The sequence below is a fragment of the Poecile atricapillus genome, chromosome 4, assembly GCF_030490865.1.
Source record: "Poecile atricapillus isolate bPoeAtr1 chromosome 4, bPoeAtr1.hap1, whole genome shotgun sequence".
NCBI lineage: Eukaryota > Metazoa > Chordata > Aves > Passeriformes > Paridae > Poecile > Poecile atricapillus.
Window position 1 is genome coordinate 70570127 of NC_081252.1, and position 60948 is coordinate 70631074.

The 60948-nt window shown below is 43.0% G+C and overlaps 1 protein-coding gene and 1 long non-coding RNA gene across 5 annotated transcripts; both read right to left on the reverse strand.

Annotated features, from left to right (window-relative positions):
* Positions 1-18228: 18228 nt before the first annotated feature.
* On the reverse strand, positions 18229-41623 carry ST3GAL5 (ST3 beta-galactoside alpha-2,3-sialyltransferase 5). Of its 4 annotated transcripts, none has more exons than XM_058838085.1 (7): positions 41382-41623; positions 29709-29820; positions 27913-28027; positions 25561-25904; positions 24016-24202; positions 21994-22152; positions 18229-20819 (listed from the first exon to the last, which is right to left on the reverse strand). In XM_058838085.1, the coding sequence occupies exons 1-7, from the start codon at positions 41452-41454 to the stop codon at positions 20556-20558; spliced, it is 1254 nt and encodes a 417-aa protein (XP_058694068.1). In that variant the 5' UTR covers positions 41455-41623; the 3' UTR covers positions 18229-20555. The 4 variants fall into 4 exon arrangements, with proteins under 4 accessions (XP_058694068.1, XP_058694069.1, XP_058694070.1 ...); XM_058838086.1 differs by having other exon boundaries at positions 29699-29820; XM_058838087.1 differs by lacking the exon at positions 41382-41623 and adding an exon at positions 36918-37391 and having other exon boundaries at positions 29699-29820.
* Positions 41624-52569: 10946 nt separating this feature from the next.
* On the reverse strand, positions 52570-60214 carry LOC131578851 (uncharacterized). Its single transcript, XR_009277574.1, has 3 exons — positions 60092-60214; positions 53101-53223; positions 52570-52696 (listed from the first exon to the last, which is right to left on the reverse strand). It is a non-coding gene; the product is annotated as an uncharacterized LOC131578851 (long non-coding RNA).
* Positions 60215-60948: the final 734 nt, after the last annotated feature.

Sequence of the window (60948 nt, forward strand, 5' to 3'; positions counted from 1 at the left end):
CCATGGCTGTTGTCAAAGGCACAAAATCATTTTACATGAAACTCCACCAGCTCTTCTTCCATTCCATGATGCACAAGATTTTTTAGGGTCTTTTTGACCATTGGGGATGGAAAATGTGAGGAATTATATCAGATTTAAGAGAGGTTGAATGTGGAACCATCAGAGAGAAACTGTTTTGTGTAATTCTCCTGATTCCAAAAGAGAAATGCATTCTTGCAGCTGTGCAATAAACCACCATGCAATGGCCCATGTCTGGCTAGTTTAATATTTATTCCAAAAACACTTTCACCTCAGATGTACTTGGTTTGCAGACTTTAGGAACGTGCTCCCACTCCTCCCAAGAAAGATGAAGGCATGGAATATTTGAAAGTCCTCTCCATTCTGGGTTGCCCAAAGACATTCTCCTCCTCATCATGTGCCCTGGAGAAACTCTGTGTGAGGCCAGGAGCTAATGCCACACTTGTGAATTGAGACCATTTTCCCGTTCCAGCACATGGCTCTTGCACATTTTGTTTCAAAATGCAATGGTGTTAAGGAGACCTTTGGGAAAGGAAATAAAAATGGCATTTTATTTCCTTTTTTGGTTTTCTTTTTTGTTGTTGTTTTTTTGCCCTATCCGTCACTTCTTCTCAAGACCTCAAGTCCCAGGACATCCTGCCTGACACAATCCAGAGCTGGCCCCTTCAGGCTTTAGAGAAAGTCACAGCTTTGGGGTTTCCAGGCAGAAAGTTCACTGGAAGGGCCATAGGAGGGGTTTTGTCCTGCCTAAGGAGGATGAGAAATTTTAAGAGAAACCTGGATGCTGGTTGCAAAAGTAGGAATTAAATTCTTTGAGGAGCAGGACAAACCCAATAATAATTTTCTTCTTGTGCCCATGCTGATGGTGTTTTAGCAAAGTATAATTTAATTTGAGTGTTCACAGCAGCTCACAATAGTGACAAGAATAAATGAGCCATAACATTTCATTCCAAGAGCAGTAGATGGGGAATTCATAGATGAGATACTGTGAAAACTATGAGCTCCCTGCAGACCCCTCCTCTTTCAAGCTTCATCTGAAACATTCATTTTGCAGCTCCCTGTTCTAACACAGGAACTGCCTCCCCATACCCACCAGGGAGCCACAAGAACATGAGATCTTCAAATGCTCCTACGTGGGAACATCTCTGCACCCAAAGGACATCCCTTTCTCCATACCCTCCCACAGAGGATAACAAGCCCTGAATCTGCCTGAGAAACTGTCTCAAGAAGGAGGAAAGGAGGTGACCCCTCCATGCTTTTCATATTCTGTAAGTAAAGGAGCATGGGGGAAGAACACGCTGCAGCTAAATGTGCTTCTCTTTCTGGAGATATTTCTCCACTTTCTGATCATGTGTCATGTTGCTGTCACTTCCCAGGCTCCTCAGGAGTTAGAACTGTCTTCAAGCACAACTCTTTGAAGCCATATGACGACCCAAAAGTCTCTCAATTTCAAGGTCAATTTCTTTGCTCTGCTTGTCTTTCAGATGCAGTGAGAAAGAGGGATCCACCTTGGAGCCCAATGACAGCAAATTGGCCCCTTTCATCCCCACTCACAGCAGGCAGGAACATGCAATCTGGAAATCATTGTCACCTTATAAAAGTGGCCACTTATTTTGAGGACACAGTAAGTCAGAGCCTGCTTCATACGTGGAGCTTGGCACAGCTTTCCTCCCAACTTTCCTATATGAAATTTTAGGCTTAACACCTTTTTTTCTGCAAAATTTGCTTTTGAGTGTTGAACTATTTTCCTGCTGAAGTTTGCCTCATGCTGAGATCTAAAAAACAGAGCTTTTTTGGCTAAAAATGAATCACTGAGGTCAGAAAGTTTCTACAGACCTCATAAACTCCATGGTCCTAAGTGACTTAAGGCTACAGCCCTAGGATTGCTTTTGGGACAGTCTTTAACTGAATCAGAAATTTGGTTGGTCACTGGTCAGTTCCCTGTGGAGACTGTCACTTTAGGAGGTATTTTACAATCTGAGGCATATTTCAAGATGATGGCTCTGACAGAAGCCTCTACTGTGTTGTGTGGACTTTAGAGACAAAGGTGGCAGCAGCAGTGGAACTTTGCCTGCAGTGCACACGATGAAGCAGTGCAAGAAGGGATGGGGATTCCTTCCTGGGCCTCTCTCCTCCATCTCTGGCCCTCAACATCCTAACTTACTGGCTTCCCAAGCCATGCTCATGTTGCTCCTCAACAGAGCACTGCAAGCTCATTTTTACAAATCTCCCACCATTTGTCTCTAAATCCCCCTCCTCTCCCAACTGGAAGGTGAATCCTCACCTCCCACATCAGGATGTGCCCACCCCAGCGCAGCCACCTGGGAGCCAGCAGCCACTCAGGATGCCAGGGCTGTGGTTTCCAGCACAACAAAAATAACATCAGGGCTATCAACCTATTTCAGGATGGTTCCCTCATGCAGGGCTACCCAGCCAAGCTATTCCAGGCTGCTACTGTACTGGCTGATGGACGCTGTCTGCGTGTGCCCTGCATACTGTACATTCCCTTGTAAGGGCTTGCCCCATTCCCTGCTATGCTCTGAGGTGTCATCTGGCCTTTTGCCCCACACCTGCTGGCAGAAAGGTCCCCACAGCACCCACTCTTGAAATCCTGCTCCCAAGGCTTTCCTGGGAGCTCCCTAGCAGGGTACAATGGCTTGGAACAAAAGGAGGTGCTCCCAGGGCAGAGCTGAGGTGCTGTGTTGTGGTCCTGTGGTGCAGGGACATGGCTCTTGGCCATGCAGAAGCCATGCTTCTCTATAGGATACTGTTTTAAAACCTACTCTTCTTTACTAGGTCCTCTGCAGTGAGCCAGGACCTGGGACTAGGGTGTGGGAGGAGGGAAGGTGACATGAGAGCCAGGTTCAGCACAGGTTCCCCAACTCAGCTATCCATCAGAGATCCTGGAGCTGGAGCTTCACTCAGGGTTTGTTGTCATTGATGTCAGCAATCCATAACAGCAAACCCAAACCTTTACAAGATTCACAGGGGCACATTGATCATTGCTGAGGAACAGAACAGCAACAAGCTGTGTTGGTGTAAAACCTTGTGAGATGGGATTCTGGGCCTCACCAAGGTCTGCAGGGATAAGCATTATTAATGATGTCGTCTTGAAAGAGGAATGAACAAAACTGATGGATAGTGGGCTTTGCAAGTATCAGGAGTGCTGAAGACTGGGGACTGGAGTCAACCTAGCCCTCTAGATTTTTAGTAAGATGTCTCACTGTTCTGTGTTTTCTTTACAGCCTGTGGAGGCAATTCAAACCTTATGGTCTAGAGCAATTTATCTCTATTGACTTTAGAGGGAACTTAGATGATGCTTCAAAGTTAAGGACCTGAGTTAGTGGGTGAACCTGAGCTGAAACCTTCAGTTTAGTGCCAAAGAACTGCTAAATGAACATCCTTGTAACACAAAGATGTCTGACAGTGCTGACCTGTGGAAAACCCCTTGAGACCCTTGAGGAGCTGCAACCTCCACAGCAAACCAGTTGCAGGTCCTCTCTGTTGGATGGAGGAGGTCATATCCAAAATTTCTGCCACGGCAGTATCATAGAATATGCTGAGTTGGAAGGAACCCACAAGGATCATCCAGTCCAATGTCTGGCCCTACACAGGACACAAGAGTCACACCCTGTGCCTGAGAGCATTGTCCAAACACTCCCTGAGCTCTGTCAGGCTGGGGCTGTGACCCCTGCCCTGGGGAGCCTGTTCAGTGCCCAGCCACCCTCTGGGGACAGAACCTTTTCCTGATATCCAACCTAAACCTCCCTGGCACAGCTTCAGGCCATTCCCTGCCTCCTGTCACTGTCCCCAGAGAGAAGAGATCAGTGTCTGTCCCTCCTCTTCCCCTCTCCAGGAATTTGTACCTGCACTGAGGTCTCCCCTCAGTCCCCTCCAGGCTGAACAGACCAAGTGCCCTCAGCCTCTCCTCACACGGCTTCTCCTCAAGGCCCTTCACCATCTGTCCCAGCTGAGCTTTCCAAGGGAACATCTCCTCCCACTGTCTGCATCCACCAAAGATACTGGGCACCTGATAGACACATAACAGGAACTTTCAGTGCTTAATTCAAAATTCACATCCCTCAAATCTGCCTAGCTGCTGTTTATTCTTGGAAATACCTGACATTCATACAGACCATGGCTCTCACCAACAAGGTGCCTTCCTGCCTGTCAGTGGGCAGTGTCTTTCTCTTTATCACTGTTTTTGTTGGGTTTTTTTACTTCCCTTTTACTCCTGCTTTAATGGAATAAAAATATTTAAATATCCAATTTAAAAATGAGCATGGTTCCCACCATGTGAGGCACACCAAGAGCAGCATGAGCAGAAAGAAAAGCACACTAGAAATGTCTGGTTTGCCTATTCACAGCCACAGTCCTTGCAAAAGGTTCAAGACACATTTTGACATTGTTCACTTTGGCATTGCTCACTTCTCACACTGCACTCAAAAAAAGTCACAGTGCTGGAAAGTGTTTGGGTTTTGTTCTGGAAATGGATCCCTCATCCATGGCACAGCAGCCATGACAATACTTGTCACAGGAGGCACTAAACACCTGCCAAGAGCAACAGGAACAGATGGGGCAATGTGCAGGGGTGACCTTGCTGCAGGAGATCCGTCTTGCTGCTCCAGCCAGTCACCACAGCCACCTCACACTCATATCACTAACCAACACTGAATCACAAGATTTTGTATCTAAGGAGCACCATTTGTGCAGAAACTCCTTCCCTTTTTCAATGGAATCATAGATTGGCTTGAAGGGACCTTAAAGATCACTGGGTCCAGCACCCCTGCCATGGACAGGGATGACACCCACCAGACCAGGTGGCTTCAAGTCCCACCCAACCTGGCCTTCAGCACTTCCAGGGATGGGGCATCCACAGCTTCTTTGGGCAACCCCAAGCCTCACCAACCCCATTCATGGGGGTAAACCAATAAGGATAATTCAGCTTTCAAAACCAACAGAAGCTCTGCAGATTTTAAGCAGCAACGTGTCTCTGCTGTCTCTGCAATGTTCCTTCCAGACAGGCACAACCTTCAGTCAAAATCACTGCTCAGTGCTGGATGCCTTCAAAAGCTCACCCGGCAATCCCAAGCCAGATCATTGCCCCACTGCCTCATACTGAGAGGAATCACTGCAAAATCTGGAAGCTGTTCCCTTGACCCATCAGATAAGGCTGCTGCAGGATCCAATTTCTCAGCAACACTCCTGGCCAGCAACTAAAGCAATTCCTGCAGTAGCCCAGCCTGATAAAACTGCTGCTAGATTCCTCCCTTTTTGGCTGAAGATTTAATTTGAGATCTAGTATCCCACTGTGCACTCCCCCAGACTTCCAAAATGTTCTTCTCTAAGCAGCCTTCCCGTCTCTCGCTGCCAGGCTTTGCACATCTGGACTCCAGACCTCATTGTCACTGACCCAGGACTCACCACAGTTCTCCTCCTCCAGCTCAAAATTAAACACATACAGTCACCCTGATCTGAGCACAGCCCATCTGCCAGGTGGTGTCAGCATCCCACAGGGCCAGGCCCAAGAGCTCACGTTTGTTTTTTAAACAAAACAGCCCTGGCTGTAGGCACCCACGCCAAATTCCTGGGAACCCCACAAAGCATCAGCTGTGTCCTCAGTAATTCATACGGCCTCTCCACCCACATCAGTCTGAGGATGAAATCAGGGAAAATCTGTTATTTGGCTCTTTGTTCCTGCTGGAGATGGAAAACCTTGCAAATAGCCCATGGGAATGTCGGAAATTGCACTCCCTCAGAAGCACCAGCAGTCACCAGGTAAGTCCCCACCAGTGGGAAACCTCTGCAGGTGAACACACTGGTGAGTGTAATTTCTGTTCAATGCACCATTTTGGAGTACCGAATGATTAGGATCAGGCCACAGGGGCCAGGCTGTCCCCAGCCCTGCAAGAAGTGCCAGAATCACCCTCTCCTCCCCTCTTTACATATTTCAGAGAAAGGTACCCAGCTCCATACCTGCTGTTTCAGGTACAGGGTATCTTCTGCCTGTATGTGACCCTGCCCAGAGCCATCACACTGACATCTTGGAGCTGTAAGCCTTTAGAATGACACAGGACCACAGGAAGAAAATAAATATCCATGTCACACAGCTGCTTTACTCTAAAATACTAACCTACCCTTGCTCCATACTGTACCCTGCAACTAGTTGTGAATTTGTGTGAAGCTTCAGGGTGTCACTGGAAAGATTCCATGCAATAAACTTCTGGCAATAAAACATTTTCTTTTGTCTCACCAAGATGAATCCCTTTGCTTATGGAGCTTGGCCCCCTCCAGACATCCAGGTCATTCCAGCAAAGAAACGCTCCAGGTGCAGTTTGTCCTGCTCCTGTTTGAGGAGGACATCCTCATCTTCTCCATCTTCTGCTCTGAATCATCAGGTGTAAATCAGCAGTAATGATTCCCACCTGGAGGAGTCTGGGGGAAGCATAGACTGGACAGATGTTCTGCTTTCAGAAGACAGCAAGTGATATATCTGTAAGAGCAACAGGCACAGTGAGAGAAGTGAGGCTGCTATTAGCAACCCTTGGAGGGAAGGATCAGGACCAGCTACTGTTAATTTGATGCTATCAAGCAATAGGGAGAAGCACAGGGAGATCTGAACCCCTCCTTCGAAAGTTCCTTCCTCTGGTGATCACCTAACTCGACCCTTGCTGTATTAAAAATGTGATTTTTGCTCAATTCTTGAATTCCAAGGTCCCATCCATCGCTGAACACTGTGATGGGTGCCAGGACCATGTCCTGCACATGTGTCTCTCCTCTTTAGCAAACACCCAGAGTATCTCAGTGCATCTGGTGTTGACAAGATGGGCTTTAACTTTGGAGAGCTCTTGGGTGCCGGAATGACAGCACTGAAGAATGAGATCTTCTGCTGCTGGAACGGGCGAGCGTTCAACAATGACTCAGGACAGGAAAATGCCACTTACTGAAACTCCAATACTTGTTTCTCAACCAGCCAAAGCTCTTGGAGGTCTCCCATCTAAATGTTAACCAGGCCTGGAGCTGCATGTCTCTCGAGACCTCACAAAAGCAGCTGCAGTATAAGGAGGACACTGTGCTATTCAGGACAATCTGGGAGATAGTCAAGTTGTAGAAAGACCCCCCTGGAATTTTTAATAGGTTGATATTGAATGTTTTATTTCAGCTCTCCTGCTTCAGATTTCACTGATCAGTGGGTTGCTGGGCATAACACACAGGTTTTGTTGGTGCATATTGATGCCTGGGTGCAGCACTTTGAGGCACAGAGTCTGTGACCAGGGAATCTAAAGGGAGGAGGAGGTGGCTAGTCAAAGAAAAAAAAATGTTATTACATTTATGCATATGGTAGGGTGGCAGTTTTCTCCTGGCATCATCTTCCAAGGTCTCAACCTGCAATCTGCTCTCAGTGTACCTGTTCAGATAAAAATCTATGCTCAGAACATGGGATTTCATCTGTGTTCTCCCCCAGCCCACACTGAAACACTGATTCAAATAAATTATTCCAAAAAAGAGAAATCCTCCCTAAGAATTGTTCAAGGATCTCTTTAACCCTTCCCCCCCCCGACACCTCATCCTAGCAAAGAGCCACACCAAGCTCAGGTTTGATGGGCTGGAGCTGCTGGCACCACTGGGGAAACGGGAGACGGAGCCCTGACCCCGCCAGCCCGGCCTCCTCCAGCCGAGCACGGGGCTGATGCTCTGGCTAAACTGGCCTGGCTGAAGAGCCCGGGAGAAGAGCAGAACCGCGCTTGGTGTAGGGTGTGCATCAATCCATCCATCATCCATCCATCCATCCATCCTTCCATCCATCCATCCATCCATCCATCCATCCATCCATCCTTCCATCCATCCATCCATCCATCATCCATCCATCCATTATCCATCCATCATCCATCAATCATCCATCCATCCATCCATCCATCCATCCATCCATCCATCATCCATCCATCCATCCATCCATCATCCATCCTTCCATCCATCCTTCCATCCTTCCATCCATCCATCCATCATCCATCCATCCATCCATCCATCCATCATCCATCCTTCCATCCATCCATCCTTCCATCCATCCTTCCATCCATCCATCCATCCATCCTTCCATCCATCCATCTTCCATCCATCCATCATCCATCCATCCATCCATCCTTCCATCCATCCATCCATCCATCCATCCATCCATCCATCCATCCATCCATCCATCATCCATCCTTCCATCCATCCATCCATCCATCCATCCATCCATCCATCCTTCCATCCATCCATCCATCCATCCATCCACCCATGGGTCCATCTGTCCGTCTGTCCATCTGTCTGTTGGTCCCCTCTGCCAGAGCGCATGCCGGGCCACACAGACCCAGGACGAAGAGGCAGGGGCAGGTTGCAGAGGGCAAACCTGCAGCTGCTGCTGCTCCCAGGCAGGCTTCAGCTCACTCCCGCAGCATGCAGAGATGATGAAACCCGAACTGGAGCAGTGAGAGATGCTGAGGCACCCACACACAACGGCCTGCTCAGATGATGCAGATTTGGCACCCATAAATTATAAACACACTCAGCAGTGTAGAGTTATTACTAACTTCCCTTGAACCACAATATAAGCTTAAACAGCACAGCAAGCAAGAGTGTGTGGGTGCTTTCTAGCACTGATGATACAGCCAGACACAATTTCACATGTATCAGTGCTGTGATTACCAAAAAAGGCAGAGATGATATAGGTGCACTTAGGAGGCGTCCTGGTAACAAATGTTTCTGGAGGGTAGCCAAGATAAACACAAGGGGCTGCAAAAAGGAAGAACATCCCCTCAAAACACAGGGAAAATGGCTGGTAAAACAATAAAAATTAGGTAAACAGTTTTAGGAGCAGAGGAACACACCACCATCATCACCCTTCTCCTTTATGGGGCTGGGCAGTAGCAAATCAGGCATAAATTGGAAAATGGAGGAAAAAAGGAAACAAGCAGATTGGTTCTGACCTGCTCCCTCAAGCCTGGCCACCCTGACATGGGTGACTGGGAGCCACCAAGCCTGCAGCCACCAGCACTCGCTGCACAGCCCTCACCAGGTGAGTGTTTTCCACTGATGTGTATGGGATTGCTGGGGACTGAGCATTGGATGGATGGATGGATGGATGGATGGATGGATGGATGGATGGATGGATGGATGGAATGATTCATATAAAACACAAGGCTCTGCTGGGCAAGGACTACAACCTCTTGAACATGAGGGCCTCCTCCTAAACTCTATGCACAAAAGAGCAGCTAAGGCCTGAGAGCACTATTCAGATCTGCTCCAAAACCTGTTAGCATAATCCCTGATGGGTCTGGACTAGTGTTTTGATCCAAACAAATATCTGACCTCCCTTTGAATTCTGCTAAGTGCCTGGATTCAGCAATACTCTGCAGCAACACGTTCCAGAAAATGATTGCATTTTCCATGAGAAAACTCTGTGCAGACACCCCTTGAATGAGGTGTGTGACATAAAAAAATCCCAATACAATCACATAAAACAGTGGGAGATCCTTACTTTGGACAGCAGAGCAACAGCTCATCTCAGAAAGGAAATCCTTGATGCTGGGGCCAGGTCCTCAGCTTGGATTTTTCCTAAGCTGTGCACTTCTCTAACCACATAGCCTGGGAAGCACTGTAATTGATAAAAATATGAAACCCACTGCTTTTTAGCTCCTCACCCCTCCTTTTCATCTGGAAGGAGGCTGTTTCAGAGCTGAGCTCCAGCATGTAAAGGCCACAAATTTGGGCAGCAATCAATGGAAAGTCTATCTGAGAGTGTGAAGGAAAAGAAATGCATTCACGCAGGGAAATCTGGCATCAGTAGAAGAAGCAAATGAGACAGGGAAAAAGGTTTCCTCTCTCTTGGGGGAAAAAGAACCAGAGCTATCCCGGCAACTTTTATGGACTATGGTCCTGTAGCCAAACCTGAGATCTCCTGCCTGCTGCAAAAGACTTTCTGATATTCCCCCAATAGACATAGTGAAGTTGCCTGCTTCACACACTCCCCTTGTCCCTTTTGGTTTATGTCCACTAAGCTTTGTCTGTTGGAAGAAAAACAAGGCCAGTGGCAAGCGAGGTTCTCCAAGGAGAGCACAACTGTCCACAGGATTTCCCTTCAGGAAGGGCTTTGGAGGAGAAGCAACACCAGTTGCATAACCACAGAAGTGAGAGCATTAGTGAGCATACACCCCAGTTCTGCTGATCCTTCCTCTCTGTCTCAACCCAGAGATGAGGCTGGGCTGTGTTTCCTAACCCTAACATGATTCATTGCTCGTTGCTACCAAGAAAGCCATCAAATCCATCAGTTCTGTCTGGTGAGGATGAAACTCATCCTCAAAGCCTGCAAAGGCTCCCTGCTGAAATTTCAAGCATCCTCTTTTCTAGCAAATTGAAAAACTCCACAGATCATACTTTTGTAACCCTAAATTCACTCCTAAAACTGCACCTGCAAAAGCCAAAGTTAGATCAGTGAGCAGCAGAATTAAGCAAGCCTGGATTCTCACCGAGTACTGCAGCCAGAGCTGGCTGGCTGAAACTGGGTGGGAAATTACTTACCTTTATTTCCCCCCTACCCAGGCAGAGATTGTTATATTGTTTTATGAACTTGTAATACCTTTAACAACTCTCCCCATATGTAAAGTTTATTTTAAAATGGCCATGAGCAAGTTGGGGGACCAGCAAGCAGAGGTCACAGTATATAATCTTTATTTCTTCAGTAAACATAATAATAAAAAAAAAAAAGAAATACTTGTCATTCAGCTTGCCAATGACTTGTTTAAGGACAAAGTGAAAGCCAGATGCAGGCTACAGTAAAGGCAACATGCTGAGTGGCAGCCACATCCCCTCTGACCTGCCCTGTCTGCAGTGGGCATCCCAGCCTGCAGGCACATTAAAATATAAACTGCTCTCATATTAGAGCTGGGTCCCAAACCAAGGGTCCCAATTCAACCTGGGCCCACAGATACCAAGAAAGAAAAAAGAAACAAACAAAATAACAACAAAAAGAACCCCAAAAACTGGGGAGAAAAAAAAAAAAAAAAGAAAAAAAAGAAAAACAACCAAAAAACAAAACCAGAAACAACCAAAATTTGACCTGCTTAAAGATCCACCAGTTTAAAACTTCCCTTGATGTTCTTCAAAGGCTGGAGGTATTCCACAGTTCTCCAACAGGAATGCAGTGCTGGACCTGCAGGGCCTCCTGGAGCAATGTCTGTACACATGAGCTGGATAAAGGGCTTCAACACTCTTTGTTTCTGTATCAGAACACAATTTCTTGTCCTCCCTCTTTCCAGGGAGCTGGTAACACAAGGGGTGACTGCAGGCCTGCCGTTTCACCTGCTGGGGTAACTTGCATCTTACATCTCCCTGTGATGTTCCTATTCCTTTCTTCCACACTGCTGTTTTTTGAGATGATGAATTGAGCACCATTCAGTTCTTGCTGAACAGCTAGCACAGATGGGGAAAAAAATGTCAGAACCAGAATCAAATCACTCCAGGTGTATTTGCTTGGTTCCTGGATTTTGCAGCCATGTTCCTAGCAACACTGGTTGAGAAATGATATGTTTTTGGCTTACATTTTCACGGCAGCTTTACACTGGGAAATATCTCTGTCAAAGGATTGAAAGCTGCCCAGGAATGTATTTCATTTGGAACTCTGCATGTTGATGATTGCCAGTTGCTGGGTCGAACATCGGGATCTCTTCACAGATACATCAGGAAGTTGTACTACCAGGTGTGATCATTTTATGGCAACTCTGTCTTTTGTGGACTGCAGAGGGAAATGACAGCAAAGCTCTGATCTGGAAATGCTGTTTGGACAGAGAGCAGTGGTGTTCTCCCTGTCTGGCCCACATATGCTTAGGATTCGGCTTAGGGTTAAAAAGGATGAGATCTCCAAGCAATGTCAGCTGGAGTGGAAGCCCAAAAGGTTTCACTGCACGGCCTTAACCCTGCAGCCATCACCAGCAGCCAGCAAACCAATCCAGAATGGGGGAGAAGACTGCACTGTCACATGGGCTGGATCAGGGACAGGCTGCATCCCCTAATAAGAGTCAGAACAGGCTCACAAGACTAGCTAAGGGGCCAAGAACAAGTCATGCCTGCAAGTATATCCCAAAACAAGAGCAGGAGTGGTATGCATACAATCCCTTTAGAGTCAAGGATTGGGCTGAGGGTCAGAGATAAGCAGAGCTTGGGAAAAATGCTTGAGATTTCCAGGCCAGTGTCCTAACCAGTTGTGTTTTACTTCTCTTTCTCTCTTCACTGATACAGTGATCAGAAAACTTGAAGTAGAGACAAAGCAGAGGCTCTTCAAACACAAGGAAGAAATTCCCCAGGGACATCAGACATGGCAGAAGCAGCTGCAGTGGATATTGATGGGTGAGCTCACACCCTGCTGGGGCATCAATCAGTGCAGCTCCCAGCTGGGCAAGTTTGTGCCTGCAAAGAGCCCACCCCTCCCCTCACCTGTGTGGCTTCATCAGGTGTGTGTTGTCCACAGGCTGAAACACATCTCCCCTGTGCCACCCCAGCCCACCTGTGCTGCAGCTTTCACTGGCAGCTCCTCCCCCTGCTGCCACTGCTGCAGGTGCAAGGAGCAGCTGAAGCAAAGTGCCAGCTGAAAGTGCAACGAGACACGGAGCAAATCCTCCCTGGACAGGCTGCAGGCAGGATTTCACAGGGAAGTGTTTTACAGTGTCAGGGTCGATTACATCCTTTGGCTCCAACTGGCTTCTCCAGATTTCACACATTATTTTCACAGGAGGAGAGAGAAACTAAATGGAAGTGCAGAGAGCAGGTTTCCTGCAATTTTTGAGCCTTCTCTTTATTTCTGCACAGTGGGGAACTTCTTTTGTCCCCCGACCTCCTCTCCTAAGCTGACATTCCCAATCACCACTCAATAAGATAGGTAAAATCTAGCCCCAGTGTTCAAACATACCTGAAGACACATCTCCAGCTAAATAACTTCAGCAAGCTGATAAGGTGCTTTTTCCAAGATTGTACATTTTAAATCAGTTCAGGAGATGCTCTAATTTCAGCCATGGTGGGGAGTTCAGCTCACAGCTCCTTCTGAATCAAGGACTTGCTTTCCCTTCCCTCTGCCCCAGCATCAGCTTTAACTACAGGGAAGAGTCTTTCCCCAGTTCTATGACTTTTTCATGGCATGTCCTATAAGGAGAGAGCCAAAAATGCCTCAGGAGCAAGGGTGAGTAACCACAGCCCCAGTATCAGTGTCTAATATCATGCATCAAATCAAAAGGGCAAAAAGAGAGGCTGTAAAGAACACTCCCTTCCTCCCCCAGGGCAGCTAAATCCATCCCCTGCCCACAGTGGGATCAGCTGCAGCTGAAACAGTCCTGGCTGGAGCTTATCCAATACAGTCTTCAAACTTTCCAGTGCTGGAAGGCCTCCCAGCACAATTCACACTCATGCTTCTCTAATCTCATGTTAGAAAAACCTCCTTATTGAACCTAAACCTCCCAGGATGCTTTTTTTGTCCGTTACTTCTTGTCTTCTCCCCAGAAAGATACAGAGGGAAGAAGGCAATCACTGCCTCTGCTATCGACCCTATGCATGATCTTCTCCGGACTAGCTGGTCTCTGCTTGCCCAAGTGCCCTTGCCAGCCACGTTTTCAGAGATCCCAGGATTTTTGTGGCCCTCCAAATTTCTCTGGTGCCACAGAGGATTGAGTCAGGCTGCACAGACCTCCGTGCATCAGCCCAGCTCGCTGGGAAATGGAGCGGCCAAGAACCCGTGTAGCAATGCTCCCTCTAGAGCTGAAGGCTGCTCCCTTCCACAGACCTGCACAAACCACGGGATAAAAGCCCTAATCTTGAGCTCCGCTTGTGTGTCAAGCAAGGAAAGCCACTCATTCCCATGCCCTTCACTTCAGGCTGACATTCCAGCAGCAGCCTAGGTGTTGGGGGTGTGTAGTTGAAGCTTTTTCTCATTCGGATGGCCGGGGAGGAGCAGCAGCAGCCGGGGATGCTCGGGCAGAGCCGGGCGCATCCCGGAGCGGCGCTAGATGGGGCTGCGCGCCCGCTGCTTGCTCCCGGTGCCCCCGCCCATGGGAAACGCCTCCAGAACCCCAGCTGAGAGCAGAGCCCAGGGCTGCATTTGCTAACCAAAGGGAGCCCTCCCCGGAGCTACTTTCATGGGCATTTCACCTCATCTGTTTTTATAGCACCGCGTACAATTCAGCACCTCTTACATGCGAGCCCCCAGGTCTGCTCTCAGGCACGGGCACGGCTTTTCAGTACCCAGGTATTTAAAATTATCGAAATTTCTAATGCAGCCTGAGCTGTTAGAAGTGGCTGGGGATATCCCGTTGCAGCGGGAGGTTCCAGCCCAAGCCATCCCCCAGGTGTCCCCCCAGGCTGCAGAGCTACAAACTCACATTCAGTTCCTTTCATCTGTGTAAGCACAAACCTGGATCTAATAATAGTCCTAAATTCCCTTTCTTCTGAGAAAAAGTTTCCCTTAATGGTCTGAGAGCTGGACCAAGGTACCTGAGAGCTGCTGAGGGACTGGGGTATCCAACTGCACCTATGTCCCTCGCCAGCACAAATCAGTTTAAATCAGGTTTCCAAGAAGGGCTGAGAGTGCAGGTTAGGTGCTAGATGGGTCATAGAGTAGGCTTAGAAATTAAACCTGATAAAACCAGGCAGCAGAAATGGTGACAGGGTTCACACTCTCATGACAATGCAGGGGAAAACTCCTTGGGGTTTTGAGCTAAGCCATGATCTGACCCAATTATTTGCTTCTATAAATAGGAAAGGACTTGCTTAAAAATAACCCCAGACCTCTCTACCCAGCTATAAAGCTGAAATGCTCACAGTAATCTTTTTACTTGACCAATAGAACATCCCTTCTTTCTTTGTGAGGACTTTGCATTAAAAAGGTACAATATGAACAACTGTGGTAACCTGTACACTTCTTTCTTGGACAAAGCAGTATAGTGAGGTCATGAAACAGCCCAGGACACATATCCTGATCTTTTCCTACAGGTACAGCAACACCAAGCCCTGAAAAGCTACACCAGCTGCTGTTCATAAGCTTCTGCTCTCCTCAGTGGAAAGGAAAAGTTGGCCAGAAATTTTTGTTGAGCTATTTTGTGATCATTTATGTTACAGCAGCAGGAGAGACCCAAGCACACAGTAACAAACAGGGTTGATCCTGGCAGCTACAGAACTGCTGCAAACATTCCTAAGGCTGCACTCAGGTGGTCAAGTGAGATGTGTGTATATCCCAAACCTCCTCCCCACCATATCCCTTGTCCCCCCAAGTCCTTTTCTCTGGTTTCACTGCTGCAGCCACTTAACTTAGCAGCCAAAGTCTTCACACCACTTGAAAATAAAACTTCATTGCAGCTTCTCTATCTCCTCCATCAGGTCCTCACATCTCATCCTTAGCTCAGCCTAAGGCGGTGGGAAAGTAATTCCAGCTCCTGCAAAATGGGTTTGTTTGGGATCTTATAAACTCAGATCAGGTGAAAAAGGGATGTAAAAAGGGTGAAATTTGCAAATAGCAGTGTTTCTGCTTCCTTCCGTACTGGCTTACACACTGAAGGCCCAAGCTAGGACTCAAGACCTCCTTGAGCTACAGATTATTTTAGCTGCATAGCAGGAACACAAAAATCAAGGGAAAGGAAGTGCCTGATGCTCAGCACTGCTGCAGCTGCTTGGATTTCCAGTTTTCCTTTTTCAGAGAGATGACTCCAGCTTGTGGAAAATGGGTTTTTCTGCAATTTCCCCACCACATTCTGAGTAGCGCCTTCCAAGCAGCTTCAGTGCCTGACCACTGCCAAAGCCATCCCCTGAAACTGGAAATGCCTCCTTGCAATGGCCAGGGCTCCTCACTGCCCACGAGGAAGGAGCAGGAGTGGCTGCACTGAACAAGAAGGAATTGTTCTCCTCTATGGCATATGCAGGAATTTGGAAGAAGTTGGTTTTGGCCTGAGCACAGGAGAGGGAGGCTGTGAAAACAAATGACCAGGCAGATGACCCCAAAGGGAGGTAAACTATGTATGCTCAGCCCTGCTCAACTCTCTAAGTGTGAGAAGCTTTAATTCTGCTTCACAGGACAGAAAACACAAGTGTTGACAGGCATCAGAATTTCAGTCAAGTTTCAGTCACAGGTGTGTCTGGGTTTTTTTCTTAAACCACAAAGAGGCGATGCACAAGTGCTTGGACAAGGAGAAAAGGGTAAATCTGCCGGAACAAGCACTCCCCCACTTGACAACCCAGTGCTGGCAATTCCTGGCTTTTCACATCCACATAAACCACAGGAGCAGTCACAGCAGAGTTGATTTAACTCCTGCCTCCTACATTGAGCATGCTGTCATGTCCTTAAGAAAGTCAGCTACAGGTGATAGTTTAGACTGCAGCTCGTAAGGAACACATACTAATCCCCCCCCCCCCAAAAAAAAAAAATCTTTTGTCATCCTTTTATTATATTCTTTTAAATTAAGAGTTTTGTTGCTTTGAGCACACAGGTGGAATAAGCTGTACAGAGAGGAGCAAGGAAGGCAGGTAGAGCTGGAGCAGGATTCCCTCATGGCAATGTACAGGTCTAACACCAGCACAGAACTATGAGCCACTGCAACTCCTTCCCAGGGAATGGTGGGGAGGATTTTACATCTATAAAATGCAAGGAGTTTTGCAGAATCCCCCACCATTTTGGTTGGGGACATGCTGAAGTGCAACACTCTATATCCATTTGTAATTCACAGCACCTGTGGGACAAGGGTGGGTGCTTCAGCCCCTGCTCACAGGGTTGTTTTAGGAAAAACACAATGGTCACAGAGGCAGAGAAAGGAGGGAACTGTAACAAGAAAATCACCATTTGTGTAGCTCAAAAGGACAAGTAGAGACATAAGGCATTAGGGGCATTAGCCCCTTAGGGACTCCGGGTTGTTAATCTTCCAGCACCTCAGGAGATGTGGGACAAGCCTGACGCCAAATGGCTCAAAACTCTTTTGACCAGGCTGTACATACATTTCATAGAATCACTATCCTCAGTTGAAAGGGAGCCAGAAGGATGATCCAGTCCAGTTCCTGGCCCTACACAGCACCATCCCCCAGAGCATTGTCCAAACACTCCCTGAGCTCTGTCAGGCTGGGGCTGTGACCCCTGCCCTGGGGAGCCTGTTCAGTGCCCAGCCACCCTCTGAGGACAGAACCTTTTCCTAAGCTGGTAGAATCAAGCACTTGTACAAAACCTTGCTGCTGGCAGGCTGGAGGAAGGCAGGCACTGCAGTTGAGCTGGTCTCAACAGAGATTCTCTTCCTTCATCTGCCCTTGGCACAAGCAAGAGGATCAGACTCGTGCTACACAGCTGCTTCCCCTGGTGCCCTCCCATTTCCTGCAGGAGTTCCTGCAGCAGCACAAGAGCTGGAGCTATCAACACACATCCATGCACTGGAGAGGCTGAACTCTCTTCAGCTCTTTATCAGCACCTCAACAGTCCCTAGGAGCTCAGTACCCAGTTTCAATGCCAACCCATCACAGGCTGCAGTGACTCTTTTTGGCACTTCCCCATCCACAGTCAGGCAGCTCTTCATGTCTTCTTGTGCAACTTCCTGCACAGAAACCATGGAAAAATTAATACCAGAAGAGATAAGGCATGTCCCTGGCTGTGATAGCTCCTACAGAGAGTTACAAAGAAGAATTCAGTGCAGAACACAATGGCTTTATCACAGCTCCCAAACTCTTTGGTGACTTTTTAACCAAACACTATTAAGGCCTATTTACAAAGGATGATGCAGATTCTTTGCAAAGCATAAATCTGTAAAATAGCAACAGAACACACAGAGCTTTCTTCTTATCTCACTTCCAGCAAGGCTGAGGCACAGACCAGAAGCTGCAGTGTTTACACCATTGTAGGAGACACACCCATGATTTTAAGGCCAATGCTATAACCTAGTCCAAAATGTTCTCACATACACATTAACTTCAAAATCTTGGAAGCCCACAATTTGGTCAGTGTCAAGAGGGGTTTCTCTCTTCCAGACATCAGACAGATAATTCCACTGATAGGCATTAAAAAGGCATAAATGAACAAAGAAAAAGTTGCCAGCTACCATCTGCCCTGATTTTGGGTATGTGGAATTGCATCAGGACTTTCAACTGGATCAGCAAGACATGTAAAATCTTTAATAAAGGAGGGAGAAGAAATATAAAACTGAACAACAAATACATCAGTAGAAAGTGGTTTCATCAGTTTATTGCTTTTTGCTGCCATTTCACAGAGTGTCGAGTCTGCAAAGACTACCACAGACAACAAGGTTTTACCAGAAGCCATGATACAGGTAGGAAAGCTAATCCTACATCCACACAATTTACAAATTTGACAGTAAATACAGCATCTCCAAAAAGCTATTGGCATTTACATTAATCAACTGATTATTTTGAAGTTGCTGAACAAAATTAAGTGGTGAGGGACCAGGTGCTCAGAAACACAGACTTCTGGTGCATTCATGACATCCTCCCAACACACACATTCTGAAATCTTCCAAAATTTCATAAATACTAAATGAAATTAAGGTATTCTGCTTCCAGTTTAAATACCAGGAGAGAATAGTTACCACACTTTAATATATTAACTAAAGGACTATTTGAATAATTCTCTTCATACATGAAATATTTTTTAATTAAATAACATACTTACAAAAAAAAAACAGACTAGAAATTTATTGCAAGTATAAAAATTAATATTTTTCATGGAGGAGGAGGCTATATTAATATTATTGCTATGAACACAGTGCCAGAAACAAGAATTCCTGATTTTTAAATTTGTTCAAGCTCCCACAACTGAATTTAAAGGACACTGGGGACTTCAGAAAGATGAAGTCCACAACTTTCTTCAGTTATGTTTTATTATCTGATGTCCTTTTATTGCCTCTTAGTATAACAGTGAGCAATCTGCTGCTCCTGAATTCTAACATTATAATTCATTAGATCTTCTCTCCAGGGAATAAAAGCCCAGAACACAACCACCCTAATCTTGCATTTTCCACAAGTATAAAATTTGGAACTACAATTTCATTCATATCCTTGTCCATAACAAAGAAAAGTGGAAACATTCACCATGTGAAGAGTCCATGACTATGAACAATGTTTCTAGGCCAACATTTGATTGATTTGCTGACAAGTTTTCACTCCCAAAGGAAGCTTTTTTCACATACTGCAGATTGAGTAACACCACTCCTCAGTGCAAACAGTCATACCTGATACTCTACTAGTAACAAAAATATTAACATAAAAATTTGCTTACAGACCTGCACAGCCCAGTGCTTTTGCAATGCACTGTCTTCCACCACCAAGAACATACATCTATAGCTCTCTTTTCTCTTTTGGTTTATTACATTTGCTGTTATCAGCAGTTATCCACCTTTTTATTAGACTATGCTACTTTCTTAAAGTGATTTTCTTCTTAACTTATACACTCACCCAATTACTGACTTGGGGGAAAACCAACAACTCTACTTCTCCAACTGACTATTTAAGTCAATATTGGATTTCACAAGGGTTATCAGCATTGCAAACTATTAAGTCAACAATGTCCATAATTCATTATTTAAGGATCATAAAGCTAACCAGTGGAGATTGTAACCTAGTCATACATTTAAGTATTGCTAAATGATTGATATAAACTAGTGTTTTACAGAACCAGCAATTTTCAAGTCACTCAAAAAATTTTTAAAAAAGGGGCAGATTTTGTATTAACGCCACTTCTTTAATTGGGATAGCTGAACTCTGCTGCAAATAATCCAGTTAGAGACATTTAGGTGGGACTTCAGGAATGGAAATGGCAAACGACCTGGTTTGGGTTAAAGCCCCCTCCTGGATAAATCCTCTTCTAGAGTCCCCTGGGCCCAAATGTGCTTCACAATGCAGGATTCTAACCCAATATATCAATGGTTTTAATACCAATCATGAACATCAAAGTACTTACTACTCAGTTGTTGCCACAACAATTCTTTTTCCTTCAACTCCACTCCTATGTTTGTCCTTCACCCCCCAAAAATGTTATTAGCAAAATAATATAAATATTTGAGGAGTAAATGCAATGCTCAAGTTCAAGACGTGAAAGACTTGAGAAGTATATGCCTTTCTTTTCATGGCATGCATGAAAAGGAGTCAAGATACCAAGAACTGGATCAACAAAGACAGCAGATCTGGGGAAAATTACTCTTGTACACTGTTAGACAATTCAGGCCAGCTATGTGCGTTCCATATACATTTGAAAACAAAAAACCTGCTTTTATTCAGACAACTTAAAACATTAAATACTTTAAATGGATTTATGTTTCAACTCCAAGTCATATTTACATAGCTATTCACAGAAATGTGCAAAGTAAAATCTGTCAGGGAAATTAATTTAAAAGTCCGACAACTTGAACGTGACGTTAAAAAAGGCAGCAGGGACTCCACATCCATTTCATGTACACTTTATAGAACTAAAGAGAGGAAAAGGGTTGATCCAGCTGAACCTCTGGAAATGTAACAAATCTGTCCATGCTGCAAGTCAGTCACTAGCTGTCTTTGCTGCAGAATTCACAGTGTATCCCTCCAGTGAGGTCTTTGATAACTTTTTCTTTGATCAGTTTTTGCAGGAATTTTGTTTCACTTGTCACATTGTGCATAAATTGTTCTTTCATGGCAGCCATGCAGAGGTTGTTGTAATAGTGCAAAGGTGTGCTGGGCTGATCCAGGTCATATCCAAATCCTGCTATGCTCACTTCATCACACAAATGTGTGGCCAGAACAACTGCTATGACCCCAATTGTAGGTACATTCTAAAAAGGGAGAACAGTGTAATTTGCTCAGTTCAAACATGTTGTCCTTTATTGGATTTATAAACACTTTACACAATTTAATGACTTTGTCTATTCCCTCTCTTTTAAAACTGAAATAAATTAAAACTACAACTAAATATCAATTCAATAAGCGAGTAAAACTAACTCCAGGGCAAAATACTGATACAATTTAAGTATTTGGCTTTTGGCTGTCAACACAATTTTTTTTTCCTGTGAAGGCAACATGCCCTATAACTGTGTAGTTAAGCTGCAAGTGAACCTTCACTTCAAACATTCAAACAGCTCCTCACAGTGTTAAACTTGACACTTCTTGATGTACACTTATTTAATTCTTAAGCAACAACAGGCTCTCTAACAGTGTTCTTTACAATATGACCTTTTTTCAGTGGAAAACCCACGAAGAAGGCAAATTTACTACCGTATCATTAAGATACTCAACTTGGTATATTATGTAATTTTGATAAATAAATGTGAGAAGACCCTTCAGATATTTGTGCCATAATCTCAAGTGCTTTCACACAAAATGTAAAAAAGATGGTGGTTAGTATTTTTTGTAGTTCAAGACAACTAGTGACATCCAATTTCTCAAATATGCAATTAAAGAAACAAAAATGCAGTGTATGATTAAAGCAGGCAATTCATCACTGTGTACCACTGCTGGAGCAAAGGACATGGAGAGAGGAAATGCCCATCAGCTGCTACTGAGCATTCTCTGGCATACAAAGCAATTCCAGCAGCTGGAAGGCTGCTTTACACTGGCCTGGTTTCCAGGCTCTCTGCTTTCTCTGCAGCTGGAGACATCTGGCTACAGCCAATGGCTGGTTTAACTTAATAGGGCCACTTTTAACAGGCTTAACATACATCAAATGCAAGTTTTTAAACACTGGAATGAGTTTATGTCTCACTGCTTCTGAATGCCATTTCATGTCAGCATGCAGCAAAATATGAGGCAAAATAGCTCATCTGAAAAAGTGAGCTGAAATCTTACTTTGATTTTGCACGAGTAAATACAAGAGTCTTTTGAGAGCACAGTAATTTCCCTATTACCTGAGAAACTGCACAGAGAAAGTTAAAAGCCAAAAACATTTTTCAGTTTCTTATTTTATTTACCTTGTTATTTACTGTCTCCTTTTGGTGAAAGGAAACTTCTTACCTTATCCCAACCCCAGAATTTTGATCGAGGCTCAGGGAACTGTAAAATGTCAAAAGCTGTCTCTTTGATAATGACTGGATTCAGAATCCGAAATTGCTTTGATGTGAAAGGAATTTTCTCAGCAACCTCCTTCCAAAAAAAGAGTCGCACCCATAGAGGCTAAGAGAAATAAAAAATATAGTTCAGACTGAAACTCTGAGACAAATACAGTATACAAGTTACAGAAATCACCAGGGACCCTGAAAAATTTAGGAAACCGTTTATAGCTAAGGTGGTTTGGAAATATCAGTGTATAGATCAAATGACTGACCCAAAAGAGGAAAAACCTTCAAAGTACCTGGAATTGCAGAGAGGACAGCAGGAGGAATAGTTGCCTATTCTGAATATTTGACTGCACTTTGTGTTTATCAGTCAACATATTCATCAGCACCTATGGGCTCTTCCGGCCACTCCAGCACAGCTGAGCAGGCAATAATATTTAAAGAAATGAGGAAGGGAACCACAGTTTCCCACAAACATTAACCAGGCATTCTAAAGCAAGCACTGGGTTTAAAACAATTGTGTTCAAGCTCTGAAGTGAAGAGCTGCTGTTTGACAGCATCCACCCAGTGATAAATGCAACTCTTCAGAAAAGGATTTACACAGGACTCTCAGATTCCGATCTCATGCCACTGCTGTCAGTTAGATGCCTGCTAATGGAAGAAAAAATACTACATCACACTAATTCTACAAGTCTTTCCATGAAATCAGCATCAGTAAGCCAATGATAAAACTGATATAGCTCCAACATAGACATGTATTTTTTTAAACAGGCTTTAAGGAACAACAGCTTGAACTGATCAAACACAGGTTGCAGTGCTCCCGTTTTCCCAACCATGCTCTGGATCAGTTTACTTCAGTACCAGAGCCTGAGAGAGCTGAGCCAACTGACATCTGAGTATTTGAAGGAAGTAGGGTTTCAGTTCACAGAACCACAGAGCCACTGAAGTTAGGGAGATCACATGGTTCAGCTCCTCTGGCTCAAGCAGACACCTCGAGCCAGATGTTCAACACCATGTCTAGATGACTGTAAGAAAGATGTTGATGGATGTTCAACTTGACAAGCTCCCTCTTGTCCCACCACTGGGCACCACACCAAAGAGAGCCTGGTTCCATCCTCTTTGCGCTCTCCCCTCAGATATTTATATACATTAATAAGATCCCCCAAAAGTCATCTCTCCTCTAGGCTAAACACTCCCAGCTCTGTCAGTCTTCCCTCATGGCAGAGATGCTCCAGTCCCTTATGCATCTTCCTGGCTCTTCTGTGCAGTAGTAGACAGTCCTGATCAAGATTTAACAGACCTTCTCATATTGTAAAGATCACAGAATTAAGAAGGGAATTTGGAGTACCTAAACTAGCATAGATCAAACTGTTAAAAGACTTGACAGGCCTTCTAAATATCTTTCAGTAATTTTTACTTTCTGAAATTACCTGCCTGCAGATTGAAAGAGGTGGAAGCTACCAATTCACAATAATTTGGAAACATCAACCCCTTCCATCAGTTCCTCAGTAATCTTAGCACTTCTTTAAATGTTTAGTGAAATATAAACAACCTCATAATTTAGGAACATCAGACAAATGTTCAATTATATGTTAACTCCATGTACGCCCATTGTAGCAGTACAGACTTCAGCTGCTAAAAAAGTGGGCTAGCATTCAAAAATCTCATTTCTATTTTGGGCTCCAGAGTCACTTAAACCAAATGTGAAATGAATTCCACTTCAGTAAACACTCAGTATATCACGTAGCCTGGTGCAAACCACCAATATCTCCACAAAAAAGAAGTACTACTGTCAGCATGGGGCTTCAACACAAATGCTGGTCCAACTGTAACTAGGAGACAGAGCTAAAAAAACCCCACAAGGTTATATAAAAGATCCTCAGCACAATAAACCAGGAAGAAACAGATCAATCAGCTTCTTCAAGTATTGGAAAACAAAACAAACAAAAATACGGGTACGTGAGACTGTCACTTTACATACCAAGGTTTCATTTTTTACTATGGCTTGAAGCCAGTTGAAATCAACTCTTTTAAACAGAACAGCCACAAACAAGCTTGCAGGAGGATACTCATGTTCAGAAAAGGGGGCTCCTTCGGGGTAAGTCATCCGTATTGTTGTTTTGTTGCCAACATGATCTGTGTAACCTTGAACTGGTGCATCATTTAACCTGAGGGAAAAGAAACCCACAGTGGAGAGATATTAAATAAACAGGTTACAATCTCATTAAAATATCAGACACTAAGCAAAAACTTGTTATCTGGCCCACAGATTTTTAACTGAGCAGACTATAGTGTTTTCTCACAGCCCCCATGTTCTTGCCTCACGCACTCTTCCAGCCCATCTCTTTGGGAGGAAGCCAATTCTATTTCTATATTAAATGGCACAAGTGCAGAACTCTGGAAAGAAAAGCTTGAAGAGTAAAGTGACTTAAGATAGCATTGCAGAATTTCATATATTTTGCTTTGTGTCAGCTCAGAGAGGCTTAAAAGTAGAACAGGAAGAAAACACACAGAAAGTTGCCTGTGTTATCCTTTTCATATATATATATACACACACACTCTCACGAGTATTCCACACAAAAAGTCATACAAATTATCCCTCCAATGCAATGTAACGCATCCTGTGGGTTTATATCATCTCCTGTTCAGCAAAAACAGATGCTGGCACACTGCTGACAAAAATGGCATCATCTCCCTCCATGAGTTCTGCAGAAGAGCTCAAGTCCTGCAAATTTCTCCACATCAACAGAAAAATCACCTTAATCTAGCAGCCCTAAATTCAGAGGACAGCTAATACAAGTTCTCTGCCCCTCCACATGCTAACAGGTTTGTTTACCTTTTAATAAGGGCTATTGACTCAAATATTCCCTTAATAAGAGGAACAAGCCTTAATTTACAAAACAAGTTGAGAAAATGCTTGTATTATGTTATTTGTGACTTTACATGATTCAAAACAAGGTTTAAATTATACTTTTCAGAAGGCATAAATACAGAGCATGTAATTCAGATGTCAGAAATCAAGGCAATCATAGAAGCAATCATTGACCTCATAAAGATAAGGGAATATAAGTGTGTTATAAAGTGTGTAAACAAACTGTGTACTGAAACACCAATTAAATTTTATTGTGTTTGAAATAGCTGTTATAAAAAAATCTTCCAAATAAGCATTCAAACTAGACATGGGGAAGAAAGCCAAGGTGAGTCCTTACATCCTGATGTTTAAAATTTGAAAGCTTTAAAATGTGAAAGGATAAATGTCACTAGCTTCTATCTAGTTTCTGCCTATGTGAGTTTTGTATCTGAAGTCCACAAATAATTACACTGAATTCCTTTCTTTTAAACATGACAATTTATTTTTGCACTTAAGACTTTAAATTCCACCAAGTCACAAGTAAATTTCTCAAAAGTACTTTCAGAAAGTCTTGTAGTTTGCATTGACGTTGAGAGATATTTTCCCCTTAAAAAACTATGCTGGTTCATAAAATAATGATGAAGTAGTTGGAGCCCTTAAATGGAAAATACATACCTTATAACAATATCAAACTGATTCAATAAGTGACCCAGCTCTGATCCATGAAGAATCCCACCACTGCCAACAACAACACAACGTTTACATTGCTTTGACTTCAAATCTTCTGGTAAATCGTGCTCAGGTAAGAGTTCAAGGAGATCTTTAAGTGTATCAAAGAACTTGTGAAATCCAAAAGGAGGCTCATATTTAAATAAAGCTTCATCTTCATTTATATTTTTCCTCACAAAGGGAGATATGTCCATGCTGTATTTCTCTGCAAACAACTTTCCCATCTCTTTCTTCGCGTAGGAAGGTCGGCACTGCTCCTGCAGTACGGCACTGGCAAATTGCTGTGCCCTCTGAAACAAAACACACAAGATTTCAGCCAAGAAATGCAGGAATGCACAAAGCCCTCGGAATGTGGCCCACCAGCTGACCACCAGCAGTTTAGCAAAACCAGGGGTAATAAAGAAAGAATAAATAAATGAATTTTAAAGCATTTACTCAAATGTAGCTATGAGCCAGTGCATGGTGAAAACCTGCAGAGGAATTCCACTCCACTCAGTCCCTTAAATCTAGGTATGAGGTTTTCTAAAGAATATATTAGGCTAGTAGAAGCACTAAGTGAAAATGAGCCACTTGTACTACCATTTGCAACACCAAATAAAAAAAATCTAGACATACTTCTATCTGTCCAATTTAGCAGCAAGTGAGATTTCACTCTGCTCAGCTGCATGACCTGAGTTCTGCCTGTGGTAGGATTCCACCAGAGATGAATCCATTGGGTAAAAGTTCTGTGCAACAGCAGCTGGACTTGCTTATTCACCAGAATGAAGCAATGCTTCTTCCATAAATATTGCTAAAGTGCTAATGACTAAAACATGACTTTAAAAGGAATGCCAGGAGGGGGTGTTTTGGGCCTTCTTTTAAAGACTGACCACCAAAATAAGAGACTACTGTTCCATATTGCATAAAAATATTAAAGCGACAGACAAAACTACACACTGATCATCTCATAATAAAAACAAAGCACTATTACATTTACATTACTAGTACATTTTTAGAAATCTGTAGAGGCAAGCTGGTATCTGATGTAAAAAGAGGAACAGCAAAGGTATTGCTTTTATCAGCTAAAATAAAATCCTGTTTGCATCATATCTTTCCCAATCAACTCTGCTGGTTTTTCCTCCACTGTAATTAAAAAAATACCCATAAGCAAACACAGGGGTCAGAGATACAAGATTCAAATCTACTGTTAATAATAGTGTGTATCTAAGGGAACAGGGAGGGAAGTTCTGCTGCTGGTTTTTTGGTTTGTTTTTTTTTAACCAAGATTGAGTTACAGAACTTCCTCTACCGCTATTACGAAGGTTTCTGCATAAACACCACACTGGGCAAAGCGTGACTGAGCAACTTCTTTTGAGAAGCAATAAACTTTTTGAGATAGCAATAAACACAGTCCATGAAGTCTTCATGTTTGCTTGGTTTAATGTGCTTGTTCTTCAGAATCAAGAATATTATTGAAAAAATAAGTAAGCCACATGAGAAAAAAAGGGAGGCAAAGAGGCTCAGAAGGGGAAAGATATGCACTGAAGATGATGGCAAGTGGGGGAGGATGTACATGCAGTAACACTAAGATGAGATGGTCTTAAGCCAGGGTCTCTGCTGGAAGTTGCCTTTTAGCATTGATACATCCAAAGACAGAAATGTAATAGCCCTAAGCCAGGTAAATTCTGCTATAAAGTGCAAATAGTTAGAGTCGCAAAGGCTTCCATGGCATCTGTTACACCTCTTTAAAAGCTGCTTGCAAATCTGTAGCTAAAGTAAGTAGCTGCTACCTTGAATGAATAAATGAAAAAAAATTATTATTAAGGAGGAGCTGCACCCTCCTGGACATTTGCCCTGTGATTCCAAAAACATCTGAGCAATTACAAAGCAAAGCAGACTGGGAAATTGGCTTAGGTTTAAAAAAATAAAAATAAAATAAAAAAACCCCTTTGGTTTAATATGTTAGGTTTGGGTTGGTTTAGGTTTTTTAATATGTTACTTTTCATTTGCATCAATCTTCTGATCACCAGTATCATCTGCACTGACACAATTGGATGATGGCATGTCCATTTCAAAGCTTAAAGTCACAGTTATCTAATTTTAACCCTAAAAACTCAGCTTCTCTATGTGCTTCTGTCATCACTTTACAAGAAGAAAAACCAGAATGTCTATGGCATGAAAAGAAGTAAAATATACTTCTGCTCAACAGATAATTTCAGCATTCTAACTCTTTGTTGCAGCACCCTGTAATTCTTGCATTGTCAACTAATAACATTTTTTTTTAAGCCAAGTGGGAAAAAAAAGCCAAAAAATACCAACCATTACACGATCAAGGTCCACATACGGCATTTTTGTTCTGTCACATTCCTCAGGGCCAAAATGTAATTTGAGGATATAAAGGAAGCACCCTCCAACCACAAACAGTGCAAGAATTCTAAAAACAAATAGGACAGTGAGGGATAAGAGAGAAAAACAAAACCATCTTTTTGTGATATTCAGTCAACTACTAAATCAATATTTTTAAGCAAATTTAAGCCAGTTGAACTTCATGTGAATACTTGCATTTGAATAAAACGAAAAGAAAACAACAGCTATTGTTTTGTTCATTTCAAGTCTTGTATAACTCTTCAAAGTTATCTGCAGGAAAATATGCATATATTAAAGAATGCTTTAAATACATCTCTGATGAGTCAAACAGTTCTCCACACATAATGAAACCAAGAGTGACTTTTTTTCTTCTTTAAACATCATATCTTGGAAAACATTTTCATGCAAGCTGAAAAAAAGGCTGGAACTTCAAATTGCATGATTTTGGGTCATGGAAACAAAGCTTTCAACTCACTGGCAGGCCAGACTGCAGAACTTAGATGCTGAGGCTGAAAAGCCTTAGTTACTTACACCCCCAAAAAAAGAACCAGAAAAAGTCCAACCAACTTTAAAATCTAAGAACATAGACTATTCATAGTTTTGAGTTACTAATCTCTCATTTCTAAGGAAAACCACTGCTGATAGCCAAAATGTCACTTAGCTCATTTCATGCTTAAACCCATCTGTAGAATACTTATATCATTATTTGGTTAAAGTTGTGGTTGCTGCACAAGTACATAGTTTGAGCTTTCCTATTGATTTTCATTTCCTATTGTTTCCTAAGGACTGGACATTTGTTTAAATGTCTTTAAAAAATGTACAAGTTATTAAGGGCTCAATGCTTCCTGAAACTCTTTCAGATGAAGTTAATACAGATTTCCAAATTTTTTTTTTAAAAAAAGCTTGTACTATATGAACAAAAAATGCAATCCCAGCACTCAGTGTGCAGTACAGACTGCAAACAAGGTGACCCCTGGAAACAGAGTACTGCTCTCACGTCTCACTTAACTAAATTACATTTTCCACTGGAAGGTGATCTAAGAGTTTCATTAGCATGTTAGGCTGCAACCCCTGGAGATCAGCCAACAGGTAGAAAGCAGAAAATTCACAGCTGACAAATGAGGCTGGTTTTCCTCCAGAAGTTTATCAAGTATCCCCAGATTCAACTGGGGTTGCACTATTCAGGTTATACCCACCTGTGTATGTAACACTTTGTCTTTGGGTTTTTTAGCTTTAAGACCTAAAAATTAATGTGGCATCATAGCAGTGAACATTTTAGGTATAAAATACGGTCCTGGATCTAGGTGTCCTCACATCTTTTAATTCTAATTTGATGTCAAGCTATAAACAATGGAGTATGGAGTAAGGTTTTGATGTAGCATTCCAGAAATCTTCACAACAAAATAACTGTATAAAAAACACCTCCCCAGGATACCCACTCAACATCCACTGGCCATTCCCTCAGTTATCAGGCTGTACAGAAGTCTCAGCATTGTTTTTTATCTGCATACAAAAAAGATTGGAAATACTTGTAAGTGAAGTATTAGAATCTCACTTTGGCTGGGGAAAACAGGCACTACAAGTTAGCCTGGGCTCCACAAAGTGGAAAAGCTGTGTGCTTAACCCTCCATTCACAGCCTGTGGTAATCCCATGCCTTAATTTCTGCATCCATTTTGTAATTGCCCAGGCTGGAGGTAGAACAACTGTCCTCTGTGTAGCTGTGACAATGACACTTACTTGCGAGTACCTTTTAAAAACCAGCTTGGTCTTCTCATCTTCATGTGCAGCCACCTTACACCATTGCACAGGAGGTGAAGGATCACTTTTCAGTTTGACAGAGTTATTGTCACTCAGTGTTGCTGTAAAAAAAAATAGAAAAAGTTATCATAACTTTTGCTGAATTGAAGGAAAGTTTACAGGACACCCACGGAGCAACAACTTTGTTTCCCAGAGAAGACTGCAATTCTTAGTTAGGGTGCCAGGAATATTGAACTGCTCCTGAGTTCCTTGTGATCAAGAACTCACTCATTTCAGCTGCATGATTCTAAAAATGTTGCCAGATCTTTGCATTCTTCTTAAGCTAGAAGTCTAATAATTGCCAATTACATCAGTTACTCTCAAACACTTGTTTGATCTGATCAAACAATCTAAACAATATGCTCAGGGTATTCAGGATCTCTGAATCAAAATCAAATCCCTGTGCTATGCTTCCCACTAGGCTTCAAGGATGCTTTCAGCATACAGAACCCATACAAGCCATCCTCAAAACAGAAGCCCACGTTTCGAATAATCTCCCCAGTTTCCCCAAGGCCAAGCAAATGTATCTCACCACCACTGGTCTGAATCTACCACCAACCTCTTCAGCACCCCCAACAACAAGGCCAGCAACTTCAACAGCAGGCACCAGGGAGGGTGTGGAGGGAATTTCTCTCTGGCACACTGCAGGACCAGGAGGCTGCCAGCACCAGGGAAGCACAGCAGCAGCTCCCTGCACAGAACATGGGGGAACCCAGGAGGGCAGCACAGTGGTCCCTCACAGATGGGCAGCACACTGACCATTAGCTGACAAGACACAATCTTGCTGCTCCCACAGTTTCTATCAGCATGCTCCAATAATGATTTTGGGAAGAAAAATGCAGACTGGCACATCATCTTCTCCCAGGCTGCTGCCAGTAACCAAAGACATGAGAATGGAATCCCCATGAAGAGCCCACCCAAATGAGCCTGCTGGTTTTCCCAGGGTGAAGGAACACAGGCAAGGGTTTTTCCTGTCCTATCCACCCAGAGCAGCACTCCCTTTAATCAGCCAACCATGGAAAGGTGAAGCCTGCTGCTCCACAAGGGAGGATTTCAGCCCTGCTCCTTCCTTTCATCTCGACACTTGACCCTGTCTGCTCTCCACTGCAAAGGTGTTCACCTCTTCTGCTCTCCTGCCAAGAGTTCTGTCACAAGAATTCCTAAGAAGAGCAAGACTAAGGAAACATTTTTCTCTAGGAATGATCTTCCTCATTCTCTTTTCCACCTCTTTATATTGTTTATGGTGATATGAACCATTTGAACCAGCCTGTATTGCCACTCGAAAACACTGGACAAACAACTGATGTTCTTAAACACCAGGATGAAGGAGCTGAGGAAAGAGAAGTACCCCCTCCAGATACCAAATCCAGGCCACTGAAATTTCAAGGGTATCTAATTCAGAAGATGACTCAGTCTCTTTGCATAATCATAATTTCTCAGTAACAAATTTGATAATCCCAGTAGAAGGTCAAATGCCAAAAAACACTGTGAGGGTGGGACAAGGAGAGATAAAGATCAACAATAGCATCTGAAACCCTTTGAAGAGCAGGCAGCAGTCAAGTCATGCTTTCAGGGTCACATGCAAATGATCACAACCCACAATACAGAGCAAGGCAGGAAAACCCTAATGGTTTTTACCAGCAGGAACCTTGACCATGAACCTCAAACACAAGTAACTTGGTTGTTATCATGTTAGTGATGCATCACTAAGGACCTCAAATTCCCCACTTGACTGTATTTACTAATTGCATAGACTGTGAGCTGTCACACCCGTTTGCAGGCCTTTGTTTCAGCCCCTTTGAGATCTGAAAAATCTGTACAATTTTAAGTCTGTACCATCATGGTTGTCTTGAAACAGGATAAACTGAAATTTAAGGGGTGACATCCCCCAGTCCCCCAGAATTCCAGCAGTTAAGCTGGAAATCAAATCCAGCTCCCATCTACCACACAACCTGTCAGGACACAGGACAAACCAGGTTACAAACAAACAGGTTACAGGGAAGCTATGAAGCCTTAATAGCTCCTCATTTTCTCAGAGCATCACCTCATCTTTACTGGCTGCATCTATACTGCTGAATAAAACCAGCACAGGGGTGCAAAACTGGGGTGTTGACACCACCGCCCGTCATCCACATCAGTCTGCTCTCAGCTTGCATTGGCAGCAAATCATTCAAATTCAGATGGGTAAAGATGTCAAAAAAATTGTTACAAGGACCATATCCCAGGGTCAGTTATGGATCACCAACTTGAACTGCTCTACCTTGAGATATTCAGTGCCAGCCCAGCAGGACTGGTACCATCACCTTTTACAACACACATCCTTCCTGCCACACTACACAGAGAAGTCAACTCAGCAGCTCTCACCCAGTACCTTGATACTAACACAGCTCAGAGGTGATGGGTATCCACAGAGATCAGGGTGCACAGGGAGCAGCCCCAGTTCATGAAGCAAGAGCACACAATAGGAGCTGCAATCAGAAGATGCTGCAGAGGGTGAACACAGTCTGCAGACCATGTGGAAGCTCCAGGACAGCTCCACACAGAACAGAGAGGACATTCCATCAGATCACCTCAGAGGAGACTGTCTCACACCAGCACAAACAAGAGGCACTCAGCACTGTTTGGGAAAGGGATGGGATCACTCAGCAGCACTGATAGCTCATGGCAGGGATGTGACCACTGAAAGCTGCTACAGCACAGAACAAGCCAGTAATTACATCTGTCAGCTGCCTCAGATCTCCACAAACACAGCTGCAGAGAAGCATAAAATGGGACTTTTTTTAAAATGAAAAAGCAGGAAACAAGCTTCACCTATTTTCACTAGAGAACAATGCAGGTATTAATTCTCTCTCGAGTAAACATTAAGAGGTAACTCAATCACAGTCCATAGGAACCTTGGTCAGAATGGATTTTGCACAAAAGAATCAGTCAAACTTGATACCAGGCTGCAAGAGACCTGAAAGACAGTGAGGAACTGAAGAGGTGGATGGTGATGAAGACAGAAAGGAATCAAAGAGGAATGCAAGACTGCAATAAGCTATTATAATAGTGCTATTAGTGCTAATAGTGCTATTAGGAAGTGATCCTTGCCTCTGAGCAAAATAAATTCCAGTTGTTCCCTCCTTCATTCATCCTGGATGTGCAAAAAGAAACAGTGAAATAGAGAATTTAATTAATCACCTCAACACATCCTTTCCAAGTCCAGCTCTTAGTATACACAATTTTTTTTTGTTACATAAGCAAGTAAGTGACAATGTCAGTTTTCATTTGCTTTGCAACAGTTCAGTTTGACTTTTGTCAGCTACAATCATGACAGATGATTCCTTTCTCAAACAAGTCAATATATACAGACCAACACGTAAGTCAGAAAGCATCTGTCCAGCACAGCTTTTTTTTTTTAAATTGCTCAGGGTTGGATCCTGCACTCTTACTCAAGTCAATAAGCCCTCCCGCTGGCTGGAATGGTGTAAGAGTGCTTAAAAGAGGAAGGTGGCAGTGACAAGCACCTTAGAGTGCAGCTGTCCCACAGCCTTCCTGAATTAAAAAATAAAACAATAAAAAAGTCTCCAAATTTGCAGAGAGAACCAGAGCAGTCAAGATCCCAGAGGACCAAAGGTGTTGTTGCATACAAACACCATTACATTCTTTCAGGAAGGGGCCCTGCTATAGTTGTTTTGAGAGCCACAAATGCAAATGTCTCAATTTGTGTACAAAACACAGTTCAGTAGTACTGAGGTATTACAACCGCACTTTGCATTGACCTTTCTATAGCTACTCATTGTGGTGTAATCCCCAAGGACTCAGGGGATTTAAATTTGATTCATCTGCTGAACTTAAGTGATCTGTGCAAAGCTGCTGCTAAGGCTAGATTGTCCATTAATACAATATACTCCAAAGCTTTTTGTGGTGTTATTCTTTTCACCATGATTTACTTTTGTCTCATTGTTATTTTTAAGTAGACAACATTTCCACACTTAGAGTATTTCAGAAGCAATTCATTTAAACCTTCAGGAAGTCTTTTCATGTGGGAATGCTAAAAGCTAAAAAGCAGCATGTATCAAGTTGTACATAACCACTGCCACACCCTGGAAAGTTCATTTGGTCATGTTCAGCACCTGGATTTACCCAAAGACAAAGCCAAGGTCTCTGAGCAAGCACGGGGACAGGAGCAGACAGCCTGCACACAAGTGCAGCATGATGCACACACCTGCATCCTCACCAGGCTCCCAAAATAAAGCCCCCAAAACTACAACCCCACACAGGCAATGCTTCCACTTAAAATTTCCCCTCTCACAGTACCACCAGAAGCAGTGGAAACACCCAGCTTTACAAGGCAGTCAGTAGAAAGGTCTTGCCGCACAAAGCAGCCTTTGAAGTTCATGTAATAAGAGCAAGAAGCTCGCAGGGCAAAGCAATTCAAGAAAACGAAACCCAAAAGTCACACTTATGTAAAGGATTTACGAATCATGAATGGTGGGGCCCCAGCAGGCATGGAAACAGAAGCTAGAATTAATTCAAAATACACAAAACCCACCTGCTCACTTCATTCCTCCTCCCCCAAATCAGATACAAAATTACTTGAACATAGTTCCAAAATCAGTAAAGGATAACACAAAAGCTACTTGGTTTCGAGCAACATTTGTTTCAAAAGAGAAAGACAAGGTTGGAAAGCAGAGGTGTTTTCACACAAGAAACTTGAGCAAGGCACTCTTTATTGGAGATGTGGCCATCATTCTGTAATGAATACTGCATGAATTTTCTGTTCTGTGGCTTTCAAAGAAAACAAAAAAAAAAATCCTGCAGATATACTGCAAAACTTTATGCAAGAAGTTAGAAGAGAAAAATTAAGAAAACTTAAACCAACTTACATATTGATTTTGGAAACATTTGAAGAAAACAGCAAAAAACAGACTACAACATTAATGTCTGTGACTATTTGCAAGAATTGGGCCCATGAAAAGATTACACATTTTGATCTAACTTCACTATTGACCAAATAGACAAGTTATTAATTTTCATTAAGGTTTTCAAAATGGATACAATATTTTAAGAGAATGCTATTGATTTATGTCAAAACATGAAAAGCAGTTTGGTGACATTTACAGTTAGGATTGATTTTGTTTGCTTCTGCAGGACTGAAATCCACAGCAATCAAAACATTAGGGCTGAGACATTAAAAAAGGGAATGAAAGGAATGACTAATCAGGTGGTAGCTTTTCTGGTTTAGGCTTCAAAGCCAGTCACTAAGCAGAGCCTCTCAGGATACCAAAGAATATGAAAAATTTAAAATTATTCATCTTCTGTTTTACTTTAAGGCCATCATTACAAAACTGGTTCAAAAATCAGTATAAAATTCTTCCAATTTCTTCCTACACCCATCCCACAGATCCATTAGATTCTCTTTAATGGGCAAACCAGCCTTGATTCAGGGGATTTTTAAGTAATAGGATTTTTGTCAATGAATACAAACACTAATCAGCAAATCTAATATTGGAAAGAACAAAATAACTGACAAGTAAACACTGTACCAGATTACCTACTGTGGCACAGGAAGCCCAAAAATCTGCTCAGGGACTCTCTCTCCCAAGTCTCCTTATCAAAGCATGATACCTCCAGATCCTTCCCATGCTTACAAACGCTATCTCTGCATTGGAAACAAATCATAAAAAAGAAATTTTGCAAATAACCTCTATCTGTTTCTATAAAACATGATAGATAAATCTTCTTAAACCAACAGTGGATCAAGCCTCATCCCATTAACAATTAAGGGGAAAATGATAATGTAAAGAAAAAAATGCTGAAGCTAAGGAGAGTTAGCTGTGCACCCCATTACACACAAAGTAATCCACAGCTCTAAGTGTTGCACAGCCAAGCTGCTGCCTCACAACTGCAATCCCAGGTATTTTTATCCATCCAAATCACAGAGTATTTCTTAATACAAAAACAATTTTGAAACATTATCTTGTGACATGAAGAATTTGTTGTTACAAAACAACCAATCTGGAAAATGTACAAACATCCTCTAGCAAGAGGCACTCCAGAAACTGCAGTGCAGTAAAGGACTGCCTGGCTTTCATGGAATCACAGGATCATCCAGTTCCACCCCCCTGCCATGGGCAGGGACACCTTCCACTATCCCAGATTGCTCCAAGCCCCATCCAACCTGACCTTGAGAACTTCCAGGGATGGGGCAGCCACACCTTCCCTGGAAAAACTGTGCCAAGGCCTCTCCACCCTCACAGCGCTAATATTTCTTCCTAATATCCAGTCTAAACCCGCCCTTGTGTCAGTTTGAAGTCATTCCACCTGTCCTGTCACTCTGTGCTCTTGTCAAAAGACCACATCATGTCCAGCCTCTCATCCACCAGCACCCCAAAGTCCTTCTCCTCAGGGCTAATCTCAATCCATTCTCTGCTCAGCCCAGATTTGTGTTTGCGATTGCTATGACACAGGTGCAGGACCTTGATGGACTTCAGGAGGTTAACTTACCAATGACTTCTGCAGAAGTTAATCCAAATTTTTCAGCTGAATTTTAAACACAGGTTTAACAGATCAGGAAAGCTAACAACCTGCCCTGACGTTGAAAGTGGTTTAAAATCTATTCAAGGAAAGTAAAAAGCCTTCCATCTGGATGGTCCCATTTGCCCATACTGACAAAATACTCGGAAAAAGAAGAACAACAGACAAGTTATCCCAAAGGAACTGTGTCTGATTGGAAAATCTCCTTCTATGAAATAATGAACACTGAAATACCTTCATAAAGGACTTAACGAAAATCCTTTAAAACCATAAGCATGAGGAAAAATTACAGTGATGTTAATGAGCTGAGGGAGATTTACTAGAAACATGCTAAAGCATGAGAGACTTTTTTGTTATGATTGGTAGCAATATATTCAGTCTGGATGTTGTCTTGCTTTGAAGAAAGACAGGTGTCTGCTAAGGAAGGCAGAAACCTCTCTTGAAATAAATAAAAATATAAATAACCACCACTCCCCCCCTTCAAAAATTATAATCTTGAAATCAAAGTGCTCTCAGGCAAAGATATGGCAATAGGAATAACAGTTCTTTACTAAGGAAATTAAAATTAAAATGCAGTAGTACAAGAAAAGAAAACCAACAAAAAAAACAACCCACTGACAGAGTTAGAATTCAACCTGACCCCCTGTTAGTCAGGGTGTTGGTAGCAGTCTGATTAAACGGTGGCTGCAGCCCTCCTGGAGTGACAGATGTGGTTCTGTTGAAGCAGTGATCCTACAGAAAGGTGTAGTTTTCCTCTGAAGGTCTACTGGTGACGTAGATGGGTCTGGTCTCTTCTCTGGGATCCAGTGGAGAAAGGCTGCCTCTGGTGTTTTCAGTGTCCAAAGATATCCAGGTAGGAATGCTTGGCTCCTCCCCTTGGGTGGAGCATCTCATAATGGGATGATGGAATTTTATCAGTCCTGCAGTGAGACTCAATGGCCCAATAACAGAAGATATCCCCTGGAGGGAGGATGGGTCATGGAAGAGATAAAGAACACTGCCACACCTGGTTTCAACAGGTGGTAATAGAATACATACTTTTGGTTACAAGATTTGCATTACGACTCAAAACAGATGTTTATCTTCAAATAATTTCCTGACCACCACCCTACCACTTCCTATCACAAGACATAATAAGACAGCATCAGGAAGCTGTTGCAGATTAGGGACTGACATCCCACCAGAGAACAAACATGCAGCTAAATTAAAAAAAATAAATTAAAATTTAAACTTAAAAAATAATAAACATTTAAAATTAAATTAAATTTTAATTAAAAATTAAATTTAAAATTTTAATTAAAAAATTAAAAATACTTCTGCCAATTATTCCTTCATCTACCACTATATAAATCCCACAGTAAAGTTGGCAGTTTAGCATATTTAGACACTTCAGAAACTTTCTTTTAGTATTGTCTGCTTAGTGCCTATGACTATTGAATGAAAAAAGCAGTTGACATCTGTTTTAATGAATAGAGTCAGTTGTTTTGGTTAATTGAAGAATACATCTGTGACGGCAGAAAAAGGTTTAGCCTATAATATGGTCATAAACACCTTCAACAGGATATTGATTACATTAGTGAATAATGCATCTTACAAAATGCACTTTGGTCAGAAATGCTTTTTTATCAGACAATAAAAATTTAAAACAATGCTGTCTGTATGATCTGTAGTTCAAGATCCACCTCCTCAGAAAATGAGAACTTATTACTGAACCCTATTTGTGTGGACACAATTGGTAAAAAGTGAAACAAGGAGCAAATTAGAATTTCAGAGCAGTTGACAGAAACTCTCGCAGGCATCAACAACATGACAGGTGAAAATTACTTTCCTGGGAGCCAGGAACATCACCAATTAATGTCCTAGAGGCAACATGATTTTTCTATCCTTGCCTTGTGACACTCTACTGATGTTTTCTTCTAATTGTTTAATGGGTCACTCCTACATCCTCTTTGCAATATCAACCACCAGCTCATAAAATCATTAACAACCTTACATAATTGTGTCTACTCAAGCACTCTTTTCCTTTAGGAAGGATACACATAGTTCGGTTACAAATTGCTGTTAACCTTGGGTCATCCAGAGAGAACATCAAAAGAAATGGTTTCAGCTCAAATAAGGTCCAATTACCAGCTTAACTAGAGATACTCAGAGTGTAACACCATCACTTCCTCTCAGCATCATTCACAGGAAGATTTTTGTACATTAACAGTGCCCGCTAAAATAATATTATAGGGAAAGAATGCTTACTGAGGTTCTAAATGATAGTTTAATGTTCAAAACAAGGATATTCTCTTAATTTCACATCTGCCTCATCACCCTCTTCTCTAGTCAAACATTGCAGGATTTTCTGTGAAACCCCTTTCAGGTGCTCTCAAGTGAGTAACAGCAAAAAGCAAATAAACACAAAAACATCAACAAGATGTGCTTCACGACTTAATTGTGCTGCTGATGCTTTGTGACAGACAAAAGCATCATTTGAATATGGAATTTTTCTGATTCACAGATGAGCCACAGAAAGTCAGCATCCCAGCCAAGCAGGAAGCAATCAGTAACTTAAAGTATTGCTGTTGTGAAGAGTGTGCTATTAAAAAGTAACGTTTATTTCTTACAAGGGAAGCTTTTAGACTCTCTCATCCCTTTTCCTTTTGGAGCAAATCCCATTTTTCCCGTTCATGCTACTTGTGTAAGAAACAGTAGCTTGCCTGCTCTGGATGTTCAGAACCTGATGTCAGCCTCTCCTCAGCATCTGCTGAAGCCCACAAACACGCACAGCGAATGAGCTGCAGCATAACAGCAGCCAGCTGCTATTCAAAATCCCCCTTTGCACATCTTCCCATTCTTATCCTCCTCCCCAGGCCCACAGATCCACACTTGAGGAAGCACTGCAGCACTCCAGCACTCAGAGGAAGAGCCACGCCAGCCAGGAAGGGAGGAAGAAAGCACAGTGCACCAGAACATCACCTATCACCAGCTGGGTGATGTCATCCAGCACAAGTGGAAGAGATTTCTGAGCCTCTGCAAATAAGCCAAAACAATTTCCCCTTACATGGGAAGTTTGAGGAGAGAAATCTTCCCTAAAAGAAATGGTCTGAAAAAGCAGGGCATAGCATTAATCTTTACTGCATTAAGGAAACAGCAGACTTACATAGCCAAGATATTTCATATGACATCTGAAATATGCAGCAGAATAGCACCAAACAACTGGATTATGGAACAATGTTAAGAGTTCAGCAGCATTTTTGCCACACTATCATTTTACATTCCAAGACATCATAGTAAAGTCACACTTGAGCCTACAGAAGCAAGAGAGAGGATGCCAAAAACCTCCCATAAAGACAAGGCAAAAAATAAAATTGCAATACCGCAAAAAAACATAGCTGTAAACAATTTTAATGTTTAAGTTCTGAACCTAAGGCTTCAGGACCTAACAGGCTGCAGGGTGATGATGGGAAGGGTAAAGGAAGAGCCTCTCCCAAGGAGAACAGAGAGCCTGGGTCGTCCAGCTTTGCAAAACAAAAATTGAGGTTTGACCTTAGATACATCAAACATGTAAACACCAAAGCCAAAACCAAACCTTTCAAACAAAAGCACAAAGGAAAAAGCGGACATAAAGAGGGACTATGGGCAAAAGATTCCTGAGAAGCAAAGGATTCCCATAGGAGTAATGGAAAATAACAGACTACACAAGTTTTAAGGAAGTCTTCAATAATTTATGAATGACATTATCAGTGAGAGCTGCTTGTGACAGGGAAGACTCCTCCATGATCCTGAAGTCCTATGTGCAGTTACAGTTGTGTGGTTTTGAAGCACTGGACGTGCCTGCTGGAGATGCTTTAACCTGTTCTGTTTCAGTCAGACTCACACATCATTTGAAAATTACACCATAACAAGTTTGAATCATTGTCTGTGTCTTTTTCAGTTATTTAGCCTTTATGATAACTCAGGAACTACTGAAGTCTTCCAGGGTCTCTTAATCTAAACAAACAACCTGCCCACCAAATGCTCCAACTTTGCACCAGTCTTGGCATGTTTCGCGTCTGAAGTATGCAAAGCAAACAAAATTGAACAGTTTTAGCCCGTTCTCCTCAGGAAAAGGAAGTTTCTGCTACCACACTTTGTCTTCCTACATCCTGCTCCTAACTGCCTGTCAATCATTTGGCCAATCTGCTGGAACTCTAGAGAAGGAAGGACGCTAAACCCAAAAAAGTTGCAGGAAACCAGAGGAGGGATGAGCTCATTTCTCATCAAGCCCGCAGAAGCAGACAACGCACCAAAATGCTTTCATGCGCTAACTCTCCAGCTGCATTTTGACCTCTTAAAAGAAATTCCCTGAGTTTGGCTAGCAGAGGGAGAGCTTGGGAGATAGCTCAAGGTTTCCTGCTGCATGATCCAAAAGGGAGATAGTAACCTAACTGCAGCATAACAGATGGAATAAAACAGCCTGTATGAAAAACACTCTCTCTAAACTGAATCTGCACAGTTCCATTGTAAGCTGTAGTTTAAAAACACATATCCACTTCAGAAGCATAGAAGAGCATTTAGCAAATTTTCTGTAGAGAAATAATGAATATACATCTTTATCTTCTCTATTCCCCAGAATGAGACAAAGCCAGTCATTTTTCACCGCAGAGCTGTTTACATCCAGTAATTTTAAGAACATTTCCTAATAATTTCCCTCACTAAAGAGAACTGCAAAATCAACATCCCTCCTCCAGCAGCCTTATATTTTGATCTTACCTATTGAAATAGAAAAAATAAATAGAAAACAAATCTCGGCACAAAGCGAAAAAACAGGAAACTCTTTAGTGAGTAGTGCTGAAGCAAATAGAAAGGTTTTGGCAGTAACAGCAGAAGCCGTATCTGGTTTACATTCACATCACTCCAAGCATGAAAAGACAGAATCCCTCACAAAACGCCTATCGGAACCCGCAGAGAAGCAGAAGCCTATAAATTTTACTCCAGAGGAACAACTCAATACAGCCGCAGCTAAGACATCCTCTCCCTCCAGCCCAAGGCAAACACCACTTCCACCGCCCATCTCCTCCAGAACGCAGCCCCCACCTCCCCATCCCCTCTGTTCCCTGCGTGGAAGGGAGGGAGAGACCTGGAAGCTCTGGCGCTGGCGCACATCCCGCAGACTGCTCCAGCCCGAGCCCGCAGGCCCCGCGCCGCCGCATCGGCCTAGGCCGGCGCTGACCCGGCTGCGGTGTCCGCGGTGAAGCCGGCACGGCACGGCACGGCACGGCACGATACGGCACGGTGCGGAGCGGAGCTGAGGCCCCGGCTCTATGAGGCGCGGGCGCGGGGCGGCCCCGCCGCAGGTAGCGGAGCCGGCGCGCGGGCGGGGGCGGCACGTGGCGGCGCGCAGCCAATGGGGGCCGAGCGCTGCGCTGCGCGGGGCGGGGGCGCCGCCCGCGGTGAGGGGCGGCCGCGGAGGCAGCGCCGCGGGGATGGTGGAGGGTGGCGGCCTCCGCCCCGCAGCTTCTGTGCGGTGGCGGGGTTACAAATAAGCGCTTTCTTCACCTTTTTCCCCCTGCAATACATCGTGGGTTTGGGGATTTTCCCACACCACGCACAGCCGCCCCCTCCCCCCCCCCCAGCCAAGAGACTCGTGTCCGCCGCCCCCTCCTCATGTCCGCCGCCTCATCTCGCTGCCGGTGCCTTCACTCGCCCGCTGTGGAAAAACGAGGTCGATCCCCTCAAGTTACAGCGTTTTAGCTGTTTTTATTGTTCCTTATACTCCCAGAAGCTTTGGCTCGTGAGGGCTTTCTGGCCTCTCCGCAGCTGTTTTAGGGAACCATTATTTTTGTGACCCGACGTGCCACAGAATGTGTAAAAAAATATAAAAGTCTGATTTAGTTGGAGACTCGCGTAAGCGGCTGCTTGACTTGCAAGGGAGGGGAAACGACCTTGCAAATCCATCTGACCATGGCCTTAGAAGTCACAAGTTGCACCACCAAATAAAGAGCTGGAAAACCACTGGAGCAGAGCGAGGAAGCCTGGGCGCCAGCTGAGGGAAAGCTGATGAAGCAGGAAAATGGATTAAGTCATTACAGTCTGTGTGATCCTAGGAATTTACTTTTTTTTTTTAGTATCTGACTTATTACTATGGCATCTATAAACTGTTCCCTAACCTAGATGATTAATAGAAAACAATCAGCAATTTCAGGCCCAGCAGCTGCTAATTATTAGTGCTGGTAGTACAGTGCATAACACACTGCAGGGGCCATGGCAGGACAGACGGGGGGAAAAGCTATCCCTTAAAGAAGGTGCGATAAAACTGTCTCTGAGGTGCCACTCTGAATTAAAAATGAATTACATGGTTCAGGGAGAAGAGCTGCCACACAAGGAGATCTGAAAACAACCACTATTTTCTGACCGGTGTATAAATGTTCCCTCACTGTAAGGGATGGATGAGAGCATGTCCTGAAGCAGGATAGTTTAGATGCTTTCAAATTTTATACGAGATAAACATGTTTTCTATCCTTATAATGGTCGTTTCTTCACAGTTCCTGTTAAACTGCACCTCTTGTTTTCTACAGTGGATGAGATATTGCTTCTCTGTTCTGTCAGCTGTTTGATGGGTTGTAGTCAGGGCAGATCCTTGATCGCTTTTTGTATGATTCAAGAGAAAACATACAAATCAGAAACAAAATATTCCCTGCTCTGTTATTTCAGCTGTTGGGCTTTGGCCAGGAGACAACAAGGCTTTGCAAGCAGCTGCAGCAAAGATGCAGCAAATATGCACTTATGTTCATGTTTTGAAAGCTGATAGGAAAAGTGAACAATTAGTTTTGATACATGTCATATTTTTGAGGCGGGATGAAGCATGACAGTGGATGAGTGATGCTGTGTTTTCAAGAAAGCTTAGAGGATTCTCCAATTAACAGTTAATTCTGTCAATAAATAAGGTCTCAGTGGACTGAAGTCCCAGAAATAAATAGGAAAAATGAAGTACTGGGAGTGCATCACCAGTCCCACTAACAAGGCAGGGAGATCAGAGCCTGAGAGGCAGAAAACACAATCATAAGTGACTTCAATAACTCAAATTACGTTGGATAAATGTCACAGGAGGGGGTAGGGCTGGAGCTAACATTTTAGAAAGTATCTGTGGCTGCTCTTTGGGAAGCCAGAAGAGGAAAAACAATCCCTGGTCCTAAAGAGTGTCATATTATTGACAAAGACACACACTGTAGCAGGAACTGTAGCATCCTTGGTTTCAAAACCCATGTAGCACCACGACAAAGAAAATTAGTAGTATTCTAATTCCTTTTCAAAAACAGAGGAGCAGTATAAAACAAGACACACCTTTCAGAGGTGTAAAGGGAGTAAAATAAAGGACTAGTAACCTCTGATAGGTTAAGTACAAAATTGTGAGAAGGATACAGAAGGAAGTTGCAGGGTCAGCTTGCAAAAGTTACAATAATAGCAAGTCTTTCCTAGAACAAATCAGGGAGCCTGCTGGAGTTTGACAGCTCTATAAGGCAAATAGATTATTTCATATACAGAAGAAACATCTAGGGAAAATACAGCCATAAAAGAAAAGCTGAATTTATTTTTGTTTTTGTGAATGGGATAGATGAGCATGGGTAAACTCCAATAATGGTAAACTTCTTTAAGGGGAATAATTAGGAAAACATGTCTTGGATTACAGTGCAAGTATAAAAGATGAAGGAATACATTAACAAGTGAGCAGCAGCCAACTGCTGAGACCAGATGGTGTTCAGCCACTAGTTGTCAAGCAGCTCAGAGACAAAGTGATTCAGGTACTAACTGCTGTCTCTGACTTCTCACTTAAAATTACTTCGGCATCAGAGGAGTCTGATGAGTTGTTCATGTGATACCAGATTTTTTAAAGGATTTTAGAGAAGATTGTGGAAGCCGTAGACCTGGAAGCCGAATCTCCTTGATAGACAAATAAGTAGAAATTATACTGAAGAGCATAAAAAACTTAGTGGCCACATAGAAAAGATGACACATTAGGGAAAGTCATTGTGGCTTTTTTAAAGCAAATTGGTGTCTCAGGAAAGCTTTCTTTGAAGAAGTCAACAAGCTCACAGACCACAAAGATTCATTTAACTGTCTATGATGGTTTCCAAATGCAATCAGTAGGATTCCTCCGCAAAGGAAGTAAAAAAGAAGGCTGCTAATGGATATGAAACTTGGACAAATAACTGGTAGAAATGGAGATCAGTAGTGATTTACAAAATGTGGTGCTGATAATGAGCTATTCAGGGTAGGGCTAACTGAGAAAAACTGAATGACTTTATGTTACTAATAGAGTCAGTGGCAAAATGGCAGATGAAATTAAATCTGATAAATATGAAAGGCTGACATATGAGAAAAAAAAACAATCCTGAATTTCACATATATATTTTTAGCTGGTTTTTACCAGTGAGAAAAAAGGCCTTGAGGTTGGGTTCTGTGAGAAAATCAACTCAGGGCTCAGCAGTGATCAAAATGGAAATTGAGGCATGTTAAGACTATTGTTAAAATTTAAGAGATAAATAGAAAATAAAAAGTGCCATTGTATCAATCCCTGTTTGCACCTGCATCTTTAATTGTCTGTGCAGTTCTAGTTCAAAAATAGTGTGGTAGAAGTGGAATAGATTAAATAAAAATCAATAGAACTATCAGAAATAGAAGGGCTTTGAAAGGGATCATGGATGACTCAGCTGGTTTTCTTAAGTCTGCAGGGAAGGAGAGATAGTATCAAAGTCTATGTAAAATCTTCAGAGATACAAATAAGAACCAGGAATCCAGACTGTTCACTGACTTACCAGACACAGGAACTGAGTTACAGCAAATGAAATAAGAAATTGGAAGGTTCAAAACAAACAAGAGGAGATAGTGCTTCACTTAGCCTATAGTTAAGCCACAAGTCCTTGCTTCAGGACATAATGGGCAACAAAACTTTGCATGGATTTAAAAAGCAGCTGGAAAATCATCAGACTCTTGATCTAACTCAGCAAGTTCTTGACTTGTAAGTTGCTGGAGCTGGAAAGACATTTCGGGGAACTACAGAACGTGTTTTCCCAGTTCTTTCTGTCTTCCTACTCGTATCTTATCCACCTCTGAAACTGCTGGGCTGGATGGAGCTTTCAGCCAACCTAATATCAGTTTATATAGATTTAGTATCATTTTTACCTCCCAACTCCAGATCATCCAGCTGTTATAATCTCCCCAAACTATTTCTGTTCAAAAGGTAATTGCATAGGGTTTTTGCACTGCCTTTTTGTTTTGCCTTTCACTGCTTTTAGTACTATATTTAAGCCCACATGGATTTTTGGCACTGCCTACTATTTTGTGAAAAAAAATCTCATTGAAATCTTTAATGGGTTCTTCCCAGAAGCATTAAAAACAAATTATCACTTGTAGGTGTAGTGTCTTTCTCATTTCTGGAAGAATGCAAGTTGTCAGTGCAATCCTAAGTACAATCTACATGGTAGGAGTGATGTTATAGGTAGTGTGCTGCTCCGGAGAAAAACAGTACATTGTATGGTGGAGAAGTCTAAAGGGGTGGTCTAAAGGGGTGGATGCAAAGCAGTTTGTTATTCTTCAGCAAAGTTTGCTTTGTGAATTAATGTGAAACAGAATAGAAACATTCATATTTCCCATTTCAACTGGTGCCAACAGGCTTAGGATTGTTGGAGTGTAGAAGTATCAATACAAATACTTAATTTATAATGATGGTAGACCAGGTATGATTTGTGTCCTTTTGAGTTCCTTTTTCCTAGCAGAAAATATTTTCATGCAGTTCAGTGTTTTAAGTCTATTAATAATTGTACAAAGCCTTAACAGCAGAGATTGTAATGTATATATTAATAATGCATTTGCAGAGAAAAATATATTAATGCTTTTTGAAATGCTCAATTAAGCAATTACCTAATGCCACACAAAGCATTAGTAACAGACAGCAAGTATAATCTTAAATTGTTTTATGATACTGCAGGTCTAAGAGTTTTTCTAAGAAATCTAAGAGAGGAGCCCATGGAGTGGAGCATTCTGTGAAGTGGGAAGCATCCAGCCCACAGACAAACAGCTCTGGGAGGTTGTCACAGCGCCTCCTCTGTGGCTGAGCTGGCCAGAGAGCGTACTGTGGCCAAAAGACTGTCTGTGGTCTGCTACTTCCAGAAATATTAAATATAACCATAGCAGCCTAAGCTGCTAAAAGAATTTTCTAGCTTCTTTCTTCTCATTCTTTCTCCCTGGCCCCAGCCCTTCCTGGAAATATCCACATTAAAATAGAAAACTGAGTCAATCTAAAACATCAAGTAAAAGGAACAGTCTCTAGATTTGTTTAGCGAGATTTCTTTTGTATTTAGGAGAATCTTAGCTTGATTATTCTAGAACATTACTAATTCCTGTGCAGTTTCTGTAGCAGTTATCTTTAAAATGCAATAAAAATCACTGATACAGTTCATCCTTTTGTTCCTGAATTTGGTTTAGGCAAATTAGTAGATTTCTTCGGAGTGAAGTGTTAGGCACTTATCGCCTGCTGGTTTAAATTTCAACACTGCGGTTTCAATCACCCTGTTTGCTTAGTACATCCTCTGTAACCTTTGGTATATATGAAGCAGGGACCTAAAAAAAAATGTTGAATAGGAAGTATGTACACACCACAGACCACACTCTGTTTTGTGCCATTCTTTATCAGTTAAGCAAACTTTCAAGGCACGTTGTCTACCATTTTGTAGATAAGCTACTCTGGAGAGAAATGGCGCACATTAGAAACATATGGTAATTTGGATCAGAATGGATTTCAGGAGGTCTCTTCTCCAATCTCCTTAAAGTAGGGTTGGCTCAGACCAAGTTTCTCAAGATCTTATCCAGCTGGGACTTGAAAATATCCAAGGATGGAGTTTGCACAACCTCTCTGGGCAAGCTGCCCCACTGCTTGACTGTTGTCACAGCAAAAACTTTTCCTCATATCTGATCAGAATCTCTTGTGTTTCAACTGATTCCCGTTTGTTTCTTCATCCTCCCACCATGGACCCCAAGAGGAGCCTCCTTCTTCTCAATGACCTCCTCAAAGAAGGGCTGCAATCAGATCTCCCAAGCAATCCCTTACTTTCTCCTTCATCCTTTCCTATGTACATTTAAATGTCATAGGTTAGTATCTTGCAGCTAAGTTGTGGCAAGCCTCTGTTCATTCATGCCCGTGCTCAGACATGCAGAACACAGCTGATCTGGCATACCAGCTTTGCAAGGCTGAACCAGTGTGCTCATTGATTCAGCCTGCTGTCAGTGGCTGGAAAGCACTGGTGCGAAAACCATCACTCTAATCTTCACAGCAGCTTTGCTTGAGGTGAACCAGATCTGCAGTGATTGGAATAGTGAAAAGGAAGAGTCTATCAAGGCTGTGATTGAAGGAAGCCTCCTGTCCCTTCCTCTTGGCAGCCTTCAAAAGAGCACTGTTGGTGCCTGAGCTGTGTTCCAGATGAGCCAGAGGCAAAAGGTACTTCCTTGGGAGGAGCAGAATGGCAACTTGTTGTGAGTACAGCTGAGCAGCCCAGACAGTGAGTGGATAAAATAGAGAACTTCACTGAGGCTACAGCTTCCCTGCACAAACACTGCCACGCTGATGTGGATGTAAAGCTGTTGTAGAAGAGGAAAGTGCTTTATTAGCTCTGCTTCAGGGCTGGAAGAGCCTCTTTTCAGGCAGTGGTAAGATCTGGAAAACTGAGCAGATGTGCAGGCTGTTGATTGAGTTAATGCCTGCTCTCTCAAAAGGGTTATTACCTAATATAAAGCCTAAGTTAACTCTGTCTGGGCATTAACATATGTAATGCATAACTGGGCAGCAATGCTGTGACTGCTGAACTGCAGGTACATCTGCAGGACGGGTCCCAGGAGACATCCTGAGATCAAAGTCTGTGTCTTTGCTTTGGGAAGAAGGGGATTTTTGCTTATGTGAGACACTGAAGGGTGATCATTGACCTCCAACCAACCAAACACACCCAAACCTGTCTGTCTCTGTTGACGCGTGCTGCATTTTCTCTGCTTTCTGTAAACCCAAAGGAGTAATGAGGAGGAGGGAAGAGCTGATTTAGCATTGCCTGACAGATGCAAGAGCAATTACCAGAACACATCAAGGCTTTTCTCAGCTGCAGAAAGCGTGAAGAATGTATTTTGACAATGTGCCACAGGGAGACAGGGTCCTGCTTTGTGTTATGTTGTAAATAAATAGTGCCTGGCTGTGTCAAGAGTTTATGCAGGGTTTTCAGAATCTGCTGAGGATCTGTTATTGAAGAGTTTCTTATACTTCTCTGAGCTGCATAACAAATTAAATAAAGCATGCTCTGCACAGCACACAATTTTACTGTGCCATAATAGGAATCAGAGCAGGACAAAACAATTAAAAGGTTTAAAAAAGAACAGGCAAAATGGAGACTGTTTGAGGGACAAATTAGAACAGTCCTGCTCATAGTGTGGAGATGTGAGGCTGCTCTCTGGTGTCCAGAACGGAAGGACACAAGCTCTGAGAGCATGGGTTTATTGGTGCAGCACTGGGAGCTTCTCATATACCAGTCATAGAAATCCCATAAGTGATCCTTCTTCTCCAGAAACAAGGCTATTTTCTCAAAGACTTGCCCCAGAAAATGTCTCCATTCCCCCACCTGTGCCAAGCCCAGCAAGGACAGCATGGTTTGGGACCTACCTGTCTGCCATCATATGGTCAGATGTGTAGATCACACAGGACCAGGTCATCTTCTGCTCAGATCCAAACCATCTTCTTTGTTATTTCCTTCTTTTCCCCCATTCTCAGGCTCGCTTTTGAGCAGTATCTCAAATCTCTTATCAAGACAGGCCACTCCAAGTCATTGTTAAGTCAGATTATTTTGGTTCAACAGCTCTGGGGAAATGAACGTCCTTCCACTTTTTCTCTGTAAATCTGGGGAGATGTTACAGCAAGGACCAGTGAGTGCCCATGTCTTGCCCTAAAAATACAGAGGAAGGAGGCGAAGTGTGCATTTAGAGTTGGGGGCTCAGCAGTGCTTCTAAGATCTCCATTCAGAGGGTGGACTCCCTGCCATCCTCTTCACTGCAGTAAAACCACCAACACTTCCTGCGTGTGGAAGATGTCTTATCCTGAGAGCACAAATGAAACTGCTCTTCCTAGAAATGTACAAATGTTAAATCACTCTCGCTCGCTAATAGCACTGAAGTTGTGCCAGAGTTGTGCCTACGCCAGGATAAATCAACACTGAAAGCTGAGAGGAGCGCTGTTTGCCAGCTAGGCTGGTGAGCCAGTTCAAAACCAAGTGCCTTAAGCCAAGACATGCCAGTTTTACCCTTCCCACTGCTGCCAAATGACTTGCTTAAGATGTGGCATTTCAGAAGGAGAAGCAGACTTATGTGGCTTTGATGCTGTAATAGATTTATGAAGAATTTTTCCTGCAAAAACATGTAACCTGAAAACCCAGTTGCAGGATTGCTTGGAGGCATCTTTGGACCTTCTCCATGCTTTGGATGTTCCGTCTGTATGTTTTTACTTTGACTTAAACTTGCATTGTCTATTCTTTCTATTTTTGATTTCCTTTTGTTTTTATTTCTTTTTAAAAAAATGAATCTTTGAATGTGTGTTGTTTTTGAGCACTCTGCTGCAAGGTTTGTTGCTGAGAGATCGTGGCTAAAGGCTGTGAGATCCTGGGTATTTAGATGCTGCCTCAATGAAGCAGCAATACAAATACAGCCCTGTGGCCAGACCAAGAGAAAAAACTGCAGCTTTACTCTCTGCTTTCAATGGTGGGCTGAGCAAGAAACCATCAAAATAATTTGTGGGAAGCATGCTGTGTTTTAAAACACAAGCAGAAACACGTTTTGGTGTTTTTGTATTGTTTGTCATCAGAAAAAAGCTGCCATTCACCTCTCTTGAATATTAGTTTTAAGCCTTGCATAGTAGCACATGTGATCTTCATGAGCTGACAGCTACAGGACATGAGTTCTACAGGAACATGGGGAATACTTAGGATGGACTGATGTACTCTGGAGCAGGTGAATGTGGCAGCAGTTCACATTCCCTTGCTTTGCTGAGAGCTCTCTGCCTTGCAGATACAGAAAGATGTCACAGAGTCTCTCGTAACGTACCCCAAGGGCTGTCCATCCCTGCTCTGCATTGCAGCAGCAACTGTGAGAGAGGGACCATTGCTTTTCCTTTCCCCCCAGCAGTGCTGCAGTATCATCCCCTCCACCAGCATTGCTGTTTCCCTTTTTGCCCATTATCCCTTCTGTCCAAACAGCAGCTCCCATCTCTCCAACAGTGTCCACAGCACTTCCTTCTGTGGCAATCTGAACTGAGCCAAGAAATTTCCTTCTCTGGGATGCAACCTGAGGTCAACCCAAGTCTATTTTATTTTGAGCTGAGACTTTAACTGGCCAGGAATCTGTTTGCTGAGAATGGTAGCAGAAAGAGAAGTCTTTCCAAAACATGTGGGGAATATTAATGCAGAAGAGATAGTAATTTCTAAAATGCGCTTTTACAGACTTTTTTCTTTCCTGTGATTAGAGACCAGTGAGCCCTTTCTTAGCCCTAAAGTTAGTTTTTATAAAGAATTCCTTTTGTGGTGGTGTTTAACACTTCAAGCAGAGCAGAGCTAAGGCTCGGCAGCATTGCTGCGGTGGTGCTGGTACCGCAGCACAACAGGCGCCAGAGCAGCTCAATGACACTGCGGTTGTGCTTCTGAAAGTGCTTCCAGTTCACTTGTCAGGAGGTTTTCAGGCACAGCTGAAAGCAAGGCAACAGGCAGCAAGCTTTGTCAGTAGGATTTCAGAGATGTCAGCCTGGCCTTTGGTGTTATAATCCCTTGTAAAGATTATTACTGCTTTAATTAGGGGTATGAACTCTTCTGTTTGCATGATATTTTTTTTTGCTGAGGCGTCCTACCAGAAAAGCCACAAATATTTTCATATAAACATCCTGACATCATTATAGTTTATTTCCATCCCCAAATGGAAGTGCAGTTATGTCACTATTAAATACTTACTGTTCTGAAGTTTATTAGTTTAAAAGCATCAGAGAGAAAGCAATGCATTAACAAGCACAAGGGTGAAGTGGCTTCAGGGGAAATCTAGAATAGTTTTTTGTCCTAATTTTCTGTTCCACAGTAAACAAGAAAGCACTAGAGACATTCACCACCACTGTGGCCATAGGGGACAGGCTCAGTCTTTAAATGAAAAGATGTTTTCTCTGACTTATTTTGAGTGAAATATAGGTGGGACACACTCCCAAAGCATTTGCTATCCCCCAGCAGACTGCACTCTCTGTGGTTGACAAACATGTCTACCACTAATAGTAGTAGTAATAGCCAGTAATGAAAAGACATTATAAAATCCATTGCAAATATCTCCCGTGGTTTTAGGAGGTGCTTGATGCACCATATGATTGTAGGGATCCTAATAATTGTGTGGGGTCTTATCACCTTGCTGCAAACCTTGCTACATGGTGGAGAGTCAATCCCACCTTAAACATGCCTACTTCTCTTGGTTGCTGCCAAAGGAAGCCCAGAGCACCTGGCTCAAATATCCACATCACTGTGGGAGGCCTGGAGGCTGGGTCAGATAAACCTCAAGAGAAACCAGCATCAAATTTCAGATAAACAAGGTCAGGCAAGCAGATGCATAGACCTTGTCTTAAGCCTTGAGCAAGGCTGAACAATATTAAAAGACTAGAGTGGAAAAGCAAACTGAAAAAAAGAAAGCTCATATAATTAGTCATTACAGGAACAGGGATCTGCAGAACTGAAGATGAAAAATGTGATATTTCAGATGGCTCATGAATGCCAGTGAGTCACCTCATCACAGTTTTTCTTCAGCAGCAGCAGCAAGCAGAGATGTAAAAATTAATCTGAGTTCTTAGGGAGTCATCAGCTGGCAAACCACACAGAAGAGCTATAGAATACAGATCTTTAAATCAGATTAGAATTATAAATGTTGCTGATAAAGTAATTTTATTATCTAGAAATTATATTCATATATATATATATGCTGCTGATCACTTACTCTGTGTTGGGGAAGGTGTTTCTTGCTTCTCATGAGAGACATGAAGAGTAAGGTGGATAAGACTGTTGGAAAATGAGGTATTTGCCATTCTTCTAATCAATATTGTGCTACTATTTAATTACTGGTAAGAAGACAGAGCTCAGTTTACTTACCAGGCACCTTTATTTATCCCTACTAAAAAACGTGGAGTTCTAATACAGCAGAAACTCTTATAAAAGGTCTGGTGAAGATATAATCTAATTCATTGTAAGCACCCTTAGTGCTTCTTGTCTTTGCAAATGTCAAGGTTTGACATTGCTTGTGTCATCCTATCCTTCACTGGGAATGAGGCTGGAATGAAGAGAGCTTCCACTGAAGTCCCAGAAGTCTCAGACCATGAAAACTTCTCAGCACCAGCTTCATAACTCCCCAGAAGGGCTGGATAAAGATGATGGCTGTTGGTATAGGTCTTGTTTTAGCACCTGAGAGCAACAACTTTTTTTTTTTTTTTTGACTTCTAATGACTGCAATTTGTTTTGCAATAAATCTGTCATTGGTTTTCATTAAACAAAGATCATCTAAGGAAAAAAAAATCACCAAAGCTTAAAACTTTTATGACCCTTTATCATCAGTAACACACTAAAAATGGTATTGCACACATCCCTTTAAGTGCCATTTCTCCACCCATCCTGTAGAAAATTGAGACAAATCAGTGCCTTGCTCCTCTGGCTGTCTGCTTAAAATGACACTGCCAAAAATATTTGCAACAACAAGACTTAGCTGTGAGACTGGTTTGTCATCTAATACCAACAATCATGTCATTGTTTTACACTTGCTTTTACCTGATGCTCTGCATACAGGTGGCCAGATCCTTCTCTGTTGCCCATTTCGAAGGCAAGGCGTGACATCTCTAGGGTCAGTGGTGCTCCTTGTGAAACACAGTTGTTCCCCAATAGTTATTGTGCCTTTTATGGAAATGAAAAACATTCAGAAATAAGCCTTATCTTTAGGGATTACTTTGTTCAGACCTGCCAGGTAGGGCACATGCAGTTCTCTGATATTCAGTTTTGACTCATCTACAGCTACTTTTTTTCTCTGCAGGCACTGGAAGAACCCATGACAGGATTTCAGTATACAACTGGAACAAAAAAATCTCACCTACCCCAAGTGATTTACTTTCTCCTCCCAGCTTGGCAGCATCCCTCTGGTTTGACTGCCATGTGAGTGTCTCCTACATTAATCACGCTGCTTCCCAGCCTGCACAGCGCACCCAGCTCTGCTCAGACCACTGTGCATGCCTGGCCCCACTTCCAGCAGCTTTCTGGACGTGCCTTCTGTTGGCCTTCAGCCTGCATGGTGTGTCACACTGCACAATGGATGCAGTACATCAGTGAAGCAAACAGTGTTTAGTTTCCCCTTCCTTTGGCTGTTAGCCAGGGGTATTGAGCAGCCAGACTTGCAGTGACCACCTTGCTCCTTAAATCTCCCTTTCCCAGCCAGCATTTCTGGGACTATCACCACAACAGTAACTCACTGCCACCTTCTTGTCCCTCAGTTCCCTTTGTTCATGAACGAAAACTCTTCACCAGGACCTGTTTTCTCTGTAGCAGGACCTTGTTCAGCTGACTGTACAGTGACCTGGCACTGCTTCTGATAACAGCACATACCCCCATCTCCCCAGTAATGCTGGGTCTGTAAAAGGTTCTGCTGATTCTTATCCTCCCTTAATGGTGTCCCCCAGGTGACCTCTTCCCACATGGTTTCACAAGGTTGAGGTTTCCTCTCTGCACCTGGGGGTGCTCTGCCTGCCATACCACTGGTTCATCACCACGGCCATGGTCTGCACGCTTGTGTGGGCTGTGGTTTCTGCCCTGGTGCTTTCCTGCCCAGACCAGCAGCAGATACTTGTCTGTTTGGTGTCTGTGTGGAGTGGCCCATCCACTCTGTCTGCTGTTCCCATCTCCTCCTCACTCATTGCCTGCTTCTATTTCTCCTGCGGTTTTATCTCCACATGCTTGGCTTCTTAGTAAATTCTTGCTTGCTTTTCTACTTCTCCTTTGGGTTTATGTTTAGCTTCCTGATTTCTGGAAGAGAGAGTTGATACTTGGCTGGAATGGGCCCAGGAGAGAACTGGAGGTGGTGCCTTTATGGACCAGTTGGAGAAGAATTCAGTTCATCAAAGGAAAGAGGAGGTGATGAGTGATGCAGTTGCCACTTCAGAGGGGTAGAGCAATGCAGCCCCACCCCTTCAACCTAATCTGTAACTCAGATCCATCCCTCAGCAAATGTACTTATTAAACTCTGATTAATGACGTCTCGGTGGTTTGGAGGGCACTCTCCCATCTAGCCCACTTACTGCCATGTAATGATAATTTTGACTTTACTGATTATCTTTAACGACACCAATTACTAATCAGGGATGGCAGCATTGCTTAAAATGATAAAAAAGTTGACATATCTTCACTCCTCTCCTTTCAGGGAGAAGAGAAAAGCAACCCTCTCCTTAAAGTGCTAAAGACCACCTTAATGGTAAATAAAGAGCAGCAGGAGAAATGGGGTGAGCTGAACCTGGACTAACTCGGATGGGAAGCTCAGATTATATTTGCAGCTATAGCTATGGGTAGTTTGGACCAGTGTGTTCCCCGTTCCTCTGAGGTCTTCAGTTTACCTGCATTACAAGGGTTCCTGACCTGTCCTAACTCTTTCTTAAATTGTTTCAACTTCTGCCTGCAAATTACTGAATTGTAGTGTAATTGATTTAAGGAAGGGTCAAATTGGGTTAAGTACATCTCCATTATGTACTCTTACTGCTTTAATTAGGTCAATTTAAAATCAATTTAGAAAAGTTGCAGTGACTGGTTTAGTTAATGTAGATCAGAGTCCAGATACGATGAAAGAGCAAAATAATTCAGTCAGTCACCAACTGGTCATTTTTTATGGCCAGATATCAGATGGTCTAAATTTATGGTTTTGTTAAGTCCAGCTGTGCTGGAGCATACATGCGTGTTGGGAATTTAATCAGCTGAATTTGAAAACAGCTTTTTGCAGCATGCTGCCTTAGACTCCAGCCTGCCTGGGTGTGGTCTCCCTGTTTTTGAGGGGAGGCTTGCTAGAGGTGTTGCCAGCAGCCACAGTGTCAGCAGCCTTAACACCAGCCTGTAACTCTGCACAGCTCTCACCTGGCTCCACCAGGACACCTGGTGAAGCAAGAACCAGCCTGCTTTGTACACTGCCAGCAGCCTGATGGCACAGTTAGCTGAGGGTCAGACCTGAAGCCTAAAGCTGCCTTATGCCCTTTAAGAAAGGGATGTAGAGGAAAGCACTTCCAGAATCACCTGCACTGCCCTGGATGCTGGTGGATGCAGAGGCAGGCAGGACCATCACATAGTGCTTACTCTAAATTCAGCTCTCCACTGCAAGGGATAACCCAGCACCCCAACCAGAATAATAGCTCAGACTAAAGGAAAGGGAGAGACCATTGGTTCCACCTCCTGCCTCAAGCCAGGACTAACTACGGCAATGGCACTTCTGAATAGCTAAACCTGCCAGAAAGGAGATAACGTTGATGGAAAAGAGAAGCTGTGAGGACCACTGGGCAGAAACTCTGAGGCTCTTACCTCCCAACCCAGCAGTCTGGACAAGTCAGTGAAATAACAGGCTGCACTGAATCCTGGGGCAAGGCAAAATCAGAGTGATCAAGGGGCAGGCTCAGAAAACCAGGAAAACCCCATGGCTGGCTACAAAGACCTGTAACACATTCACATTCTCCAAAAACAGAAAGGGAGACCAAGGCAGCACATCACAGCACAGAGACATCATTAAACCTCATCTTCCCCCAGAGCTGTAGCAATTTGGGAAGCAAAACCACTGAGCAAAGATACAGTTCCTTGTGTTTTAGCACCGTCAGCATCAACGGCCAAAGGCTAAAAAAAAGATAAAGAAAATATTGAAACAACCTCTCAGCTTAAAAGATTTGGGGTTTTTGTGGTGGTGTAAGACACAGGGACTGCATTTGGCTTGACACCACTGTAGTGCCGATGAGCAGTGTAATAAAATGGAAACTCTTGGTATGTATTGGGTGAAATTATATTGCCCTGAACCAGTTAACTGTGCCAGTATCAAACAATTGTAAAACACCACCCTAAAATCGGCCTAAAGTCTCCTCACCATGGCTTCAAACAGCCACACACAACCAGGCTCAGGCACAGGGTTTCATCTGGCAACCCCAGAAAAATCCCTGCACTCGGTCTAGTAAAAAATGTCCATAGCCCAGTATAACTTTCCAGCAGCACCACTATAAAACAGGGCAGGGAGAGGGTGATCCTTTCTCTGTTATTAGTTCCCAGACCTTGGCCATAAGTAATGGAAGGATTTTCTGAAGCAGAGGCTGAGGTGACCAGGCCTATGGGCCCCAGAGCTCCTAAGGGCCCTGCCCTCTATGAACTGGCCTAATCTCTTCTTAAACCCCTTCAGAATTTTCATCACTGACAGATCTTGTGGCAAAGATTTCCTTGGTTTAATGGTTGCTGGGTGTGCATTGGTTTCCGTTTATGCGGTTAAAGCTGTTTCTTGCCAACGTCCTCCAAAGGCAAAGCCTGGAGTATCTGGGTGAGAGCCCTGGTGCTGCTGCTGGGGTGGAGGACGTTCAAAGGGCAAAGATCAAGTTCCATGTGCTCAGCAGCTGTTAAAAAGTCTGTGTGGGAAATGAATGGGAATTTGGGAAATCATTCACTTGACACTTGGGCCAAATTATGAATTTATTATGAAATTATATATTATTTATTATGAAACTGCAGGGGAAGTGAGAGGTTGCTCCCATGGTACACCCATCTGCCTTGGGCTGGGCATTTCATATCAAATCTGGAATTAGAGAGAGAAGCTGGAATATCCCAAGTCAAATTTTGCATGATTTTTCAGGTGTGTGTTTCTCCATTGAATGCAGATACACCAGAGAAAGAGTCTTTCCTTACAGATAGTCAATAATTAAACATTAACCCAGAACTGGTGATTTTGAATTCTCAGCCAAATAAGTGTTTGGGAAAAATACTCTGTGTGATTTTTATCTCTCCACTCTTGGTGGTTGGACCAACTTGTTCTCTACTCCCAGCCAAACTTTCCAGCTGCAACATTTAAACCTCATCATGAATCACATTTTCCATAACTTTCCATCATTCAGATGTGTCTTTTCCAATGCAAAGCTCTGGTTTTCCATACTTAGCAGAGCCAGAAAAGCCACAGCATTAGTCTCTCTGAGGAAATTCCTCCTTTGCTCCTTAGTTGAGCTGGATTTAAAGGCATCCACATGTGCAGTGCCATGAGGACATCAATCTCAGGTGCTTCACAGCTGCTCTTTCCCAGCCTTCCAAAGGCACCGTGAATAAATGGGCTTGTTGCACACAGTGTCAAAACAATTGAGCTGACAGGTGCACAGGCAAATTTCAAGATTATTTGCATAGAGTTATTGCTCTGCAATGAAATCACTGTGATTAACTTCTTCATTACTGGGATGTCTTTTATTTATTTGTATTTATATGCATAATTGTATGCATGCTCAGAGCTGCACAGTTTGTTTAAAGCTGGATCACTGGGTCCAATGCTTCTATTCTGATTTCCTCAGGAATATTATTTGCATCTCAATCTTTCATGAAATGTTGAAGTGATGCATCAAAAATATGTATATTGATGTACATATATATGCACATATACATACATTTAGACCATAGTTTGGAGATAACCTGTTATGCTTTTGCTAACAAAAAGGGACCACATTGAAAATTTATAAAGAATTAATTTTAAAAAGAAGAAGGATCCATGAGAAGACAGTGTGTGTCTCTTCTAAGAGCTATAATGAAGCATGTCTCAGCTTAGGGGCAGGGCTTTTAAAAGTAGCACAGTGCAGTACAAATAGCCCATCATTGTCCTCACTATATTCCTAATCCTGAGTGCAAACTGCCTGATGTTTCAGAGCTGGCACCTGGCAGAATCCAACCATGAATTGTCCCTGGAGAAATTCTCAGCTGCTTCCTATCTCTCCTACCTGCTGCCTGGAGCAAAACATGGGAGCACAGCATGATAGAGAGCAAGTAAACAGGTTGGAATAGGAAGGGGAAGCAAAGTGCTAGCTCTGTGTAATTAGAGGCTGCTCCTGAGAAGTGAGAAGAGCTACAAATTCTGCCTGCTCATTTGTAATTTGTTGTCATCTTTGCATACAATATTTAATTGAATGTCAGCTACTGGCAGTGTCCCCATTGATAGGGCAAGGGGTAATGGTAATTGTTTTAAACTAAAAGTGGGTCAATTTGTGTTATATATAAGGAAGAAGTTTTTTACAATGAAAGTGGTAAAACCTTGGCACAGGTTGCCAAGAAAAGTGGTGGATGCCCTATCCTCAGAAACATTCAAGGCCAGCTGGGACAGGGCTCTGAGCAACCTGATCTAGTCGAGGATGTCCCTGCTTATTGTGGGATTTAGACTAGGTAGATTTTCATGGTCCCTTCCAACCCAAATCTTACCATGATTCTGGGATTCTTTTTCATGAGCTGTGCTGGGCAGGAGCAGGTTTTATTTAAAATTTTGGAACCCCTCTCCAAGGAAGCCTGCCACACATGGGGACATCTCACAGCCACAGTGTGAGCAGCACTGGGACATTGCTGTCCTGCACACACATTCACAGAGGGGAACAACAGCTCTGCTGCCCTCCTGCCCTTTGCTCTGCTCAGCTGGCACACACTGCTTGCAAAGAAAGGTGGTGGGTTTGAGCTGGCTATGATCAACCCCCTGCTCACTGCAGCTGGGTTTAGCAGGGTGAAATCCTGCCTAAGGCACAACTGAAAGATTATTTTTGAATAACATACATATATATGTATAAATAACTAATATATATATATTTAATATTATAAGTACAAAGGTTAAGACAGCTGCTTGTATCAGGATCCAGACCAGCAGTGAGGAAGTGGGAGTAGAAAGCCATTTCTAAACCTGCTCTCCTGCTCTTCAGCTGCCTCTTCCACCTCCCTTCTGACCACCACCCCTGCTGTGCCCCAACTCAGCACTGGCATTTAAGCCCTGGATTAAGCCAGTATCAAATCCTCACCACATCTTTCCTTTTTTTAAAGAGCTTAATTTGTCTTCAAAAACAGCCTCTGCAAGCCCTGTCCTGTCCCCAGTCCTGGCATGTTTTAGGCCTAGGAGGTGATTTGAGACAGCTCTGACAAAGGAGTGGCGATTTGGGGGTTTAATTAATGAAAAACAGTGAGGGCCAAATCAGCAGCAGGTGAATAAGCTGCACATCTGTGATACCCTCAGCATGTGTTGACTCACAGCACAGAAAAGGGAGACAGGCACCATTGAGGATGGTGCCTGAATCATGGGTATCATGCTGAGAGGCAGTGGGAAGGATGGGGATGCAGCCAGAAATGTTTCAAGGGGACACTAATGAAGAGATAGCAGGACATTGGGAATTCAGGACTTCTCAGCTGGGGTCCTCCAGCCTTTGCTGGCCCCTCTCTGACCAGTGCTGTGGAGAGCTGTGTTGATTACCAGCCCTCTCTGATATTACCAAAGTAAATTCCACGTATTCATTTATCCCAGACAGTAAAACCTCACCTCTGGGTCTTGCATTTTGTTCTAGAAAGTAATAATTAACTCTGTCACCTCACAGTGGGTACAAAGGCCTGGTCACTTTTTGAGAGCTGGGTGGAGCCAGGTCTACCCAACAAGTGCAGGGGATTTTGGAGAGGGTGGAAATTGACCTTCTTCATCATAAAGGTCCAGCATTTGCCATTCACATCTTTAGCAGCAGATTTTCCAAGAAGGAAAAAAAGTAACTCTTACCTGGGAAAGGCACCGTCCTGGCAGCTCCCACCAAGCTAGAAGAGCAGTGGACAGGGTGGGGTGGCTTAGGAAGGCAATGGGTGGCAAAACCTCTTTGTCAAAACTGTCAGCAGGAGATTGTTGGCCAACGAAAAAGTGGGTCAGGACACAGTCTGCCTCTGATAAACCCATGGCTACAAACCCACTTGACGGTTTAATCTTTTGTGTTTTGAAAGCCTGTGGTATCTGGATTTCCATCTTTCCATTGAGAAGAGGTTTTCTGATTTGATTACTAGAAACTCAGATCATTACTTCTTCTGTTCATTCATCTGTGTCCTTTTCAGTCTTCCAAGGCCTTTACTACTAATTAAATTATGTATTTACTTATTTTTATTAGCAATGATTCCAGATATTCATATTCTGAGGTCACCTGATACCATAATATTTCTTAAAGGTAACATCTTTTGAGTTTGTTTTCTGCCTTTAATGATCTGAGTTCTTATGGTGAAGTCCTCCACAGGTAACCATCACAGTGTGAAACTTCTTTCCAAAAAAACATTCCCAAATGTTTTCAAGGAATTAAAACTCTGGGAGAATTCCCCCAACACCACATGGCATAAATTAATGACTGTTAGCACCACAGGAGTCATCAGTTTAAGCTGAGAAAAAACTGAGGAAGTCAAGGGTTGCACTCAATGATCTTGGAGGACTTCTCCAACCAAAATGATTCTATGATTCATTTTAAACATTTCCTTTAAAAGAATACCCATGAATCCCAGGAGAATGAAATATTTGCCTCGCATGGCTTTGTAGGACTGTGTGGAATTAAGCCCAGCTGCCAATTTAGAGTCACAGTCAGAGGGACCCTGGGAAACACA

What these genes read in the sequence shown, in the direction of transcription:
- ST3GAL5 (XM_058838085.1), bottom strand. Translation starts at nt 41,454, where the DNA reads ATGCGGCGGCGCGGGGCCTGCGGGCTCGGGCTGGAGCAGTCTGCGGGA. An exon ending in TGGACCTTGATCGTGTAATG is followed by an intron (nt 25,905 to 27,912) that starts GTTGGTATTTTT and finishes GTTTTGTTTCAG; the next exon opens with AGGGCACAGCAATTTGCCAG. An exon ending in AATTCTGGGGTTGGGATAAG is followed by an intron (nt 20,820 to 21,993) that starts GTAAGAAGTTTC and finishes CTCCCTTTTTAG; the next exon opens with AATGTACCTACAATTGGGGT.